General features: G+C 33.0%; 2 protein-coding genes across 3 annotated transcripts; both read left to right on the top strand.

The window, feature by feature from the left end:
- The first annotated feature begins 1,178 nt into the window (after nt 1-1,178).
- LOC136231733 (calcium-dependent protein kinase 10-like) lies at nt 1,179-4,125 on the top strand. The gene is made up of 6 exons (XM_066020773.1): nt 1,179-2,151; nt 2,237-2,380; nt 2,459-2,611; nt 2,692-2,807; nt 2,908-3,306; nt 3,412-4,125. Exons 1-6 carry the CDS (start codon nt 1,458-1,460, stop codon nt 3,544-3,546), a joined length of 1,641 nt encoding a protein of 546 aa, XP_065876845.1. The 5' UTR covers nt 1,179-1,457; the 3' UTR covers nt 3,547-4,125.
- A 14,034-nt stretch (nt 4,126-18,159) lies between these two features.
- On the top strand, nt 18,160-24,427 carry LOC136231749 (uncharacterized). 2 transcript variants are annotated; one of them, XM_066020776.1, is made up of 3 exons: nt 18,160-18,837; nt 22,309-22,774; nt 23,959-24,427. In XM_066020776.1, exons 1-2 carry the CDS (start codon nt 18,263-18,265, stop codon nt 22,751-22,753), a joined length of 1,020 nt encoding a protein of 339 aa, XP_065876848.1. In that variant the 5' UTR covers nt 18,160-18,262; the 3' UTR covers nt 22,754-22,774; nt 23,959-24,427. The 2 variants fall into 2 exon arrangements, with proteins under 2 accessions (XP_065876848.1, XP_065876846.1); XM_066020774.1 differs by lacking the exon at nt 23,959-24,427 and having other exon boundaries at nt 18,161-18,837; nt 22,309-23,107.
- The last annotated feature ends 47,662 nt before the right edge of the window (nt 24,428-72,089 follow it).

Consider the following 72,089-nt stretch of genomic DNA (forward strand, 5'->3'; position numbering starts at 1 on the left):
AATTCTATTTAACTAAAATTAATTTATGGACTTAATACTTCATTAAGAAAAAATAAAATGTTTAATTAATGGGCAAAAAATATTTCCACTCTCCTCTTTATACGCTTATATCTCGATATTCTCTCTTATTTTCAAAAAAAAAAAAAACCGAGAGGAAGATGGTTCCTCCTAATTATCTTTTTCGTCCCTTCATTTTTTTTTCAATTCTTTTGTTTGTTTTTCTTACTTACAAAATTCAAGAATATATAATTATTAGAAAATATTAATGAGGTCAAATAAGTGATATCTGCGAGTCTAACTGATATTCTATATAGTGAAAGAATGAAGAACAAATTGATCGAATGTCTTAATGAGATATTACGAGATGAAAATAGGAGAAATCATCATCTTAAACTGATTCAATTAGATATATTGGGTTATTATAGCAGAATGAATAATTGAATTTGAATACTTGGTGATCATGAAATTCCATCAACCAAAATAATTATCATCAAGATGAATTTGTGACTAATTCTTGCGAATTTTATTTTTTTATATGTAACATATTGAATTGATAAAGTTTCTTCATATGCAACATTAGAAAAATATTGATTGTAATAGTTTATAGAATAATATATTGATGTCGCTTCCATTTTAAAATAGATTGTAATTCTTTTATATCGTAGATATAATATTTCATTTTAATTGTAGTTTAATTCAAGTTTTGTTTGACCTATATTGTAATTCTTTTGTATCGTAAATATAATATTTAATTTTAATTACAGTTTAATTCAATTTTTAGTTTTTTATTATATTCTAATATATTTCTTAATTAATTTGCTATTTTATTATTATTGTTTCACAGAATATTTGGAATATAAAAATGTATTAAAAATTCCTAAAAAGTACAAATCATTGAATTTTATAAAAATAAATAAATCATTCATTTTTAGTTAAAATTCTATAAAAAATAGTCAATTATTTTTAAAATTAATTCAATTTGAATTATCATTAAAAAATATATATTAATTTCAAATATATATAATATAATTTTTTTAATAGTATGATATAAAATTATTTAAATATAAATATATCAATTTATTTATTTATCTAAATTATATAAATGTTTCATACCTCGTGCATCGCACGGGTTTTCCACTATTAACTACTTAGTACTGAATACCTATGCTCATTTCAACATTATTCCTGTCCGTTGGAATTCTTATCGTGAAGTTGATCGGAAATGAGAATCCCACCGGGACCGATGAGGACGGGGAATCCAATGGGGACCGGGAATCCTTGCCGGACCGACGGGGATAGGGAATCTCCCGCCCCATTTACATCCTTCCTATCTCCTACGCAATCATATTCCGCCGGCGCTCCGCCACCCTTCACTACCTCCAAAGCTACTTTCCGGCGTAATCCAGTATCACTTCTGCCCCTATTTGTAATTCTTTCTTTTTTTAGTCAGAGTAAGTATGGGAAACTTATTTCAAAAAGGAAAAAGTATGGGAAACTGTAACGCCGGTGTCAGACCAGACGTCACCGAGGCCTCCAAAGCGCACCGCACAGACAATAGACGGAAGAAGAAGTGCAAAGAGCAGACGCCTAATCCCTATTCCGACAAACCAATCCGATCACGGGCTCCGATCCGAGTTTTGAAAGATGTGATCCCGGTCACCCAGCGATCTAGGATCGGGGATAAGTATATCCTAGGTAGAGAACTCGGCCGCGGGGAATTCGGTATCACGTATTTGTGTACTGACCGAGAGACTAAAGACGCTCTAGCCTGCAAGTCGATTTCTAAGAGGAAACTGCGGACTGCGGCAGATATAGAGGATGTGAGGACAGAAGTGGCAATCATGTCCAGGTTACCGGATCATCAGAATATAGTGAAGCTGAAAGCGACTTATGAAGATGATAAAAATGTCCATTTGGTGATGGAGCTGTGCGAGGGAGGAGAGCTTTTTGATAGGATAGTTGCTAGAGGACATTACAGTGAGAGGGCGGCAGCTAATATTGCCAGGACTATAGCTGAAGTTGTCAAGGTGTGTCATCACAATGGAATTATGCATAGAGATTTGAAACCGGAGAATTTCCTGTTTGCTAATAAGAAGGAGAATTCTGTGCTAAAGGCCATTGATTTTGGCCTCTCTGTCTTTTTCAAACCAGGTTAAAATTTCAATTTGTTAGTCGTTCGCTTCATTTAAGTTTAACGGGAATGTTTGCAAAATTTGAGCTTGAATTCTTTTGGTAGGGGAGAAATTTTCAGAGATTGTAGGGAGTCCTTATTACATAGCCCCAGAGGTATTGAGGCAGAATTATGGGCCAGAGGTTGATGTATGGAGCGCTGGTGTCATCCTCTATATCTTATTGTGTGGAGTTCCTCCATTTTGGGCTGGTATGTTGAGTGAATCAATTAACACTAAATCTATTTTAGCCTATAAGTTACTGACTTTTTTTTATTGATCATGGGCAGAGACTGATGAGGGTGTCGCTTCGGAAATTTTGAGATGTCGTATTGATTTTAAGAGGGAACCTTGGCCTCATATTTCAAAAAGTGCCAAGAGTCTAGTTCGGCAGATGCTGGAGCCAGATCCCAAAAAGCGTCTAACTGCTCAGCAGGTGCTTGGTAAGTCTGTCTGTGTCTGACCAAATTGGTTCATGTTTGAAAGAGTAACACCAAAAACTTTTGTTTGCTTTTGTTGATAGAGCATCCATGGTTACAAAAGTCAAAGAAAGCTTCAAATGTCCCATTGGGAGACATGGTGAGGACAAGGCTAAAACAATTTTCTACGATGAATAGATTTAAGAAGAAAGCGTTGCAGGTAAGTAAAGCAATTTTCAAGAACAAAACTTGCAAGTTTTCTGTAATAGATTTAAGCAGAAAGCGTTACATTAAACAATTTTCATTTGGTTAATGTGTAGGTAATTGCACAACACTTTTTAGTTGAAGACGTCGAAGTATTCAGAGATATGTTCACATTGATGGATACAGACAATGATGGTAAAGTATCATATGAGGACGTAAGAGCTGGGCTTCGAATGTTTGGTTCACAACTAGCTGAACCAGAGATAAAGATGCTGATGGAAGTGGCTGATATTGATGGAAATGGAGTACTGGAGTATGGAGAGTTTGTAGCGGTGGCAATTCATTTGCAAAAGATGAAGAATGATGAGCATTTCCGCAGGGCATTTATGTTTTTCGATACAGATGGTAGCGGGTATATAGAAATAGATGAGCTACGAGAGGCCTTAGCAGATGAATATGGTGAAACCGATAATGACGTGCTGCATGACATCTTGCGCGAAGTTGACACTAACAAGGTAGAGTTTGCAAGGCATAATGTTTTAGAGTTTGGAAGGTATAATCTTTGTGTCATGGTTATTTTGTGCACATGCTCAACATATGTCTCTTGTTATTATTTTCAGGATGGACGCATCAGTTATAGAGAATTTGTTACTATGATGAAAGCTGGAACAGACTGGAGAAAGGCATCTCGACAATATTCAAGGGAGAGATTCAAGAGTTTGATCTTTAATCTTATGAAAGATGGTTCGTTATAGCTTCATGATGGGTTTTCTGGCCAATCTTATGCTGTGTAATTAAAATATGGACGACTGTTCTTTTGGCTGTCCTCGCTTCAACTCACGTTGGTCTTGACATTTTATGGTCCTAGGCAAAATAAAAAATAATGGTCCGTTAATAAAAAAAAATGGGATAAGGATCAAATTTAATCTCTAATGTCTCAAGTAAATTGCAAATTTAGTCATAATGTAAGAAATTGTGCAAATTTAACTTTAATATTTCCAAGTCAATTTTAACAATATGCTATTGAAAATTTGAAAAAACTGGTTTGACTGTTATTTAACTGTCGCACCTTTCAAACAAACTTAATTTTCTATAACGTAGGATCTTACTTGGAAACGTTAGAGTTAAATTTGCACTATTTCATATGTTAAGGCTAAATTTGTACTTCACTTAAAACGTTAGGTTAAATTTGCACTGTTTAAGCTCATTTTAGATCTAAAATATTATATTTTTTTTTTGTTCTTTTTAAAGTCTGAATGGATATTATAATTTGGGTAATTAATTTATTAGTCTCTATATTTTGACAAAACGCATTGTTTAGTCCTTGTGTTTTCAAAAACACACAGTAAAGTCCTTAACTTTTGTCTCGGTGAACTGTTTAGTCATTCCGTCTGTTTGTTAGATTTTTTACCGTTTATGAATTTAGAAATGACAAATTTACCCTTTACTATTAATCAGTCAAAAACAATTCACATCTCTATGTCTTTCTCTCACAACTCGCGCTCACAAAAAATAGAGAAAGGATTGAATCCCTAACCCATAATCGAATCACTAATGCTCACTCTTCCTGTTTGAATTGAAGGCAGAGGGTAGTTAAGGCATTACATTTTTATTTTAAATAGATTTTGACTCAAATCCAAATTGACTAACAGAATCTTCGTGAGAGTCTAACGGTAGGGATTAAACAGTTCATCGAGAAAAACGTTAGAGACTAAACAATTCATCGAGAAAAATGTTAGGGACCTTACTGTGTGTTTTTTAAAATATAGGGATTAAATAGTGTATTTTTTGTCAAAATATAAAGACTAATAAATTAATTACCCTTATAATTTAAACAAAACTATTAAAAAAGTGAAATTTGAGTCCCATTTGGCCTTGAGCCCTTGAAGGCCGCACTCTTGGCTTATGCCCAAGGTCGGTCCTACTTAGAGTTTCCAGTCTTATCAGTACGTGAAACATTCTCGTGGATTTTACGAAATACAAGCTTTTGGAGGCAAACTCAATATTCTTGGACCTATCTAATTCGACGTTATCGAACATTGCTGGCTTTCTCGAGCATGCTTCGTGAAGTCGAAAGACAACAGTTCGATAACTCCCAATTAGCTAGGTCCAAAAATATTCAGTTTACCTCCAAAAACCTGTGTTTTGTGAAATCCACAAGAAAGATTCACGTATTGATAGGATGGAAAAGTCAAAACGAGCACAACTATGTTGCATAGATACCCGGAAATGTTGTTTTTAGAAATCAGTCTTTAAAATGTAGCATCAAAATGGAAATTCCCTATAAATTATGTGAGATAATGAAATTTAAATATGTACCCATTAGGATAATGGTTATAAGACGAAATGAGTAATTCAAATTAGTGCCGAGCATGGATCTCAAAGATTCTTGACCGGATCGAATACCCGAAAAAAAAATCCAGAATTGAATTGAACCGTTGACTTTTTTTTATAAGACCGAATTGAATTATACCATTGACTTAATTGGGTATAATTCTGGAGATTTTCAAATTCCTAATATTACTGAGTAAATATATTGAAGATTCTAGAACCGGACCGAATATCAGAAAGAAAAGATCCAGAACCGGATTAAACCGTTGACTTTTTCGTTACACCGAACTGAATTGTACAATTGACTTTAGTAGGTACAATTGGAGGTTTTCAAATCCCCGAATTATACTGAACCGTACTCACCTCTAATTCAAATGATACTTGTATAATTATCCGTAGTTATGCTTAGGGGTGCAAACGAGCTTGTCTAGTTCGCAAACTGTTTAAGTTCGGTTCGGTTAAAGTTCGGACCAATTGGGCTCGGTTCGAGTTCGAGATTGGCTCGAGCATTAACGAGCTTGAACCTGAGTCTCAACTTCTTTGGATTCAGCTTGAAAGTTCGTGAGTAGACTCAAGAGTTAACAATATTTTATATATATTATTGGTTTTTATTTTTTAGTTTGAATACATTTTAATTTTGTAAGTTTTTTATTAGTTTTTTTAATTAGTAACTTTGAACCATAGATAAATGTTTGGTCTAAAACTCAATTTTAAACTATATGGTTGTAGACTACATGTTAAATTCGAATTTGTTAAATTTTATATTTGTTAAATTTTATTACTTTGTTTAAATTTGTTGTAGATCGTATGTTATATTTATTTTTTAGAGTTTAAATTTGGTATTTCTCCATTAGAAGGTTGATTTTAGATAACAAAATATTAATCAGGTACCACTAAATATATTCAAAACTGTTTCAAAAAAAGAATCAAAACGAGCTGCTTGATAAGCTTCGAGCTCGAGCCCAACCTATATCGAGCTCGAGCTGAGCTTCAAAGTTCTAGGCTTGGCGAGTTTCGAGCTCGAACCGGACTCGATCTCCGAATTTCTCGAACCGAACCGAACTTATCCATATTCGATCTCGGTTCGACTCGTTTGCACCTAGTTATATTATCTATTCTCATCGTACGTATGGATGGCAACGGGTAGGGTACCCGCGGGTAGTGTCAATCCCAAACCCTTACCCTTTTATTTTTTAATTACCCATACCCTTCCCATTACCCTAACGGGTATATGTTTTGCATCCCATACCCTTCCCATTTAATTCGCGGGTACCCACGAGTACCCTTACCCGTTAAGAATCAATAAATAAAATAAAAAAATTTACAAATTTAACAAAGTATAAATTTAATAAATCATCGATTTAAAAATTGAACAAATTGAACCTTAATCAATAAAAATAAAATAATTTAGTGGTATCACTTAATGGTTAAAGAACAAAAGTTTAGTATTCAAATCTCACATCTTACATCCAAAACACAATAATATTTTTTAATATATAAAAAATTTAAGACGGGTAACGGGTACCCTAGGGGGTCTTCCCATACTCGTCCCATTACCCTAATGAGTAATGATTTTGATCCCATACCCGTCTCATACCCTTTTATACAGGGTACGAGTAGTCCCATTAAGATCGGGTAGTGTCGGGTACCCGCGGGTAGAGTACCCGTTGCCATCCCTAGTATTTAGTGGGCGTTGGAGTTACATTGTTCTAATATACAGTTTGACATAGATGCAAAAAGTGTTGTTGACAGTCTTTCATCTACTACTCGGGATTCTTCAGAGGTTGGTGGTGTGATTGAGGATATTCGGGTTATATTACTAAATCACCAAGATGTTTCTGTGGCTTTTGTCCCACGGTTAGCGAACGGTATGATCTAGGGATGACAACAGGTAGGGTACTTGTGGGTAATGTCATTCCCAAACCCTTACCCTTTTATTTTTTAATTACCCATACCCGTCCCATTACCCTAACGGATATACTTTTTGCATCCCATACCCTTCCCATTTAATTTGCGGGTACCCGCGGGTACCCTTACCCATTAAGAATCAATAAATAAATAAAAATATTACAAATTTAACAAACTATAAATTTAATAAATCATCAATCTAAAAATTGAATAAATTGAACCTTAATTAATAAAAATAAAGTAGCTTAGTAGTATCACTCAATTGTTGAAAAATAAAGTGGGTTACTAAACCTAGCCACTAATTCCCACCTCTAGCCCCTAGAATTGACCGAAATACCCTTTGGACTAAATTTCAAAAATTCCAAAACCTCTCAAGAACCCTAAACGTTTTTTGCTCAAATCCGGACAACACATTGAATCGAATCATGGATGGCGAGAGAAGACGTAAAGGAAAAGATAAAATGGTAAGATTCACCGCTTTATTTCGTTGAATTCGAGCTCGTAACGAATCTGTGTGGTTTTTGTTGGAATTCGCCGGAATCGCAGGTCGGGCGTATGAGTATCACGCCCTCCCTACGGTTCGGGCGTATGAGTATCACACCTACCAATGGTGAGGGCGTGATAGCCATACGCCCTCACCAACGGTAGGGCGTGATACTCATACGCCCGAACCGTAGGGAGGGCGTGGTGATATCACGCCCGAACCATTGGTAGGGCGTGATTCTCATACGCCCGACCAATGGTTCGGGCGTGATTCCCTTACGCCCACGTGGGTTTTTAAATTTTATATTATTTAAAATTTTATTAATTTTAGTTTAATTTATATTATTTAACATTTTATTAATTTTAGTTTAATTTTAGTATAGTATTAGCATGATTTTTACAATTTTATTAATTTAGGGTAATTTTATAATTTTGGTATAAATTGATTAAAACTTTAGTATAATTTATTATAATTTTATAATTATTATATATTTACAATTTTATTAATTTTAGTTTAATTTATATTATTTAACATTTTATTAATTTTAGTTTAATTTTAGTATAGTATTAGCATGATTTTTACAATTTTATTAATTTAGGGTAATTTTATAATTTTGGTATAAATTGATTAAAACTTTAGTATAATTTATTATAATTTTATAATTATAGTATATTTACAATTTTATTAATTTAGTATAATTTTTTTATGTAGACGGAGCGGCCTACTAGGGGTGGAAAATCCATCCCGTCATCTGCTCGTCGTCTAGATATGGAGGACGAGGATGATACACCACGGCATACGAGATTGCGTGGTATAGATATATCGGGTCGTAGGCGGAGAGGGTCTGCGACGGAGCAGTTGAGGAGGGGGCCGATTGCGGATCAGGCCGATATTCATGACGCAGAGGGGGCGACTGATTTTGATGACAGAGAGCCCGGTAGCGATTCTTTGCAGGACTACCTCGATGTGGCAGCCCGGGCAGTGCGACAGTCCGCTGTTGCACATGATCGCGAGGTTGAGGAGAGCGATGAGCAGCCGACCCCGGGGAGACAGCCGACCCAGCGCGTAGGAGGTCGTTTTGCGGGTACATGTATTTTTTAGTATTTAGTATAATCTAGTATTTATAGTATAATCTAGTATTTTTAGTATAATTTAGTATAATCTAGTATAATTGAGTATAATTGAGTATAATTGAGTATAATTTAGTATACTTGAGTATAATTGAGTATTTTTTAGTATAATTTTGTATAATCTAGTATAATTGAGTATAATTTTGTATAATTGAGTATTTTTTAGTATAATTTAGTATTTTTTAGTATTTTTAGTATAATCTAGTATTTTTAGTATAATCTAGTATAATTTAGTATAATTTTGTATAATCTAGTATAATTGAGTATAATTTTGTATAATTGAGTATTTTTTAGTATAATTTTGTATAATCTAGTATAATTGAGTATAATTTTGTATAATTGAGTATTTTTTAGTATAATTTAGTATAATCTAGTATAATTTAGTATAATTTTGTATAATTTTTTATAATTATCAAGGACAAGCAAACGTTCCAAAGCTAGTGAGGACGAGAGCTGGGTAGTTACTGGACCGGTTGCTGGTGGTCCCGTTGATGGTTCCGTGATTCCTAGTTTTCTAGGACATGTTGCCTCACGGATGTTGGGAGGGGAGATTCGGTCGTTTCTGACATGCTATAATAGATCAGCAGCATGCAAAGATTTGTGTCAGTGGTTTTCTGATGCGTCACCCGAGGTAAGCATAATATAGTGTGTCAACATTTATTGTAATTCGTATTTTTAACTATAAACATACAAAACATTCTGTAATTTTATAATTTTATGTGTCATTTTACAACTGAAGGAGATGATCGAGAGGACTGGTTTGTCCCACCTTCCACGTGCCATGTTCAGGAACCTCGACACTCCGCTATTGACTACGTTCGTGGAGCGGTGGCAGCCCGATACGAACTCCTTCCACATGCCGTTCGGTGAGATGACTATCCAGCTGCATGATGTGTGGCACATTCTTCGGATCCCGATCGACGGTCAGATGGTGTCCGAATCTCCCCCTGTTGACTCGCTTCATGCCATGTGCATGATGATGTTTGGGGTGAGTCAGGCTGAGCTTCTATTGCCGACTAGTCGTTTATGGTCAGGTGGAGGTGTATTTGTTGCGGCTGTACAGAGGCTACTGGGTGAGGGTATGGATGACGCTACTCGGACAGCGGCGTGGATGTGGCTTATGCTTGGATCCACTCTGTTTGTTGACAAGAGTGGAGATAGGATTAGGCCGGCCCATCTTCATGAGGTTTACAGCGGTGTCAGCGGGGCAGCTGGACTATCATGGGGGTCTGCCACATTAGCCATGTTGTACCGGCAGCTGGGGATAGCGAGCAGAGGAGATTGCTCCGGTATATGCGGATGTTTGACCCTACTGCAGGCATGGATATATGAGTATTTTCCGGTTTTCCGGCCGCATAGAGGAGCTCACCTGATCCCAGCTGACCATGCCCGTGCACTAAGATGGGAGGTCGGGGTCCCAGGCAAGACGACCGCCCGACTAGATACCTTTCGGGGGCAGCTGGATCGTATGACGGCGGCAGAGGTATTTTATAAAATTCTAGAATTTATTTAATTATTATTTATAGTATATTATTTGTATAATTGAGTATTACTTTTTTCCAGGTGACGTGGTTGCCTTATGGTCCTGTCGCTGATGATGATCGGTTTCGGGTGTCCTACGCCGGTTGGATACGGTGTAGAGACATCGTCGAGCCGTATATGCCCGACCGAGCGCTGCGACAGGTCGGATATACTCAGCCTATCCCAGCTGAGCGTATTAGACCTGATAAAGCAGTACGACCATGGAAGTCGTTATCGTACAAGCTCACGCATTCCTTAGTCACAGTTGAGGACACCTGGCAGAGATTTCCATCGGCTCGGGGCATCGATCGGAGGAGATGCCGACCAGTCGGATACGATCCCACTGCCTGTGATCCTGCTTATATGGGTTGGTATATGCAGTATTCGCATCCCCATCTCCTTCATGCACCACAGGCTGGACCGGTACAGCATTCTCGCGCCAACAGCGAATTGGTAAGTTTATTATTTTTTAATATTATTATTTTGTATTGGTTTATATGTGTTTAATTTTAAATATTTATTTATACATTTTTTTTTGCAGTGGGTTAGCTGGTTGTGGCGTGTCACCCAACTAGCGGCTACCCACCGATCTGACGAGAATGTTCCACGCATTAAGAGGGAGATGGATGAGTTTATGGATGCGTGGCGTCGGGCGAACTAGATACTCATATATTTGAACACTTTTTGTTGTATATATTACGTTTATAAATGTTTATGTTTATTAATGTTTATTTTAATTTTTATGTTTTTAAATTTTTTTTGTTAAGTACATTTAACGGACTATTTACGGGTTTAACGGCATATATACGGGATACATAACACAATTTTACGGGATACATAACACAATTTTTTGCTCTCTCGATACACGGACGTGTGAAGATCATGCCTTCCCGTGTGGCCGGGCGTGATAGCCCTACGCCTCACCGAGTGGTCGGGCGTGATACTCATACGTCCGACCACTCGGTGAAGCGTAGGGCTATCACGTCCGGCCACACGGGAAGGCGTGATCTTCACATGCCCCACCATGTGGTGAGGCGTGATGTCCATACGCCCTTGCATCGAGAGAGGGAAAAAAAAAGTGATTTTTCTACCCCAAAACTTATGAAAGGGTAATTTCGTCCTTTTACGGGGCTAGGGGTGGGAAAATGGGGCTGGGTTTAACAACACCCAAAATAAATGGTTGGGGTTTAAATTTCATGTCTTACATCTAAAAAACAATTATATTTATTAATATAATTTTTTTATGACGGGTAACGGGTACCGGGTACCCTAGAGGGTATTCCCATACCCGTCCCATTACCCTAACGGGTCGTTTGGTATTCTATTCGAATAGGGATAAGGATAAAGGTTGAGATATGGATAAGGATAAGGATAAATGGTTGGGATAAGGATAAAAATATGATAGTCGGGAATTACTATTCAATGTTTGGTATGTGGGACAGGGATAGGGATAAAATAATACATTTTACTATTTTAACCTTATTTAAACTACATAATATTAATTTGAGGGATAAGACGGACTTTTCCATCCTATTAAAATCGCAGGAGCTTATCCCACCTCCTTATACCACCTCCCTCTTGGGTATAGGATTTGAGGGATAAGAGGGTTATCCCTCATCTGTTTCACTTTCCTATCTCCCAAACAAACACGTGATAACTTATCTCGTATTTTTTTTATCCCTATCCCACCTCTTATGTCCCTCCTAACAAACACCCCGTAACGGGTAATGATTTTGATCACATACCCGTCTCATACCCTTTTATACAGGGTACGGATAGTCCCATTAGTGTCGGATAGTATCGGATACCCGCGGGTACATTACCCGTTGCCATCCCTAATCGTACGTATTCATTTTTAATGGTTATCTATATTCATAATTGCTAACTCAAAGTACTTAGAATTCAAATATATTCACTTTTGATGCTCAATATAAATTGAACCATGTCTTGTATTTTGACAATACTTTTCCTTTTTTATTGCGTATTCCTACCTTTCTTTTTCTTTTTCTTTTTTAATGACATTCTTTGATGATGTTGACTGTTGATGGTATGAAATTATTGTCATTGGCTTTGCCACACCCGACCCTAAACGACATCAATCGGCATCAGGCGTGAAATAGAAAGATCATAATCAATACTTAATACTCTCTAAATTTAGATCACAATCAATTAAATAGTAAAGTTCTAATAATAATTCTACCAATAAGCAACAACTTCCGATTCTCGCCTAATTGGTCGGTAACCTTCTCTCTATCTTGTACTTTCTCATCTAAAAACATTAAAACATTTAAAAACATGAGACAAAAATCCCAGTAAGAAACTATCAGCTATAAAAACCAACTTTATTTAACATAGCTACATATATACCTTTATACATGGATTTAATCAAAACCTTATAAAATATACTCAAAACCAAAGTTCATAATATAGTCAAAGTAGTAAACCAAAAACCAAAAATATATAATCTTGTATCAATTCTTGAGTTCAAAACCTTATAAAATATTGTAATCAAATAAGTGTTTTATCAAACCAACTCATATTTAATCAAACGTAAAACCTTATATCAAAATCAATCATAACCGAAAACATAATCCAAATGAACTTAAAACATTGTATCCATCCTCGAGTTTCTCCCCTTAAGTATCAATCCATAACCACATATATAATCGAGACGTCTCTTAACATTGCCTATCCCATATGGTTTTATCCAACACTTCGCTGCCATACCCAATAGGTCTTCAGACTGTGTACACATGCCATGTCCCTCACTGAACATGGTCTTCAAATATAAAACCATCGATCCGGATAACTCTCGATGGATATAAAATCATAAAATCATAACGTGCTCAAATTTCCTTTCACAATCAAATGTCAAACTATTTCATAACCATAAATCATTGGCTTCAATAAGCCATTTTGTATCATAAAAATCATATTTGGACTTCAATCCAGTAATAACTACAACAGATTTCTCAATCCAAACACAACTCGTAAGAAATCATCAAATTCACCAAAACATATATGTATATATGTAAATCAACCAAATGAAGCCTTAAATCAACATAATCAAGTAAAATCTGAAATTCACATAGAAACGTAATAAATAGCTTCATTTGAACCATAATTTCACAATAAAAAGCAAAATCAGGAAAAACCTCAATTTTAAATTCCCGTATAACCCTAAAATATCAATGTCTGAAACTTCTTTGATTATATATATATATATATATGTATATGTATACATAAAACTCAAAATATAGGTGATAGTTACTTACCTTGACTATTAATTGAAAACCACAAACCCGTTCAATTCGCCTCTAAATTCTGTCTAAACCATTTCCCTCCAAACACTACCGAAACTCAAAAACTCTTCGGCTAGGATTTAGATCTATATATAAAGATGCTATGTTTTCAATTTCGAATGATTCGGACAGTCGAATTTTCGTAAATCAAAGAAACGGTGGAGAAACGGTTCAGAGAAAACTGATAAATTTAAAATGAATATAATGAATATATATGGATAATCTCTGCCTCTTCCGCCATTTCTATCTATATATACCAAATCTGGCAATTATCCAGTTTGATCCTCCATCTTTATATAATCTTTTAAAAATTATCATAACTTTTAATTCACACATAAAACCCTCAAATTAACTCCAAACTTTTTCTATAGCACCAATAAAAATCACACACCTAATAATTATCATATATACTAATATCAAAATATAAATTCTAGAAATTTAGTCACGGACGTGACAATTCTCCCCACCTTAAGAAATTTCGTCCTCGAAATTCATATTCTCTAATCCAAATTTTTTTCCTCAAATCATCTCCAAGATCACAAAATTATTTCACATTATCAAGATTCCTTATAATCATAATAAGACCACAAATTCTCATCTTTCCCTCCATTAACTTCATCATTTATCCAAATCCACAGTAGATAATTCTTAGTAACTCTAAACTTCAATATAGTTAATTCCATCGCCACAATCCACAATAAAACTTCAAATATCATTCATATCTTACTAACATACACCAAATCTCACTTCAATAAATTTAAATCACAATTGATTCCATCAATTGCAGAGATATATCAAATATATTTTACCTATCTCCAAGTTCTACAAACTTCAAAAATACCACTTTTGAACCGCTAATATGTATGATATTATATTTTTCTTAAACTTCAAATAATTCGAATCAATAATTCGCATCAGCATATAATCTTACTTCATCATAAGAATAATACTTATATCTATAATTTTTCACTTCAATCATGATGAATATGAACTCCAAGTCGTCATCATCAATCAAATATAAACCTTATATCGATAACATATTTCCTCCATACTTTGACTTATTTATTTTCGTAAACCCTCTATAATCAAATCGTTACATAATTGGATCCTTATATAAACTCAAACCATAATCACACAAACTTTAATTCAAAATAACTTCTATTAACAATATATGTACTACAAAATTTCACTTATCAACATATATATCCTCTTATATCATATTTATCTCTTAATTTTCTATCTCAAACTGTGCTTAAGATAAGAAAAATTTATCCTCAAAATTCATATCTTAATTATTTTCTCAAACATCAAATATATTCTCTCACTTTACTTCTCATTGATCACTACCATCGGTATCTCTCTAAACATCATTTATATAACTCTCACTAATTCTAAACCTCAAACCCGATAAAGTTCAACAATAGATCTGCACTTTGAATTCGAATATCATTTATTCAAATTAAGATTCCATAACTTGTTAAACTCCTATCACAATCTCCAAATTATAATCAACCTCCAAAACAATTAATTGAAATCTCCACATTTTCGCTTTCTTAATCACATATATATTATCTTCAAAAACTCATCATATCATTTCAAAGTCTCCTAACCTTACTTCACATCTGAGATACATATATTTTCCAGCCAACTATTAAACTCTCAAATATCAATTCCAAGTCATACTAAGGAGAAAAATCAAACAAAAACCAAATTCTGGTTTAAAACTCAAATGACCAACATATTTCGTTTCCAGCATAACTTTTTCATACAGAGTCCGATTAAGGCGATTCAAACACCCTTGGAATCATAAGATAATAATAAAGAACTTTCATTTAGGACTCCATGACAGATTCAATCTATATCTGGTCGAAAAATGCATCATAAGATTCAGATACGAATTTGATTTTCCAGCAGCACCTATATAGATAATTCTCTATATCTCTAGCTCAAAGTTATGACTTACTCATAACCCCTATCACCAAATATCAAATAATTTACTATTTTTCATATACCTAGATATTGCTAACCATCAAATCTCAGTTTTACACCTCATTAGCTAGTTACTCAATCCACGAAAAATTCCAAATTATCTCTAAGCTTTCACCAAATATCCATATAGCTATCACCAAATATTCATATTCCTCGATTACTATCGATTATTTCTTAGCTATCATCAAATATCAATATTCCTCAATTACTATCAACCATAGGTCCGAAGAATTTAACCTAGAGCTCTGATACCAAACTGTCACACCCGACCCTAAACGACATCAATCGGCATCAGGCGTGAAATAGAAAGATCATAATCAATACTTAATACTCTCCAAATTTAGATCACAATCAATTAAATAGTAAAGTTCTAATAATAATTCTACCAATAAGCAACAACTTCCGATTCTCGCCTAATTGGTCGGTAACCTTCTCTCTATCTTGTACTTTCTCACCTAAAAACATTAAAACATTTAAAAACATGAGACAAAAATCTCAGTAAGAAACTATCAGCTATAAAAACCAACTTTATTTAACATAGCTACATATATACCTTTATAAAGGGATTTAATCAAAACCTTATAAAATATACTCAAAACCAAAGTTCATAATATAGTCAAAGTAGTAAACTAAAAACCAAAAATATATAATCTTGTATCAATTCTTGAGTTCAAAACCTTATAAAATATTGTAATCAAATAAGTGTTTTATCAAACCAACTCATATTTAATCAAACGTAAAACCTTATATCAAAATCAATCATAACCGAAAACATAATCCAAATGAACTTAAAACATTGTATCCATCCTCGAGTTTCTCCCCTTAAGTATCAATCCATAACCACATATATAATCGAGACGTCTCTTAACATTGCCTATCCCATATGGTCTTACCCAACACTTCGCTGCCATACCCAATAGGTCTTCAGACTGTGTACACATGCCATGTCCCTCACTGAACATGGTCTTCAAATATAAAACCACCGATCCGGATAACTCTCGATGGATATAAAATCATAAAATCATAACGTGCTCAAATTTCCTTTCACAATCAAATGTCAAACTATTTCATAACCATAAATCATTGGCTTCAATAAGCCATTTTGTATCATAAAAATCATATTTGGACTTCAATCCAGAATAATAACAATAATAACTGCAACAGATTTCTCAATCCAAACACAACTCGTAAGAAATCATCAAATTCACCAAAACATATATGTATATATGTAAATCAACCAAATGAAGCCTTAAATCAACATAATCAAGTAAAATCCGAAATTCACATAGAAACGTAATAAATAGCTTCATTTGAACCATAATTTCACAATAAAAAGCAAAATCAGGAAAAACCTCAATTTTAAATTCCTGTATAACCCTAAAATATCAATGTCTGAAACTTCTTTGATTATATATATATATATATATATCTGTATACATAAAACTCAAAATATAGGTGATAGTTACTTACATTGACTATTAATTGAAAACCACAAACCCGTTCAATTCGCCTTTAAATTCTGTCTAAGACATTTCCCTCCAAACACTACCGAAACTCAAAAACTCTTCGACTAGGATTTGATCTATATATAAAGATGCTATGTTTTCAATTTCGAATGATTCGAACAGTCGAATTTCCATAAATCAAAGAAACGGTGGAGAAACGGTTCAGAGAAAACTGATAAATTTAAAATGAATATAATGAATATATATGGATAATCTCTGCCGCTTCCGCCATTTCTATCTATATATACCAAATCTGGCAATTATCCAGTTTGATCCTCCATCTTTATATAATCTTTTAAAAATTATCATAACTTTTAATTCACACATAAAACCCTCAAATTAACTCCAAACTTTTTCTATAGCACCAATAAAAATCACACACCTAATAATTATCATATATACTAATATCAAAATATAAATTCTAGAAATTTAGTCATGGACGTGACAGACTTAAACCCTTATTCACGTTTAAACTATTAAAATAAAAAAAAACTTAATACATTATTTACCTGCGGAATTTATTCAAAAAAATTTGATTGGCTTCCTAAATTTTTAAAGTGGTTCGATAGTCTCTTCAACTTACATAAAATATCTAGTTAGCTCTCTAAATTTATATAAAATATAATTAATTGATCACGTAAACTTACTTAAATGATCTATTAAATTTTTCATAAGTATATATTAATTTTCTAAACTTTCTTAAAATAATTTAAATCTCCTTACAAGTGTAAATGTATACGTTTAATTTTTTTTAAATTTCTCTTTACTCAATCACGTATAATTTAGAAAGTCAGTAAACTAATTTAAAAAAGTTTAGACAATAAACAAGATATTTTGGAGTTTTTTTTTTTTTTTTTTTTGACAAATACATAACCTAAATATGTACATATTAAGCCGAGAATACAAAACACATCACCCGAAAAAACGGATAAGATAATGAAAGAAAACTGTAAAGAGAAGAATGGGCTATGTGCATAACTGTTGTATTTATGATAATATAATTAAATAAAATTATTTAATGATAAAAATACAACAAAATTACCCACAAATTAATGTGAAACATGATGTTGGATATAATTTCCTCATTAAAAATATAGAGGAGAAGATTCGTGGGACACATTAGTATCTGATCTCATCCGGCCCAATCGGATTTTATGCCACGTAAGCGGACCCACTTTTATTCTCTCTCTCTCTCTAACACGTCTTTCTGTTTCGTTTTCCTCTCATAGCCCCGCCCGCATTCTTTCAGTTTTCTCTTGCTCATCTTCTTTCCGGCCACCACCTGAGTGGAGGAAAAAAAAATGGGTGTAGATTACTACAACATACTCAAAGTAAACAGAAATGCCAGCGAGGACGATCTCAAGAAGGCCTACAAGCGCCTTGCCATGATTTGGCACCCTGACAAGAACCCTTCCGCCAAAAGAACTGAGGCCGAGGCTAAATTCAAGCAGATTTCTGAGGCCTATGATGTCCTCACTGATCCACAAAAGCGCCAGATCTATGATTTGTATGGCGAAGAAGCTTTGAAATCCGGCCAATTCCCCACCGCTCCTACTCCCTCTTCTTCGGCCTCCTCCTCTAGGCATTTTTACCACAGGCAGAACCCGAATCCGTCTTACCGCTTCAAGCCTAGAGACGCTGAGGATATCTTCGAGGAGTTGTTTGGATCGGAGGATGTTGGTGGCGGCCCTGCTTCTGGACCTGGAGGGAATAATTATGGCAGGTTTTTTAGGAGTAATACCGCTTATCATGCCAATGCAGCTGAGCCGAGGAAGGCGGCTTCTATTGAGAATGCGTTGCCTTGTAGCTTGGAGGACCTGTACAAAGGTGTCAAAAAGAAGATGCGGATTTCAAGAAACATTTCCGATGTCTCTGGGTATGTCTTCTCCTCCTCCCCTTCTTTCCTCTTATTTTTTTTCCATTGGATTATTTTAGTTAAGCAATATACTGGCATAATCTTCCCAATTTCCATGGCGTTTTATTGGACTTGCTAAATTCGCCTGTTTCCATTACTTCTATTAACCCCCGATTTGGAACTTAAGAGTTTTGGAGGTTAAATTAAGGGACGTAAGGTTTAACTTCCATTAACCTTCATTCACTCTCCAAAAACAACTCCACTGCTTCCATTTACCTCCATTAACTTCCTCCCAAACAAGGGCTAAATTGAAATTCTACGAAGGTCGTCTATATCTTTAGTTATTTTTAGAAGTAAATACTGTAATTTATTCATGCAATGCATATAGTATTTTAGTGTAACCTTCCTCGAATGCTATATCTTTATGTTTTGGTGAACGACTCTGTGTGCATTTCGTTTGCTTTGATTCTGTATAGAGGCATTAAATATTTTGTTGCAAAAATAGGATAATAATTACATGTTGCTGAATTCAATCTGTATCTTCTAACACGGAGAACCAGGGGCCTATGTTTGATATAGTAAACCAATAAATGTGGTGTTAGTGATGCCTTAAATTCCTTCATATGAAGGATTCCTTGTTAATTTACATTATCATTTTATGGCCAACCAATTTCGCCAATCATTTTCATTCTTAATTGGAAATGCTCTGCTATTAATTAAGTAAGCCTTGTGTGTGCTTTGTTTCTGTTCCATCAATTATATTTTATTTGCTCAATTTTGTCACTCAAACAGTCAAATTTTAATTTAATTAAACCTAGTTTCATATTTTCATGGTATCATAGTGTGGTTGGTTGTAGATCATCATGGTGACGTATGTCTACAGAGTTTGACATTCAGGAATTTGCTAGATGGATAAATTCCGATCTTTGGCAACTCTGTTAGCTATCTTGATGTAAAGGGATAGGAGAAAGCATTGTTTGTAAAAGAGTAAAAAGCCCACTTCTTCGATAGACATCAGCATAGTTATTAAAGGAGTATTGCGCACTAATGCGCATGGGGTCCTGGAGCCTTGATGTAAGGCGATTGCGCGTGCCTTAGTGACACAAGGCGCACTAAAAGAATAAAGTTTATAAAAATTTATAAAACTATAAATGATAATGCTTAACATATAATGATAAATTCTAAATCAAAATGCAATAAAATACTAAACCATGACAATATTCTTAATCATAAATAAACTATAACATACAATAAACCCATATTCTAAATCTAATGTTCAATTGTTCAAGTAAATAGAAAATCCTAAGTTGACTAATATTCTCATCAAAAGTCTCAAATTCATCACTTATTACTCATTCCCATCAAACTCCTCATCTTAAACATCATCGAATTCTTCTTCAAAGATTTGATCCTCATGTATCTCTAATCTAACAGTGAATATTAAACCTATATTTAACTCTTTAAAAACCCTATTTAACTCTTTTAAAACCATCTTCCACATAGGCGCGCCATGGTGTGCCTTTCATCAACATGTCTAATTGCACAAAAGCGTGTGCCATGCGCCTTAAGGCGCGCCTTGCATCGCCATTAACAACAATGGACATCAGTCGGATGAGTTAGATTAGAAGGGACTCCTTGTGATTTATTTGTATTTGTCGAGTGAAACTTTGAGAGAAGTAGTGAGGGAGACTACTGCAGGAGATTAATGAACTTACTGTTGGACTTTTTTTTTCTTTGGTTATGGCATCCTAACAGTGTAGATTTTATTGAGTAGCTATTTCCAAATGCCAAGAGTGAACTGAGAGCTGCCAAAGAAGTAGTCCTCCTTGTTTGATCATGTTCCTCTATCTCTTTTGGCTTTGGATTATGCTGTGGGCTTGTTATTGATCTAGAACAAGCAATAGGAGTCTCTACTGCTCTTGGCTTTTCAACCTCTTTCAAATTGTTGAAGAGGTCCAATTGGAAACGGAATGAATGGTGGGAAGGAAGGAAGGAGGAGTGAGGGGCTGGTGGATCAGATGGGAACATCGAGTTGAGGTTCAACGTTAAGTTTTGCACTTGTTTAGCAGGTATTAGATGAGGTCCAGTGTAAAAAATATTGTTCTATGACTATGATTATGAAGGTAGTGAAGTGAAGCTGAGAACTTGTTCTTTGCCTAGTCTTTGAGTGAAGTACGCCTTAGGCATGTATGGTTTGTTGGATTTTATAGAATCAATCCCTTACATTCACTTTTATAAGCTAAAACATAGAATTGTCTAAAAGCATTTTTGTCGTTACTTTGATCGAGTTCTTCAGTCATAAATCTTATTGCTAATAGATGAATAGGACGTTTTCATAGACATGATTTACTTATGCATTCTCGCCCCTGAGGTTATCATGAGATGGAACAGTCAAATAGCTTGAAGATGTTGCAAGTGAACATGGTCGAAGTGTTCCATTTACAACTACAAACGGAACAACACGCTCTACTGAAGTTATAATTCATTCATGTTCAGCATTTTCAGATATTCTCTGAAGATCACGCTGTAGTTATTTTTTCCTTTTTGTTCGTTTCCTGCCTTCTTCAATTGTTGCAGGGGTTAATTACACCCGTGGTCCTCCAAGTATCAGGAATAGAACACTAATAATTACCATAAAACTTAATTTCTTAACATCAAAATCATCCAAATTTGTAGAAAAGGACACTTGGACGACACTTAAGTTGGGTTTTTTGCTCGTGGATTAAAAAAATAATAAAAAAAATCCCTAGCTTGGTCATGCTAGGTTCTGTTGAAGTGAGAAATCGAAAGGGAGGGGATGCATGAAATTGATTGGGTTGGGTTCGGTGACATGTTTTTTTCTTTTTCTTTTCTTATAATCCATGTATAAAAATCCGGCTCACATTTAGTTTACATGTCTTTTCTAGTGACTGTTATATTTGGGTAAAAGGACTATAGGAGAAAACATGCGTAAAGTTGGATGATTTTGATGTTAAGAAATTATGTTTTTATGGCATTAGTGTTCATTCCTGATACTTGGAGGACCACGGGTGTAATTAATCCATTGTAAGATGCAATTTGTTGTTCAATACCGTATTTCTTTTCAATTTTCTCATGTCTTTTGGCTTGAACATTTACTACATGGCTACTGTCATTTGTCAAACTGTCTATCTATATCTTTGTCAGAAAGAGAGAGTAGTAAAATGGAAGGCTTCCAAAAGGGAGAGAGAATGTTACAAATAGGAGGATAAATTCCTTCTTGAGTGCTAATAAACCAATGAATACGATTTCTAAATCCCTACTACGATAGACAAATTTTTTTTTTGAATGTGTCTATTACTGATTAATTTAGTCTTATTTTTTTCCAATCTGATTTGTTGATTCATACCTTATGAATGTGAAAGTGAATAGGGAATGGATGCAGTTGCCTGTACATGCATTAAACTTTTTATTTTTCAAGTTCGCATCAGCACTTTGGACAGCTAACTTAATGCATGAACAACTCTCTTGCAGAAAGGTTCGAACTGTTGAAGAAATACTGACGATTGAGATAAAACCTGGTTGGAAGAAAGGCACGAAGATTACATTCCCTGAGAAGGGTAACCAGGAGCCTGGCATTATACCTGCTGATATTATTTTTGTGGTGGATGAAAAACCTCATGCTGTTTATAAGAGAGAAGGTAATGATCTGGTGGTGCATGAGGAGTTAACGCTGCTAGAAGCCCTTACAGGTAAGACAATTGGCGTGATTACACTTGATGGGAGGAATATCATGATTCCTCTGACAGACATTGTCAAACCTGGTGCTGAGGTTCTGGTCCCAAATGAAGGAATGCCAAATTCAAGAGAACCTGGGAAGAAGGGCAACTTGAGAATAAGGATTGACGTTAATTACCCATCACGACTCACAGGGGAACAGAAGTCTGAGTTGAGAAGAGTTCTGGGAGGAGTTTCATGATGGTTGATTGCTTTAGTAGAGGTAAGTGGACTAGATTGACTATGACTTTGTAGTTGTTATGCTAACTATTATTGAATGTAAATATGCGATTTTAGAATGCAAATCTTAGGATTTTATTCGGGTTAAAGTGGAGGAAGGGGAAGTTCCTCCTAATACAGTGATGGCTTGCTTGGTATTGTTAAAGTTGCGCCATTCTAACTGAAGGTGACAGGTGGACAAAGTTTGCCTGGATCTTTTAGTTTTAATTTGGATGTTTTTCTTACTTAGGTATGATGCTTGGGTTTTGAGTTTGAACAGAGTAGAAAAAATTGGTCATATTTTGACAATTGAAAAATACGAAATGAAAATTTATAATCTCTATATTCATTTATTCAAGATGCAAAAACAACTGTTTTGTTGTCTTTCATTGGATCATTTAATCTTGTTGCTTTATATCTTGGTAGATTATACTAATTTTGCATTCTATGATGTGCTTTGCCCATTTGAATCTGAACAAAAGAGGCAGTAGCAGATCTTGGTACTGTATCAATATTGTATTATGACAAGCCATTTGGAAGACCCATACTCCTGATACATATAATCCCAAGCAAAGACTTTTGGAGCTTGTGCTCTTGTGATATGTATGCATATGTGTGACCTTTGAGAGTAATATGTCTCATGGAATTTGAGCATTAGGGAATTGGGTAAACGATGGGATTTTCTTACTGTTTATTAACTTGCCAATTGCTTATGAATTTTATTCTCCTCGCCGTGGATATAGGTAAAAGTAGTTGAACCACATAAATCTCTTGTTTTTATGATTGCATGTAAATCTCGCCGTGTTATAATCAACAGTGATCCAATTCCTAACAACTAAAATGTGTTATCAAAGCCTACTAGGTTTGATGTGTTGATTATCTTGGTATAACAATAGTTTCGTTGATAGATACAATACAATAGTTTTATCTACCTAGTTTGATATTGAGAAATTAGTGAGTGGCAACACAAGAGATGTGTTATTCTGATTTAAAAGGGAAAATATACCGAGAATAAGAATAATTCTACGAAGCTTCAGAAGTCAAGTCAATGTAGAGAGAAGTTTTATCTTTAATAGATTTCTAAACAAGGTGGAGATTGTTTTGGTGTATCTAGAATAAGAATTCTTAATATGTTTAGTTTGGTTTTCTAATTAGAATAAGAATTAAAATCTTCCTCTTTATAAACAGGAGTTATTTGCTTATTTATTTGCTCCAAAGAGTTTTTGGAGCTTGCGCTCTTGTGATATGCATGTGTGAGCTTCCGGTGTAGTTGGGTCTCATGACATAGGAGATTTAGGTAAACAATGAGATTTGTTCGTGTATAAACTTGCGGATTACTATTGAATTATGTACTTTCCGCTCGTGAATGTAGGAAGATAGTTGAATTACGTAAATTTACAAGTCTGTATATCTTGTTTCGCATATAAAGCTTGTTGTAATCAAAATTGATCAAATTCCTAACAGACCTAATATTATATTTATTTAGACTTAAAAGTGTTTGAATTTTGGATTTGTTTGCTATATTTATGTATGGTTTGTTAAATTTGTAGAATTTTGTAAGTTTAGGTATGATTTAATTTGTTGAATTTATGACTAATTTATGTATTTATATATTTGTATATTTAATCGGGTAATGTAAGATGTGTTCTTAATGGATAATAGGACGAGATATCATTATCCCATTTGAGGGGTTAAAATCATTCATTCACAATAAATGAATTTTGGACCCATTTTTTTATTATCAAAATTTTATGTTGGAAAGATGACGAAGACAACAAGCCTATTGTCGGGGACATTATTGGTAGGTGTCGTTTTATTCTTTCTTCTCGTGGTTCATTCTCGGTTATTTTCTCGCGGAGACAAGCTAATGAGGTTGTCCACATTTTTGTTCGGGAATCTCATTTTGTTAATAGTCCTGTGATTTTTTATTCTTTACCAAGTTGTTTAGAGGATGTAATTACTATTCTTTGTCTAAATTTTGGCTCATTAATGAAGTTTTAATTAAAAAAAAAACAAGCCTATTGAATGGCTGATAAATTATGTACTAATGTGTTAAAAAATTGCGACACACTCTTAAAATTATAAAATAAAATTAACCTAAGTTAATAATCCAAGGTTCTTACGTGGGGATGATCTTGGCTAGAGACTTTCAAGTTGGTAGCCGGAAACAATTTTACTTTTTAACATCTGACTTTTGTAGGGTCTGATTTTACAAATTAATTAAACCACAAGTATTTTTTTTGACTGAAAAGTTAACTCACAAATCTTTTAACTGCAAATTGCACAAACTATAAATTTTTGTTTACAAGTTTTTAAATCGCGAGACTATGTAAATCGGGCAAAACATGAGTTTTTTTTTTTACTTTCTATTGTGATTGTTGTGGAGGGCGAGCCTTGGCACAACGGTAAAAACGTTGTTGTCGTGTGACCGGAGGTCATGGGTTCGAGTCTTAGGAGCGGCCTCTTGCCAAAAAATTGGTAAGGGAAGGCTTGCCCCCAGTACACCCTTGTGGTGGGACACCTCCCCGGACCCTTGCTTAGCGGGGACACGTAGTGCACCGGACCGTCCTTTTATTGTGATTGTTGTGAAGAGAAAAAACCATATATACTATTGTTGTTGATTTTGGATTCTATTTTAATTGACTAGATTCTTATTATCCATAAATGATTACTATTATATTCAGGTAGAGATTAATAATTATTTATAAACATAATTTTTAACAATTGAAATCTTAATAATGTAACTGAAATATATTTTTAAGTGGAAATCTCGCTAAATCGGAGGCCCTAAATAGCGGGCTCCTTTTAGAGCCGACTCTAGTCTAATATACAAACATTATAAACATAATTATATTATTTATAATAGGGTTAATTACAAATAGATGTTATATGGTTTCACAAATTTACAGATAGGTAGCTTGTGATATTTTTCATTACAAATGGAACTTTGTGATTTGTAAAATTTCATTTTTTATTGACCTTGCCAAAATTTGGCCAATAACGATCTCAAACTGAAATTTTTTAAAAATTATAGTGGTTTAGTATCATAGTATGAACCATATTTTAATTTTTCAAAATCATCATTTTTTGGAGTTTTGCCTCTCTAAACATTAACTTTCTCTCTCATAAAAAAACAACAACACTCAAATGACATCAAACCTAAAAAGTTTAAGAATTAAAGTTGTTTAAAATATTACTTTAACTCTTCAATTTTTTTTTTTGAGGTTGTTATGGATCAAAGTTCATCACCATCCAATGGTGCAAAAAATAAAGTAAGATTTATTTTGTCAAAAACAAAGTAAGCATAGTATAACTTTGATTATTTAGTATTCAAGTATTGAATATTAAAGTGAGCTGCCATATACCGCAACTTTTTTTTCATCCACCGCACCCTTTTGACATTTATGCCCTTCTCATTTTATTTTTTTCAAAAGCTCAATTTTTTTTTTCTCTCTTTCTCTCCCAAGCCTAAAAACCCGAATTTGACGTAAATGGACCCGAGTATTCCCGAAGACCATGATTTCGAACACGAAGTAATCTTACGATATATAAATTTAAATTAAAAATTCGTTTTTTAAATTTTGATTTTGATTTTTTTTAAAAAATAAGCCTAAACGGATGCGCCACCCGTTCCACCTGATGGTGGAACGGGGTGGAAAGTATGGCCGACGTCGTTGCCACCACGGGCGGAATGAACAGTTCGTCCGTTCCGCCCGTGGTGGCAACGGCGTCGGAGTTCCGTTTAGGCAAAAAAAAAAAAAAACGGGTTCCGCCTCCGATTTCGGAGGTGGAACCCATGATTTCGGACATATTTTTAAAAAAAAAACTTATCGGAAGATTCATTAAGCCTTTTCCCCTTCCTCCCTTTGGCGGCATGTCGTTTTAGGTCGGGTTTTATGAAAAGCTTCAAAAGCTAGAGAGGATTTGAGAGTTTTGGTTATTGGTTTGAAATTGTGAGGATGACATAAATGTCAAAAGGGTGCGGTGGAAAGTATAACCTTTACGTTATATAGTAATACCCATATTAAACCATGTGTCAACCGTAGGTGTTCGGCCAACGTACAGTAAGGTGGTCGTGTTTGATGCTATCAAAAAAATTAATGGTTCACACGAACTCATAATCAATTATTAAAACATACTTAACTTTATTTTATTTATTTTTCTTAAGAAACTATATCCTCCTAAATCATATCTTTCTCGCCTAACTTTTCTTCCTTTCCAAAAGATTCACCGTGGACTACTGACGAAGATTTGGAGGGCCCTATGCCTCCGGCGGATCCACTCCTATTAGATGGTTTCTGCCTCTCTCTCGGTCATTGGAACTATCCCTACTTTAATAGTTTCGTTTTTTATTTCTAAAAAATTAATTTTCAAAGTGGTTAATTAACACATTGAATTTATTTTTAATTATAAAATTCAACTTAATTAATATAAAATAGACAATAAATTTTTTTAAGTTTATTCAAAATAACTCAATATTACTTTTGTAATCTAATTCTAATTTAATTTTGAGAAGTTTTACATTGTTATGTAAAAATTAGTTCTGAAACACTCATATTATAACATATATATAAAAAAAATTAAACAAGTTCTATTTAGAAAAAATAAAATAATGATTACACATGTTTGTGTAAAATTACCCCTAACGAACAAATCTTATATTAGCATTACGGACGGATAAATATAATTTTTCCGTATGTAATATCTTTATATTCATAATAATTGGGGAAAAAAATGTTATGATCCATACCTAAATTTATCATTGTCATTTTGTGAGATGTGGACCTATCAAATTATAGTGAAAATAAAGTTATTGCCATTATAATGTTATCTTTCAAAAATTGTGATATTAATTATATGTTGTAAAGAAGCATGAAGCATCTTGAAATATAAAACTGGGTTTAATTTATTTAAGAAGAAACAATGTATGAAATGGAAAGCACCAATTCAGACAACTAACTAAAACAAAACATACTCTAACCAAATATATTTAATTTAATTTAATTTTTTTTTTTTGTTATGCTTATGCATTAAAGTAATTTTATAATCCAATAATTTAAGCAACACAAATTCTGGTTTAAAGTACATGAAAAAAAGATTCTCCACGATACAATACTAGAAAACAATATATTTGTATTAACTAATAACATTTAATTAGTGTTACCAGTACTATATTATGAAACTAATAACTTTAAAGTTTATCTTCCTTCTTTTAAAGAAAAAAAAAACTTAATTACTCTATACTTTTTAAAAGAAAGAAGGAGGACAATTTGAAATTTATGCCTTCCATCGGATTTTTTTGTTCCGTTTGATTCGCATATCTACCGTCTATAAAAAGAAATTTATTTATTCATTGTTGAGTTGAACACGAGCAAAAGTCGTTATAAAGAAAACTCATGATCAGTGCAACATAGATAAAGATCTTCGTAATTTTAATAGAATCAATACAGATCCATTTATCTGGAAGCGTTTTGATAATGAAATTTCCACTTTTTTGCCGTTTTAAATTTGTGGAAAGTATTGATATTTTATTTCAATGTATGATTCATTTTTCTTATTTAAGTTCTCCTTCTATGAATTTTCTTACTTCTTGCGACTCTAACCCGAATTTATACAAGGTATTTTTAGGGTGTTGTTATACCTAGTCTCAAATTCCCACCCTTAGCCCCGTGAAATGACGAAATGCCATTTAATGGGTTAAGGGTGGGAAAAGGTTATTTTTTTTGCCCTCGCAATACGCAGGCGTGTGGCTATCACGCCTCACCGTGTGGTCAGGCGTGATAGCCCCACGCCTCACCTTGTGGTCGGGCATGTGGCTATCACGCCCGACCACACGGTGAGGCGTGTAGCTATCACGCCCGACCACACGGTGAGGCGTGATAGCCACATGCCCGACCTCACGGTGGGGCGTGATAGCCACACGCCCGCGTATCGGGGATAAAAAAATTAGTCCTCTATTGAATTAAACCCGTAAATACCTGTTACGTAAAAAAAATTAGTCCGCTGTTGAATTAAACTCGTAAAAAAATTAGTCTGCTATTGAATTAAACCCGTAAATACCTGAATTAACAAAATAAAAATTTAACTAAAATTAACAAAATAAAGATTTAGTTAAGCAAAATAAAATTTACAACAACTAAACTTAACTAAAATTTACAACATAAAAATTTAGTTAAACTAAATTAAACAAATTAAAAATTACAAAAATTTAATTAAATTTAACTAAATTAAAAAAAAGTAAATAAATAATTGCCCATACGCCAAACGAGCGTATGGGCATTACGTCATCACCATTGTGGGGACGTATGAACATCACGCCGCACCACAGGTGACGGCGTATGAATATCACGCCGTAGCCTATGGTGAGGCGTGAGGCTATCACGCCGTCACCTGTGGTGCGGCGTGATGTTCATACGCCGCACCACAGGTGACGGCGTGATCTCCACACACCCCCATGTCCCGATTCTGATTTCGAATAACAGAAAAATCCGATACAAAAAACGTCCAAAAAACATCAAAATCAAACGGAAATACGTATCATAGGTCCCTTTCGTTGATAAATTAGTCCGGAGCTATGTTTTCGTTGATAAATTAGTCCGGATTAGATTAAAGAGAGTTTAGGTTGTTTGAGAGGATTTGAAAATTCTAAAAATTGTCTAAAAGGTATTTCGGTCTTTTCATGGGACTAGAGGTGGGAATTCATGGCTGGGTATATATAGTAATTCACTATTTTTATTTTTCCTTAAGAGAATGATATATGCTTTTATTTAAATAAAAAATAACTTCAAAATGTAAATGGATAAATAAGACCCAAAAAGAAATATTTATACTAGGCTTAATATATAATTTATGTTATCAATTTATCCAGAAAAAAAAAAAATTGATTGACCCTCTAAATTTTCAAAGCGTTCCAATAGTCCATTCAATTTGCATAAAAAGTTCAGTTAACTTCCTGAATTTTCTTAGAATGTAATTAATTAATCATTCGGTTGCAAAAAAAAGTAAGTTGCATGCCGAAGATGTGTTGCATACGCCTTAGAATGTTATTATACAATTCACAGAATAAATTAAAAGCTCATACTTGTTCAACTATAAAACTTTTGTATTCTCTAATATTAGAATCGCATACTCTGACCTTCATCGTTTTACTTTTTTTTAGACGCATGCAATACATCTTCCATATTTAACTTACTTTTTTTTGCAATTGAATGATTAATTGATTGAGTACATTTTATGCAAGTTGAAGGGGTTAACTAGATATTGTATGCAAGTTGAGGAGCTATCTATCGAAACACTTTAAAAATTCAGAAAGTCAATCAAACTTTTTAAACAAGTTTAGGAAGCAAATGATAAATTAAACCTTTATACTATCTATTTTGCAAGTATTATCTTTTATGCTTATGCATGGAGAAGTGATTTTTTAATGTAAGAAAGCAAACTTATGAAAAAAATCCCAATAAGGTGATAATGTATGGGTTATTGATTTGTTGAGAAAGAAAGAATCATAATAATACTAATTTTGAGACCTACATTATTTATTGTCTTATTTGACTCTTGATTCCTATTTGGACCACTTCTTCTAATTAAATATATATACATACATACAGAAAATGACTTGGATATATATACATATTAAATGAGTAGCAGCTACACCATCTTTTTCTTCTTTTCTTATTGTTACATATATAATTGTTTTCAGTATACATCAACAAAAAAAAAAAAAAAATCAATTGATTTGCATTAGAGCCCTTGCACTAAAAACTTTAGATAAATTTGCTAGAAAAAAGAAAAACTTTAGATACATAGTTTTACAATTATCGTTTGTTGATTAAATTCCAATATAACATAAATTACATCAATTTTTTATACATGTTTCAATCTCAAAAAATTTATTCGTATATATTGAATATTTTAAAAATAATACAAAATTTTATTTATCAATTAAATTTTGGGAAAATTACAAAACTGGATCAAATGGGAGGCCCATTTACATATTAAACTCATTTACTAATTCTACTACATATCTAGACTGATTTTGTGTGACTTTCCAAAAATACCCCTGACCTTCCCACTTCCACCACTTGCGAATCGCCGCTCCCTCTATCTCCTTGGTTATGCGAAAAGTTGCTCCAGCATTAATGATTTCAAGACTTTTGATCTTCCTTTCTTCCTTTAAATTGCACGAAATCTGCACCATTTAGTCAAAATCATAATGAATTTCTCTTTTTCATCTCTTCATCTCTTGATTCTGCAACTTCCCAACCCTAGAAAACGAGTAAATGGTTTTTCATCTTCCTGTTCGTTGCTTGGTTTCTTTCTTCTTGTTACCATCAAAGAAATGGTTTTTCTACGTTATTTCCTTCGTTCTTCCCATGTTATCATATTGTTATTGTCGCTTTTGGGGGTGAAAGGGGCGAAAAATGTAAGTATCTGTTTTTTTTTCTGCGTTTTTTCATGAATTCACTTCGCAGTCGATGGTTTCGTTAAGCTTTGCGAAGAGAACGGGCCTGGAAAGTGATGATATACTTCGTGAATTGATGATTTCGCGAAGTTCTACGAAGAGAAAGAGTCTGAAACGTATGGATCTACCTCGCGAATCGATTAGTTCGCGAAGTCTACGAATAGATCCTCACGTTTCAGACCTCGCAGACTTCGCGAAAGCATCGATATGCGACGTAGATAGTCACATTTCAGACCTCGCAGACTTCACGAAAAAATCGATATGCGAAGTAAAATCACCTCTTCCCCTTCACATTTACATTCGCATGCTTCGCTAATTTTCATTTCGCGAAGCCAAAATCGTCCTTTTTCATAACTAACACGGTTAATTTTTTCTGTAGATGGTTGAATACGTAACATTCCTTTCTGGAAGGCGGCGTACTGGGCTGCAGGGGAGATGATTTTCCTTCCTGTATAGGGATGAACTTCCCCAAGATTGACACATTCACTCCTGAAATGATTCGTTAGGAGAGGTTGCGTCAATCTCGGGGTGCACCATGGGACACGTCCATCCCATGGTGCCAATCTTCAAAGTGGACCTAACTTAATCCGGTGCCAATTTTGAAGCGGATGAGTAATCTTGGTGTGCACCGTGCGACACGTCCATACCTTGTGGCAATCTTGTTGTAAATTTTGATAATGTTATGATTTGAATGTTGTTATTGTGGCAATCTTGTTGTAAATTTTGATAATGTTATGATTTTAATGTTCGAATCCGTTGTTGTTTGCCAATTTTTGTTATATACCACTTCGCGTATTAGCTTCAAATCATATCCAGCATTCGCATATGCGAACTAAATTCATCAAGCAAAACAAACTTCAGCTTCGCAGGCTTCGCATATGCGAACTAAATTCATTAAGTAAATTAAAACATTAACTTCGCAGGCTTCGCATATGGGTGAATATGCGAAGTCAGACGGGATGGGCGAGCTCCGCGTAAATATTGAGGGTATTTTTGGAAAGTCACACAAAATCAGTCTAGATATGTAGTAGAATTAGTAAATGAGTTTAATATGTAAATGGGCCTCCCATTTGACCCAGTTTTGTAATTTTTCCTTAAATTTTTGGATAAGTAATTTATTAGGCTTAAATCTATAAACTACACTAGTTAGGTGTTGAAAATTAATGATATTCTAAGCAACTTTAATTTTTAAAAAATTTCGTTTGAGGTCATTTAAGTATTGTTTGGTTAGGAAAGAGTTGATTTTTAGAGAGAAAACTCTAAAAATAGTGATTTGGAAAATAAAAAATACGTTTTTCATGGTAACTATCATTCTGAACAATTTTAATTCTTAAATATTTTCATTTTGAAGTCGTTAATGATTATTATAAGGAGTTAGTTAAAGTTTTGTAATCACAGGTGTTAAATAGTGTAAAATTGAGTGATTTTCATGTTAAGTTTTGAAGTTTTAAATAGTGTAAAACTCGTAAAAACAAACCCAAAATAAAAAAATTAATTACAAAATTAAATGAAATATCAATATTTTTCACAAACCTAGAGCCGCAAAAAGATAAGTGCAATTCAAATTACATAACTCATGTAGATCTGCGCCGCAAATATCACGAACTCTGGAGAAAAACCGTTTTCACTCCGCTAGAGTTAAACTCGGAAAGGAATTGATGAAAATATATAGAAATATTAAAATACAAAAAGCATGAGAATAAAAATATGGCTGAAATCCTAAAAAAATAGTAGGGGAGTTTCTTTTAGAGAGAGAAATAAGTTTAAGAAAGAGAAGTGATGTTAATGTTAGTTTTTAGTTTAGTTAGTTACTAATTATAATAGGTTGTATACTATTAGTCAGAGAAAAGTATAAAAAAAAAAGTTGCTCTTATATTATATACTTGTTGAAACATATAGTTGTTCGATGTACATATATCAAACTTGGAACTATACATTCATTGGAGATGTACAATCTTTAAATTTAAACATACATCATCCTTGGTGTATGTTTTATCCTAGATTCTACATCACATCCATTGTAATAACATTGATATCTATAGTTCCTCTGTTTTCACAAATATGCACAGGTGCATAAGGTTCATTAACATTGATCTTGGAAAGTTGTCTTACTTTCTTGGAATTGAGACTCATTAAGGTTCTAAAACTATATCTTTTCACCAACACAAATACATTCATGATATACCTATTCGAGCTTCTTACCTGACTTTAAAAGTGTCTCAACTCCATATCTCTTATTGGATCTCTTTACAGCGATATAAGCACGAGTTATCAAATAGCTCTCAAATAGTAGCATATTGCAACCCTCCCACTATATACTTCAGTCAAATTGTCTCAAACTATTTGAGATCCATTTGATAATATGTGCTTATATCGCAACATAGTGGGAGGGTTGCAATATGCTACCATTACTCGTCCTAGCATTCTTTATATTATGAACAAAGTTAGTTAATTTATAGCGAATCCTTTGTTATATTCACATGACTCCCTCACATTGTTTTTGTTTCTATGTAAGTATGAATTTATGTATCATGGACGGATGCAGATTTGGAAGGTTATATTGATGATCGCAAATCTACATCGAGTTATGCAGTCTATGTTGGTTCTAACTTGAGCTCTTGACATTCTCATAAGCAACGTACTATTTCCCACTCTTCCACCGAATCATAATATCGTGCCTTGGTGGTCCTAACTATTGAAATCATATGGCTCAAAAAGCTAATGTATGAAATTGGATATACTATTTCACTACCACCTACCATGTGATGTGAAAATCTTGGTCCTACCTATCTCACAGCTAACCCAGATTTTCATGAACGTTTGAACCACTTGGAGCTCGATTTTCTCTTTATTTGCAATAAAGTCGCTAAGAAAGAACTACGAGTTTCTTATCTTTCTAGCTTGGATAAGATAGCTGATATTTTCACTAAGCCACTATCTAACCATCACTTTCATCTTTTTCGTGACAAGTTAATCCTTCACCCACTTTTAATTTGAGGGACCTGATAAGGATATTATTGTTAAAATTCTGTATATTCAAATAATAGAAAAATATTCTGTTTAAGTTTCTATTTGAATTATAATAGTTGTAACAACTTTATTTACCATATCCTTGTATAACTATATAATAGACTTATACGATTTAATACCAATCGATAATTACACAATTTCAAAACATATACCACGATTTGCATTAAAAATTATGTGTTTTTAAAATTTATACATTCTTTAATCTTTTTTCAGCTTTATTTTTGAAATCGAATGAACCTTAGGTCTTGTTTGGATTAGTGTATTTTAAAGTAAGTGAGAGTAAGTGTAACTACTAGGTAACCTTGTTTATTTTAGGTGTAATTAAAAAGAATAGTAAGTGAAGGTAGGTTAGAGTGAATTTTGGATAGTTTTTCTTACATCCCAAATCGGATGGGAAGCATGGTAACTGATATTTTTGTTTTCAAAATTACTCTTTTATTTTATTTCCACAGATGACTTTGCCCTATATAGTAATTCTCATTCAGCTTTGAATTTACAGCTAGAGAAAGCTTACTGCCATAATTTGGTCCTAAATTTGAAGACGTGGTATTTGAGTTTGGATGAATTAGTAATAGTTGGGATTTTAATTAATAGCCAATAAATTAGTATTTATATAGTAATTTAATTTGTTAAAATCATAGTTAGCTTCTAATTAATAGCTGGGATTTTAATTAATAGTCAATAAATTAGTAATATTAATCTAATTAACTTTGATTAGAATGAATTTAGTTCATAAAAAATAGAAGTTATAAGAGTAAGAATATACGAGTAATTCTGTAATAACTTTACCTTACTTTACTATCAAACCAAATACAATTACATTATCAAACCAAATATAATTACATTATTAAATCATCACGACTGTCGCTTCCTCCATCCTGTTGCAGCTATGTGCATTCCCTATCGTCGGTATTGCTCCCCTCTGACTCCCTGTTTACACATATCCCTCAAGCCTGCTGCATCTCGCCACCGCTCAACCTGCTTCACAAAGATGAGTTGCTACTGGCAGTAAAATTCTACTAACGTTCCTGATTTCTGCACCAAGAAGATGGACTACTGCTATCCTCACGTTGCTGCTGCCATTCTCGCCTCTTGTCGTTGCTTTCATTAACTCGTTGTTGTCCCCTGGGTCTCTACACAAGCACTTGATTCAGCAGTCCACTGAATTCCTTCCAAATCCCGCCTATTTTCCTCATCTGAAATGTTCTGCTGTTGCTCTTCCTCATTATTTATGTTCCTTACCTACTGCCATTCCATCACAAATTGTCTTACCAACCTAAAACCATCACCAGCACTTCTCGATAGATTCTGCCATAACACATCATTTCGATGTTGCTAAATAGTACATAAGACACAATCAATAATGACCAACACCTCATCTTCTTCCGATCAACACTTATCAGCAAGCCAAACAACCACATCCTCATAATCCCCATCTGGCGCATCCAAACCCGCCTTTTGCTAGGAACTTACTACATATGGACAAGCACAAAATAGATGACAGCTCTATTCCACATCAATTTCACACACTACACAATTAATGGGCATATTTATATGACGTGATCTCAATAAGGATCTCATTGGAAGACATTAAGAACACAGCTTCCAAATAAACAATTCAATTTTTGGTGGAATTTGCACATCACATAGCTTACTCCAAACCACCTTAGGCAATCTATCCCATTGATCTCTATCAATGCTCTGTACCCCGATTTAGCTGAGTATGAGCCATTTTTCGTACCCTCTCAACCAATCTATCTGCGATATCGTGAAACGGTAGCACAATTTTACTAATAGCTTCCATTTCATTAGCAGAAAATAAACTCTCCAGCTTGTCCCAAACCTTTGACCGTTCCCCAAATAACTCCTTCACCCTTATCTCTTCCATTCCCACTGGACCCCTAGATCTAAGCAAAGAAACATTCCCTCCCTCAACCCAAGGGTCCCTCCAAACCCGAATTGTCTCCCCATTACATACCTTCCAACTTAACCCTAAATTCATAACCCCTATCAATTTCCACAATCCTCTCTAAATGAAACTAGGATTATTGCCCAGATTTAAAGTTAAAAAGTTACCCGAAGGAAAATATTTGGCTTTGAACAATCTACTTACTAAGGACTGTGGATTCGAAATCAACTTCCATCCCTGCTTACCTAATAAGGCCATGTTAAACAATTCTAACTCCTTGTACCCCAACCCTCCCTGGTTTTTAGGCCTACATACCTTATTTCATCCAAACCAGTGAATACAATTTTTCTCATCCTCTTTCCAACCCCACCAGAATGAATTCATCATTCTCTGTAATTCCCCACAAATAGATTTTGGTAGCAAAAATGTACTCCTACGGAACCTAGGTAATGCCTAAGCAACAGTCTTAAATAAAAATGTCTTTACCTACACTAGAGAGGAATTTATACCCCCAACAACTAAATCTCTTCCTCAATCTATCAATTAAAAAAATAGAACACTCCCCTTTTAGATCTCCCAATTAATGATGATAAACCTAAATATGTACTCGTGTTTAAGGGCGACCAAACTCCAAGCGATGCACACACCCCATCTCAGATATCTTGTGTGACATTAGTATTGAAAAGATACCTGATTTGTGAACGTTGATAGCCTGACCGGATGCCAACTCATAGACTGTCAATATCTCCAGAACCACTTCTGCTTCCTCCATCGATGCTCCAAAGAATAAGAAGCTATCATCAGCAAAGAACATGTGAGAAACCACCAGAGCCCCTCTGCACACTTGACAGCTCTTAATCAAACTTGATCTCTCCGCTTGGTATATGAGTTGTGATTATACCTCTGCATAGAGAATGAACAAGTATGGTGACAACGAGTCATTCCTGTCTAAGACCCTTGCCCGGTGTAATAGGACCCCTCACTTTACATTAATTTATTTTAATTTATATACTTCATCCAAACAAGGGCGACACATATTATTCATATCAACAAATAAATTACAATAATTATCACAAACAACTGTATCTGGAAAAAAGAAAACCAACAAATACCAGAAAAAAATCATCCATTTCAAATTCATACTTTCTTCAACTATTAATAATGAAATTGATATTCTAGTAGAAAAATGGTAAAAAGAAAATAGGCTTGATACATCATTTGCCTTTGAACTTGTTCAAAAAGGTTGATTGGCTCCATGAACTTTCAGAGTGTCCAGATAGCTGCTGTAATGAGGGGATTGGGTTAAGGATAAGAAGAAATAAATAATAACAACTATATATACTCTTATTTTATTTTATTTATTATTCTGTTAAAAATAGTTTTTTTTAATAATTTAGGCCCCTACACTTTAATTTGTCGGTGAATAATCCCACTTGTTGGTGATATCACCGACAAAAAAAAAATCACCTATTTAAATTGTTGGTAATTGAGGCAGTAATAATCCCGCTAAATATTCCCTATACATTTTAAGAATGGGTCGGTGGATGTGTAAGTGAATTTTGACACTCATTTTATGTCGGTGTTCCATCGGTGATTCCTACACAAAAATTAATGTCGGTCCATTTTGTCGGTGATAGCTTTTTTTCTTGTAGTGTTAGCCCCCTGAACTTGCATAAAATATAATCGATTAATCACTCATTTGCCAAAAAAAAAGTAAGTTAAATACGGAAGATGTATTCCACACGTCTTAAAAAAAGTAAAAACGGTCAATGTCGGGATATGCGGTTCTAATAGTAGACAAGACAAGTTTTATAGTCAAGCAAGTGACAACTTCCTTTTTAATTTATTCTGTGAATTATGTAATAATATTTTAAGGCGCGTGAAACACATCTTCCGCATGTATGTTACTTTTTTTTGCAACTGGATAGTTAATTGATTATATTTTATGCAAGTTTAGGGGGTTAACTGAACATTTTATTTTATGCAAGTTGAAAGAATTATAGAAACACTTTAAAAGTTCAGATAGTGAATAGATAAACATGCTTATAATAGAAAGAAGATAATTTTTCCATAAGAAAGAGGGTAATTAAAATATATATATATATTATTTTGAAAAGACAATTATAGAAAAGTAGTTTTGGTTTGAAAAGGCAATAGTGTGTGCATGAGAATCCCACTTGTGAAATTCATAAAGACAATTATCCTATTTCTCCAAAGCAAACAGGATCCACTTTTGATTTGGGTAGGGCTTCTTTCTTTTTTTCTTAAAGAAAAATATCATAACTTTATCTTTTAAGTGAGAAATGAAATTATAGAAAAGTAGTTTTGGTTTGCACATTACTTTTGTAAATTTAAGAATCTTATGAATTGAATTTCCTTATGATTTGTGATAATGAATTATGACTCAATCAACGTTGAATAAGAATCATTGATTCCCTCTGCTGCCCATTTCTTATTCATTCAGGGTGCTCGGCCGGTGGTAAAAAGCCGGGGAAGAAAGCTGCAAGCTGCGGGGCAAGGGATTGAGCTGCGCGAAAGCCGCGTTGCTTGTTAGCTCGTACCGGCTTCTAACAAGTCGAACAAGCACTCTTTCCTTCAGTCACCTTCGGTTTAGTGGAAATACCTCTTCCTATTTTAGTAACAAGAGAAGGTCTTCTGCGCATGATCGAATGGACTTTGAACCTAATGCGTGTCTCAACTACTAATTGAGTGCTTGCACTGTCTTCGTTGGAGGTTTCGCTCCCTCTGCTTTGAGAAAGCAAAAACGAAGTGATCTCGGCTCCCCTGAAAGACCGAAATCCTCTTCTTATTCCCAGAAATGAAGGTTAGGTTAAGCTCAAAGAAAGCACTGCACAGGCAGTTTCAGGATAACCCGAGCAGTGAAAGAAAGTGAGAGGACAGATGGCACGGGATAGTCGCTCTTTCAAATAATGCGATAGCACCTTATTTGCTTTGGGAATGTTCCACTTTTTTTAATAGAATCTCTCATGAAATGAAGTATCTTAACTTTATGAATGTAAAGTCTCCGCTTAATATTACTTTTTCCGTTCTTTTTTATATGCCGTTTAAAATTTTTCATCAAAAACAATGCAACATTAATTATACTATTAAAATGACTAATTTATTTTTAATACATCTCTCCTAAATTTTTAGTTTATATGTAAAATTTCTCTTTCTTCTTAAATTTTATAGCTTAATTAGGATTGTTTGCATTAATAAACTTTTCTCTATTGCCATTAACAAGGGAAAAATTGAAGAAAAAAAATCCAAAAGTGCATTGGTAATACAAAACGATATATATCACAAAGAATAAAAAAAAAAAACTAAAATGTCATATAATAAAAAAAACAGAGGGAGTACTATACCAAGGAAAAGTATAGTAAACATATTAAAAAAACAAAATAATTATTTTTTTTTGAAGAAAATACGCATTCATTAAACCAAATCAGAAGAAATAATTTCCTGCAACCAGGCCGGAATAGAAAATGATACAGACTCGCTAGCATTGGACAGGGCATGCCGTGCAACGGCATGGGCTCCCCTGTTTGCTAGGCGCGGAGAAAAAGACACTGTGTAATCGTATCGGTTACCTAAAAGAAACTTACAATCCTGGATAATTGAACCAAAAACTGAATAATCTAAAGCAACAGAACTAATACTATTAACCACAATCAATGAATCACTTTCAAAGCAGACATTAATACAGTTCAAATGAAGACACCATAAAATAGCTTCGCATAAGACCAATGCCTCACTTTCTCTGATTCCTTCAATTAATGGGAGGAGACGGCTACGGCATGCTATGAATGAGCCGTCGGAGGAGCGGAGTAAAGCCCCAACCCCACTCCGAGACACGGAGCTGAAAAGAGCGGCATCACAATTACATAGTTTGCACCACGGCGGTTACCCCATTTACTCATTTTGTTACTTTATATGTTAGGTTAAATTTTTTAAAACCAATACAATATTGGTTATAAAAAAATATTTAAACCTCTACTTTCAAAAATTCTTTTTTATTAATTTTTATGACTTAAATTATGATTAGTTGTATTAATATTATACCTCTCCCTTCCATAAACAAATATAAATTTTAAAAAACACTGTCAAATCCATTGATAATACAAAATAAATTATAAATAAATAAATTAAAAAATCTAAAACGACATATATTAAAATCTAAAACAAAAAGTAACAAATAATAATATATCATTTTAAACAATTAACCAGAAAATTTTATTTTTGTTTTATTTAATCACTAAATTTCAATTCTATCCAAGATATTAATATTTATGCTAAATAAAAAATGCAACATTCCTAAAGCATAAAAGATTTTTTTTTTTTAAAAAAAAACAATGAAATTATAATATTTGGAACATTCAGGTAACATTAGACTTTCTACCATATTAGCATATGGAATATTTCTCATATCTTTAATCCCATGTTATATTTGGGGACACATTTCAATGCTAAGAGTCACACTCTTGGCCATTGGATACGAGTTTGTATTTTTTTTTACTAAATCGTTCAAGAGTTTCATTGGTGTATTTTTCTTGATACAAAGACCAACAACTTCTTTGAACAATCTTTTGAATCTTAACCCCACGAATATATAATGATTCATCCATATCTTTCATTTCAAAACTCGATGTTATCCAAGCTTTCATTTGGTTCATGTATGCAATGTCATTTCCAACTATATATAAGAATATCATCAACATACAAAGACAAAATGACAAATTTACTCACAGAGCTCTTTGTATTAACACAATGCTCTTCTTCAATTACTTTGAAGGCATTCTATATAATCTCATTATGAAATTGAATATATCATTACCTAGAAGATTATTTACGGTCAAAATTTGCTTTTTCAATTTGAATTTTTTTTAATGCCTTATTTTGTGAAACTTACAAGTTGATCCATGTAGATTTCTGCTTCCAATTCTCTATTGAGGAAAGCCGTCTTTAAATCCATTTAATAGAGCTCCAAATCTAAATTTTCTGTTATAGCTAGAATTGACCTTATGGATGTAAATCTCACAATAGATGGAAAAGTTTTCTCAAAATATATCCATTCTTATTAAAGATAAAACTATGCTATAAAATCATATCTAAAATGGTGATAACAGGGACAACGACTTGTGAGGGAGAGAGGAAAGGAATTGCATTTTGTAGTCTTAGTAGTATTGTTATGTTTAGTGTGTATTGGGTTTAGCCTCCATTAGCTATCTATTTATAGCTATGCTAAACCTTAATCCCTAACTCATAGAGGGTGTTTGGTATGAGGGATAAATGGGGTGAGATATGGATTAAAAAATCTTAAATTCATCTCATGTTTGTTTTAGAGATTGTGTGGGAGGGATAAGGGAGTGATAAAAGTCTTATCCCTCCAATCTTATACCTCAACGGGGTGTTTGTTATAGGGGATATATGATGTGAGATATGGATAAAAAAAACGAGATAAGTTATCCCAAGTTTGTTTGGGATATAAGAGGGTTAGAGAATGGAGGGATAAGCCTCTTATCCCACTAAAGTTATACTTAGAGGTGGTGATATAAGACATGAGGATAACTTATTTAGATGGAGAAGTCTAATTTGTCCCTCAAATTTTATTATTTATTCCATTTGTTGTGTTTTGAAAATTTAGTAGGGTGTTCCAAATATTTCTCAAGTTAATTTTAATTTTTGAACTTTTAAAAACCTTGTCCATATATTATTGTAGTATCAATGTCAAATAAAATTAATTAAATTGAATCTATCATTTTAAATATATTAGTTATTCCATTTTTTTGTGTTTTGAAAATGTAATACAGTGTTCCAATTATTTCTCAAGTTATTCCATTTTTTGTATTTTGAAATTTTAATACAATGTTCCAAGTATTTCTCAAATTATTTCATTTTTTGTATTTTAAAAATTTAATACAGTATTCCAAGCATTTCTCAAGCTAGTTTGATAGATTAAATTTAATTAATTCAAGTCCATGATACTACACTAATATATATCTTCCATTTAAATTTGGATAGGGGTAATATAGTAAAATGAATCATTTTATCTCTATCCGTATCCTACATATCAAACATGAGATAATAAACTCTCATATCTTGTTTTTATCATTATCTCAATCTTTTATTCCTATCCATATCCCAATTTTTATCTTTAACCTTAAGCTCCTACAACTTTAATGAGATAGTTTCACTTTGATGTCAACTTTGTTGGGATTCTTGGGTCTTCTTCCTTTGTCCCCCACTTTCAATCAGAAAATGAGATGGAAAAGTCATTTTTATCTCTCAAATCAATATTATGTAGTTTAGTTTAGGTAGGAGTAATACAGTAAAATATATTACATTATCCATATCATTATTGACAGTGGCGGAGCCAGAGCTCAAGGTCCGGAGGGGCTCCATTACATGAAGATTTTTTTTTCTTAATAACGACTTAAGGCTTTGATTCATAGTAATCAAATCAAAATTTTCAAATTTTTGTTAATATAGAGGTAAATTTGATCATAATTGGAAAACATTAAGGTGCAAAACAACTGAGATTCAATATAAAGTAAGGATAAAGTGCAAAAATACTTTAATGTTTATACCTAAGAATAATTTTACCTCTAACGTATAAAATTGTGCAATTTTACCCTTAATGTTGGCAGCCAAGAGCAATTTTATCCCTAATGTTGACAAGTTTGGTCAATTGGAGAAATTATTCATCAAATTATCTTCTCGGTCATGAATTTTGTAACTAAAAAAATACAATTAAAAATAATAAAGGAGAATGAGGTTAATAATAATTAAAAATGGTACTTAATATTATTAAAGCAGAATGAGGTTTAAGGGAAAAAATTAAAATGAGATAAAAAAAAGTGAAGAGAGTAAGATTCAAACATAAGACTTGTTGGATGTAAAGATTACTCTAATTATCACTACAACCAACTATACTAAGTTAGTTTTATGTCATGTAATCACATTTTACATTATAAATATTAATTTTAACTATTTTGGAGGGGGCTGCTCGGGACTGAACTAATATTCGTCAAGGGTGTTCCGGAGGGTCGGATGGTCGGGAGACCCTCCCCTACCCCCCTAGCTCCGCCCCTGATTATTGAGAGAAGTATAATTTCAAATAATTCTCAATAGTTTATTAATCTTCCAATGATCTATTTATAGACTTACAATGATGAAATAAAAGACTATTAAAGACTAATGAATACAACAATATTACACTAACGCCATCAAAATATTTATTCTAATAAATATCCCACAAAACAATCATGGAATAATAATTTTCAACTATCTTACTTTTATCTTATCCCTACCTTAACATTTATTTTATCTATGTCCCAACATTTATCCATATCCATATATCTATCAAATATCAAATCCCCCCATAAGATTAGAAGCGAGTTTAATGGATTGGTGTTAGACTGAAGTCCATTTAGTCCATAAATTCCTACAATTAATTAAAACTTTATTTCCATAACTGTCTTTTTTAAACAACGACTTTCTTTCTTTTAACCAAATAACACACGAATAATATCAAATAAAAAAATAAAAAATTATAATTGTTTAGAACATTTATATCAGCTCTACCCTATACAGACTAGAATATCATTTCTATCATTTAAATACTTTCTTAGGGTGATTGAGATAATTGAATTTAATGTATGATATTGTGATTAACCGGGATGAGTAAGATCCGAAGCATGATGTAATTTTAAGCGGGGGCAGGTCACGTGGCTGTGTTACATAACATAACATTGTGGATGAATTATTAAAAGAGGGTCCAATTTTGCTTGTTGGGTTCAACATAGACATATGTATTACTAACATATATTCAAAATTTACTTTAACATCTTTATTTTACAAAAATATACTCCAAATGTCAACATTGTATTGGTCCACATAAATATATGGAGATGAGAAATGAGCTGTATCTAGTTTTCCTGCCCATGATGTAAAATGGATAAGAATAAGAGTATTCCTCATCCACAATTTCTTCTTCTGTCTTTGGGTCGCCCACTATTTTCATCATCTTCTATGATTTTTCCTTTTTTTCTCATCTTTTTATTTAATTTGATTTCTAGTTCAGTACAAACACAAACAACAAAAAATTTTATGTGATTACTCAATAGCATAATATCATATTATCTTACATGTATTTTTATATACACCTTACATTCTATTTTTATTATAATTTCTATTCTTGGAATTCTTAATATAAATTTTTTTATACGAAATAAATCCCCAATTTTATATGTGTTGTAGCCTAACCACAAGAATAAATTTTTGGAGAAAGGATAATTAATCGTGAAATTAATAACCTCGTGATGACCGTTGACCTTCTTATTATGAATGTATCTAATGATCTTAGGATGATTTTTTTTATGTTACTTACTTGAGGATGACGATTGATATTCTTTGACGCGGTTGATGTTCCTTGAGAAAAATTGACAATGTTCTTGATTTTTCTTGATAGATATCATGGTTGTCAAAATTGGATAGTCAAAGATCAGAAAAGATTAAAGGTCAAAAGTTAGAAGTTCAATCGAGATATAACTTGAATTCAATCGGAATTAAAAAAAATTATTTGAAATATTATATTTTTATTCAGAATTAACTTTATAATGTAGTAAACTATTAGCAATATTAATAAAACAAAATATACTAACAATAATATTTTTTATACCAATTCATGGTAATTTGAAATATCAAATTAATAAATTCACTCTCTCAAAAAAAAATCAATATAATAAAATGAAAATTTTAATAAAATTCAATATATATATATATATATATATATATATAAATATAATAAAATAATATGATATATAGTTTGTCATTCAACTTAAATTATATAATTTATTAGACTTTTAAATTTTATTTGTTTATATTTAAAGTTTAAATAAAAATTAAAATTTATCAATAAAATAAAAAAAATTATGATGTTTATTGAAATATAAAAAAAACTCATAATAATTAATATTTTAAATAATTACTAGTTAAATGGTGGTCTAGTAAATATGAGTGAATTCTAATAGGAACAAACCACTCAATCGAGACTAAGTTACTTATTCACACTTAACCTTATCGGTTCGAACGGTTCTAATTGATTCTCAAAGATGAAAAAACCGAACCACTTCCTATCCAGAAATGTGAACGGTTCCAATTGAAATGGATTACCCGACCAGTTTGATACGGGTCTAACAACTATTATAGATATAAGATAAATATTTGATTTTGCTTCAAATCTAACAATTATTTTACAAGGATATCCAACAAAATTAATAAAATAATATTGGTATTTATATATTTTTTTTAACATCAAGTTTACAATATTTTGAGTACATATATTTTTTAAAATATATATGAAATAAATTAAAAGAAGAAATAATAATTTTATTTTTGTATGAATTACAAGGGATGAACTTAATTGTATATATACACATTGAGCTTGGTGAATATAAGGTTATAAAAGAAAGTGAGCTTGAGAGTGTGCAATAGATAGAGTGTTATGGATCGGTCTCAGAATGTGTTAGTTTTAATCGTAAACTAACAAAGACGTTCTTCTCTAACTAAACTAGAATGAGTGAATCCCAGATTTACAGCCTAAATCCGTAAGAAATCAAAGATCCTCCACTGTTGCAGGTTAGAAACCTTAACAAAGTTTCAATGAAGATGGTGATAATTTGATTTGATAAAAGTTCAATATCCTTACAATAATAGGAGTTTATATAGCTCAACAAAATAAAAGGTAAAAGCCTAAAAAACCTAATTAGGGTTACTAATAAACAAGAGTGCTAAGGGGTAGAATGGAAAAGGAATGCCAAAATGGCATTTAGATAAATAAAAGGAGAGTACAAATAATAGGGTTAAAATTGCACAATGATAATTAAGGGGTGTAAGTAATTGTGATAGTCGTAGCCTCCTTGTCCCCCAAATTCTGCCCCACCATTTTGTCGTATGCTATGCCTTTCGATCCTTCCTGTGAGAGACCCACGTAAAAGTCCTAATTTTAGCTAAACAAACGAAAAAATCAAAAATTTTCTTATGAGATTTGACTTCTAGGGATCTGGTAAGCAACTTGGAATCTTTAGTGTCTTTTCTTCTTGGACTGAAAAGTTGATTCACCGTCGCTAAAGATCAATATTTTGTCGTTGAAAATCAACATTCCATCACCGAAAAGAATCGAGTCGTCGCCAAGATGGAGCTGCTGCCGTAGAGAGCTCAGAACTCAACCATTTTGGGCAAGGGCATGCCCACACACAGTGTGGATCAGTTTCTGACTTTATAAGTGTATTTTCTTCGTGCCAGCTCCTCGTGCCGCTTCCCCGGATCAGATCATACTCCACACGACGTATGGAATGATTGGCAATCCGTGTGGGTCAGGTTCTGACTCCATGAGTGAGATTTCTTCGTGACAGCTCCTTGTGCCACTCTCCTGGGTCAGATCATACGCCACACGTCGTGTGGAACGATTGGCACATCGTGTGGGTTGTTTTGGTCCATTTTCTTGCTTATTAGATTTTTAACTTTCTTCTTCGTTTGTATGTTGTACCTGTTAGAAAATTTGATGTTTTCATTTTTTTTGTTTTACCATTAGAGTACATCTAGAGCCCATTAAAAGAGTTTGCGGCTTTTCATATTTTTTTAGCATTAGATTTTAGAGTGCACATGTCATCTAGACCTAGGAAAGAACATCATTTACTATAAAAAAAAAATATCGTTGCAATTATCTATAATTCTTTTAAAAAACATAAAAATATTATAAGATATTTAAAAAAAAAGAATATTGTAAGATATTATAAAATAACTCATTAGTGTAAAATGTAAGAATTAACAAATCATTTTACCAATATTTATGAAATTGAAATGCATTAATATAAAAAGAAAAATAGGTTGATTTAGTTTCTCCAATTTGATAATAGAATAGAGAAGAAAGGAACATAAATGGGAAGATGAGGTGTTACGGACTAGTACGGATTGTACCTTTGCGCTGGAAAGGACAACTTTCATGTGCTCTTTTCTTTTTTTGTCTTTTATTTTCATGAATTATGAATAGTAGTATTGTATTGAGATGGACCACATGTTATTATGGGTCCCACTGTTTAGGTATAATGAATTCACTGTCACATGCACATGCACATGCACTTCCAATCATTCTAAATTTCATATCATAAAATAAAAAGATAAATCTTATTATTGTGTTATTTGATTCCTTTAATGGACGGCTTTGTCCTCAACAAACGGATCTATTCTATTCATTCACCATAATATCACAACCATGATGATGATTTATTGCCACCTTCTAATAATCGACTACGTATTCACTAATTAATAAGGTGATTTTAAATTTGGATCCAAAAGAAAATGATGAGGACATCCCGACACATGACCGAAGGAAATCACCAATTGTCCTCAGAGTAGCGATATGGTCAAAGAAATGTGAAGACTTTTGAAAATGCTGTCACGTGTGAGGTCTGAGCTAGTTCGAAGTCCCGCGGGCGTCTTGATTTTCTCCAAGTCTCGGCCAGCCAACTTCTATTGAAGGGGTCTATCCCCTTATAAGCGTTCCGTTAATGCATTTGTCGGCATTCCATTCCAGAGGGTCTCCCTGTGATTAAACCTCGCCATATAACGGACACACACTATGGGTACTCGTCGGTCCCATAATGTCCGTAGAGTTCCCTTCTATGGAGACATCCGCCTCCCTTTACGAAGGACGAATGCCCGACTCTCCTGTCCCTAGTGGATGAGGGTGGATCACTTAAGCCAGTACCGATTGGGGATGGCGGAGATCCAACGCCAGGGTAGTCCTTGTCCTCTATAGTGTTCCTTATACCAACTTCGCCTCTGCCGTCAGAAGACATTGATATGTTCCATACGCCACTCGACGTTGAAGTCTTCCTGTAGGTTTGCCAATGCTTGGGGTTGAGTTTGCCTATGTCCAAACTCCCCCCTTACAGTCACGAGGACCGTTCGAAGGCCTAACCAATGCCCCGTGTGGCGCCGAGTCACCTTTGAGCAAAGTTCCTGCTCGAAATAATTCGGTTGACACGCCGTGTCACCTTTATTTCAGCACCAAACTGACTTCGTCCTTGATTGGTTTAATTCCGAATTGGTCTTTGCTCTTTACTATTTTACACCATAATTTAATGACCTATATGTCCCTTATCTTTTATCTTTACCATCTTACACTTAAGTTTGTTATATACATTTAGTTATAAGTGATTACCTTTCTGTAATTCACTATTTAGGTTTTGGGATGCTATAAATGCATCTCTTTTTTTTTTTGTAATGCTTTAACTTTTATCAATATAATTTTATCTTCTTCTTCATGAAGTTTTGTTAAAGTTTTTAACTTTCAACAATGGGGAATTTCATTCTTACGGTTTAGTTCGTAAAATCCGGGATTAGCTCCTTCAAGTTTAGCTTGGAAAAAAACTCTTTGTTAGTTTAAGATTAAAACTAACACGTCCCGAAACCGATCCGTATCACAAAATATTCATTATTACTATTTCACAAAGTTAATTTATTTAACATCATTTGTCTTGTTCAAAAAGTTTCACTCGCAACTAAATTTTTAAAGTATTCTGATAGCTTATTCAACTTATATAAAATGTTCGATTAGCTTTCTGAACTTGCGTAAAATATAATCAATTAATCACTCGGTTGCCAAAAAAAAAAGTAAGCTGCATGCAAAAGATATGTTGCACGCGTCTTAAAATGTTATTACATAACTCACAGAATATATTAAAAAGGAAGTTCTTACTTACTCAATTGTAAAACTTATATTCTCTAATATTAGAACAGCATATTCTGACCTTGGTCATTTTATTTTTTTTTTAAGATGCGTGCAATACAGCATTTAACTTTTTTTTTTTGCAGGTGAAATAAGTGATTAATTGGTTATATTTTATACAAGTTCAATGAGCTAACTAGACATTTTATGAAATTGAATTGGCTATCGAAACATTTTAAAAATTCAGGGGACTAGTCAATTTTTTAGAACAAATAATGTATTAAGTTATTATTTAATAAATAATAACATGATATAGCTTTTAAATTATGGCATGTATATTTACTTTGATTACCATATTTTATTTATAGTTTGTGTTATCAATATCACCACATATGACTTATGAGCAGTAGCTATAATATATATATGGGTGTGTTCTTAATGGTATCAGTAACCATCCAGACCCCTAAATGGATGCAAAATCTCAGCCATTGATTTTGATCCAATGGTGTGATCATTTAATGTTTTAATATCATAATAAATGACTTACCTTGAAAATTGCATTTTTCTCTCTCTTTGTAATTACTCCTTCTTCTTCATTAGCATTCATCTTCAATACGAACAGTAAGAGAACACATTAGATTATTCATCGGAAATATCATCACGGCGGCCGGAAAAATCATCGCGGTGGTCGGAAAAAAATCGCGGTGGCCAGAAAATTCATCATCGTTAATCGAATTTTCTTGCTGATTTCGACTAACAGCTTGGTTTCGACTTTTCTAATATTACTCGGTTAAATTCTGAATTGATGTTTGTGTTCCTCTTTACTTCATCTATTTGTTAAGTTTTAATTAACTGTGGTACTGTTGGAGTTTCAACATCCATTATCAGCAAGTGTTCCATTGAGTTAGTTGTGATTTGTATATATTGATAGATTGTAAAGTGTTATTGATTTTTAATAAGAAATTTAAGAGGATTGAAATCAACCTCCTGAAGATTTATTATTTTACATAAATCAGAAGACAACGTTTTCCTCTTTGTATTGTTTTACCGATCTATAATGTCTAGAAAGTTTATGAGAAGTCTTTTTTATTTAAGTAGAAGTGCAAACTGGTGAGAAAAAACGTATTGTTTTGGGATTGGGCTTAAGACAAGCGATGCGTTAAATGTGGATTGGTTTTGCATTTTGGGCTTCTAATAGGCTTTTTCAGAGTATGTTGTGATTATAAGATTTTTTAATGCACGATTGAAATGATAAGAAACATCAGAAATAACAATAGTAGTTTATAAAAAGGCACAATATCAAAACATTATGAACCAATACTAATTGTTAATAGTTTACATTTTGTGCAACATTATTCTTCTCTCGAGGACAATTCCCGGAAGCATGACCAGTCCGACCACAAATGCTACAGTGGTTCGGATCCTTCCACACATTTTTTTCATTTTACCATCCCCTATGAGACGGATGTGCGCATCCTCATGAACCAGATGTTCTGAGATCACTTAGTCTTGGGCAAGACCAGCTTCCAGTTTGCTTCATATTATTATGGCCTAATACACAAACAACCCCCTCAACTTGTTCAAATGTTGCAACTGCCTCCTCCAACTTTCAAATGTAATAACTTACCCCTTAAACTTGTCCAATTGTAAAACATAACCTATAAATTGTGTATTACCCGAAAAGTTAACTAATGTAAATTCATTAATTTGTCTCTACATTAATTGTATTTCTTAATTTGTGTGAAAAATCTCTAAAATTAGAGCATCTCCAAGAGACTTCTAGACTAGTAGTATAAATAATGAGAGACACTCTTTAATAGAAAATTATTAATAAACAATTAATTAAAAAAGCATAGTAATGAACTCGGGATCAATGTAGCTTTATTGCACTAATTAGTTGTGAACTTTTGCTGCTATGTTTAGATTTGACAATCCACAAGGCTATGGTGCACATTTCATCGTCAGAATTAAACTACAATAACAAAGAAAAATACAAATAAATAAAAAAAATGTTTTGTTGTACAACTAAAGCTAAAATGTTATACATAACTATTTACCATAACATCAATCCATTTGTTCTCATCACAAGCACTCATCATAAACAATATTACGAAGATTCCGCAGTCGAACATGTTTGGCTGTCTTGGAACATTCCCCGCACGCATAATGTTGAATGAACCAAAGCTGAAACCAGTCTTTGTCGATTTGATTTGGTCGTCCAATACAAAGTCTAGAGCGCGCAACTACATTTAAGTCATGCTTTGGGGCATTAAAATTTTAAAAATCAAATAAAAATAATTTGAAACAACTAACGTAATAAAATATATAGTAAAACTTACTATATCGATAATCTTATTTTTATACATGATTGGATCGTCATTTTTAGCATTTGAATCCCAAACTTGTACGGTTTTATTTGTTATCCTAACCCGACACAAAATGTAGTGTTTGTTTTCCAGAACAGGAATAAAAATCTGAAGTTGTAATGGACGTTAGAATAAATATAATACATATTTGAAAAAAATTCAGCTTAACTAAAATTAAATACACACCTCATTGCATTTGTCGAGTTCGCCCATATATTCATCATAGTAGTTGCTTTTTTTTCCACATTTGTCCTAAATTTCCAGGATGTGAAGACATTTGATCTTTCTGCGTTTTTTCATTTTTTTAAATGACATGTACTGACTATGACATACGTAAAAAGTGTTACAAAAAAAATATATGTATAAAAACTCACCAATAGTCTAGCAGGAAAATACCAATTAATTTTACCATTGTTTCCTTTATCTGACCTCTCATTGGCAGTCAATAATGTGAAAACCACTGTAACAAACTGCATGGATGGAAAAAAAAAGGATGAACATGGTATTTTTGTATGGAATTTTCCAGGTATCTTTAGGAGATTTAACTAATTACATGGGTTTCCAACCACTCTTTAGGTCCAAGATAACGGAAGTCGGACCGTGTTAGATAAGTAAAACCATTATCAAATAAAACTTCACTGGAGGGAAAAAAGAAGGGAGTTCAAATCGCATATAAAAAATAACTATTTGGAAAAGAAATGTAAGCTTAGAAAACAAAAGATACCTTTGATTAGCACCCAAGAAAATGTACTTTAGAACTGCTTTATCAAGAGTTGTAATATGTTTTACCAGTTTAAAATCTCCAAACAACGGGACTTTAACATTACTTTTTGTAGAAAGCAGTCCTTTTTCATCTTCGAAGACTTGTTTTGTAGAAGTAACTGATGTATGTGATGCTGTTCCACGAAATGGCAGAGTTTGATTCTGTATTTTGGCTGATTTAAAAGTAATTTTCCCCTCCTTCTCATGCGACAATTCTTGTTTCTGTTTCTTCAAGCCTTTCACTTCTACTCCAATGCCTCTTCTGTTATGAAGCTCAATCTCCAAGATATTTAATTGTTTCTTCAACTCGTTCACCTCTTCAATGCTTACTTTGTTTTGAAGCTCGGTCTTCAAGTCCTTTAATTGTTGCTGAAACTCTTCCACATGGTCCTCAACTTTTCTTTTGCTATTAAGAAGTTTGATCTGTAAGTTTTGTAATTATACTTGTAATCGCAACTATTTAACTTATTCTTCAATTTTTGTGTTGTTATTACGAAGTTCGTACGCCAATATCAATGCTTTTGTATTCAACTCATTCATAGCTGCTTCATTGTTTCTTACGTTACGAAGGTCGTTTTGCAAGTCCTGTACCTATTTCCTCAACAAATTCATTTCTCTTTCATTCATCATAAGAAGATGTGAAAACCCATCCATATTGGATTTGACAATATTATATGAATAAAGATGAAATAGAAAGGAAGGAAGTAGAAGTGGAGTGGTTGTGGTTGTGGTAAATGACTGGTATTTATTTAAGTTGCAAATAGTTATCCGTTTTCATATGCACAATTTCCTAAGTATAATCTTTTAGAGTGACTGTTGGTTTTCTTTTTTCCTATGGATGCGAAATAAATGTTTTCATATTCGATGTTGTTATTATAAATTTTTTTTATGATGGTATATTGGCTCAACTGTTAAATTGTTTATCCCTTTTACAACTGGATAATATGGTATTATTTTAGAAGTTATAGTTTGCAGGACAACATTGAATCAATTGGCATAATTTCTTGTAATTAATAATGAAAAAATGGACTACACTGTGTTAAAACTAACAAAAAAGAAAAAAAGGACTACATCTCCAAAACAAGGAAATAAAGGGAAACTGAATACTCATATTTCTATTGAATGATATGAGGGATCAAAGAAACTGATTATATCTATGTGAAAATACATGCGTTCATTTTCATCGTCTGTGTGAGTCAATCTTATCACCAACTTCATACCCTTGCGCAGATTGCGTCTATTGACACAATCCAGCCAATATTTCTTGAACCGTACCATGTCTATCTTTCATGATGACTTCTTTATTCAAGGAACGTAATTCACGGTGTCTAAAGGTTTACGTTTCTCAAACACGCCAAATGTCAGAATGGCTACCCTCTTACTTCTCACATTCTGGAGGCATTCATTCACAAATACCATAGGAACCGTCTGCATAAACATAATAAGATTATCCTTCTTGTTTGAATGAATTATAATGGTGGTTTATAGCCAAAATATCGGATGAGCTAAACTTACGAGCTTGTACTTCCAATCCTGGTTCAGAAGCTCTTTCTCGAATGTTGGATGACAATGACGAGGTTGGAACCAAGACAGTTGCACGCGTTCAGTTTTTTGAAAAACTTCAACGAAGAAGAAAATATGTTAGCAATTGAATGATAACATTTTAATTAGTTACAAAGAATTAAACTAGAAAAAACCTCTTCCATCAGCCAATGCTCTATGTCGAATAGGTTTCTGGTGTTCATCTTCAGAATCTACCATTACGTTGCCGGCCATGATTATTGTGAGAGAATGATCTTTTTTTTATCTTAATGCAGGGGAATTGTGAGAGAATGAATGGATCGTCTTAAGGACTACTAGTATTTATAGCTGTAGTCTTCTTCAATTTAATCACACCCTTTCATCTACTCATTGCATTTGGAGTGTTTTAGTCAATTACAATTTAAATATTTCTTGACTGTATTTAATGAACCATACACATTACGAAGAATATTCCACCAACTAACACAAATTTATTTCATTCCAATTAAGCCACTACAAATAAATGACAATACAACTATAAACAATCCTACATCGGCAAAATCCCACAAATTAACCCAAACAAGAAAATAACAGTGTATTTCTTCCATGAGTAGCTTTCCTTCCTCATTGCAACATTAGCTTTGTCATCCACATAACAGACATCACATCTCTTGTTCTTTTTGTTTAGTAGCCCCCAAGTAACATTTTGATAATGATCACTCAACTCGCCATCAAACCAGTCAAAATATCCACACTCTATCTCATTCCCCTGAAAATAAAATACAAATCTTGTAAGAAGAATTTTTTTATTGCATACTACATAACATGAACTTCAATTTGCATTACCCTCAAAAATAACTTACCCCGTACTTAACACAACCATAGAATCTTCTCCCTGGGTTGGGTCTGCTTCATGAAGCTCTTATTATTGCCTTCTCACCGCAGTAACACTTTCTTACGTCCATGTGTCAATCAACAATTTGATTTTGTGCAGAGATAACTTAAAAATCCTCGATAACAATTTAGGGTTCATACAAGATCATAAATACATGGTGTGAGTGATATATATATAGAGATTGTACATAATATTACCGTTACTATAATTTGAAAAAATATAAAAAATAAAGGCTGTAAAATAATAAATTTATTGCTCAAGTTCTACAGTTGGGATTAGTAAGAAGTCAAAAAAGAAATGTGGAATTCGAAACGTTTACTGCACAGTAATGAATTCAAAGGCACCACAATTAATGCCTTGAATCCCAAAAAATACACAAAAAAAGGTTGACAATTTCCTAAGTACTAGTGGTATTGGAAGTGACTCTTGGGTTTCTATTTATCTTTTCAATAAATAAATCATTTTTCTACTGGCATTTTTTAAATTTTTATTCCATTTAAATTAGGGTAAATAATTATAAAGTCCCTGTGTTTTTACGTAATACATTAGTTAGTCCATGTCTTTTTAGAAATGATTATATAGTCCATCGGTTTTTTGTTCTTATCAACTCTTTAAGTGAATGGTCAAATTATACTAAAAAAAAAGTAAAATACCCAAATTACCCTTTGATACATGAAGCGTTCAGCCGGACATCGTTTTATTCCAGCTAAGAATCGTAGCTCCCAAAAAATCCGGAAAGTAAGGATTCCTTCTGAATCAATGTGACCGATTTCCATAAAAGTCCTACGTATCTTTGAGGTAATACATTACAACACAAGACATTGCTTGTGTATGAAGCAACTCAACTTTGATACATGAAACATTTACCCGGACATCATTTTATTCTAGCTAAGAATCGTAGCTCCCAAAAATCCGGAAAGTAAGGATTCCTTCTGAATCAATGTGACTGATTTCCATAAAAGTCCTACGTATCTTTGAGGTAATAAATTACAACACAAGATATTGAAAAAAGAAAGAAAAATAATTCGAATTTCCAAATATAAAAACGTTTAATGAACAGTTTTGAATTCAAAATCGAATAATAAAACATAAAAGTAGAACGTTTCGATATAACGGGAAAAATTATATATCTAAAAATATGTAACTCCTGCGAATCGAACCTGGTCCAGGTCATAAAGACCACTCCATACCTTACCGCTGAACTACAACCAACTCCTATTGTTCCTCTCAATCGTATGTATTAATAGGGCAACGAAATACTTACTTTCCACACATAGAGTGCGGATTGCCCCTCCCCAATCCGATTTGTATCTTCCTCATTCCCCCTTTTTCTTGTTTTTTTTCCCAACACATGCATTTATTGTACCTAATAAATTACTTCCTTTATTTCCTTTTCATAAAATTTGATGCATGTTGGGATCTACAATTGTCCCAAAGCTTTTCAAAAGGAATGAAAATAAATTTTCTATCCAAATTACCATTTGTGTGATTTTTTTTAAATGAAAAAAATCTATTTTGTTTTTTTTTCGAGGATTAAAAAAAATCTATTTTGTTGATAATTACTATATTCTAACATCACTACTAAATCATGTTTTAACAAAAGCATACTAGTATTCTATTTTTAGCTGTAAATAAATAGTCAAAATATAAAAACATAGTGAGGTTTTATTTCAAATAATGCTAGGCGTATGAAGCATTCTAATATTTTTCATTTTATAAGATGTATGTGGTTCATTTGTTATTTGGAAAATTAAGACATTGGAAGGATATAAATTACACATGCCAAAAAATTCTACAGTCGATTGTTCAGTTCCCATTGTTATCGTAGCTCCCAAAAATCCGGAAAGTAAGGATTCCTTCTGAATCAATGTGACCGATTTCCATAAAAGTCCTACGTATCTTTGAGGTAATAAATTACAACACAAGATATTGCTTGTGCACGAAGCAACTCAACTTTGATACATGAAGCATTCACCCGGACATCGTTTTATTCCAGCTAAGAATCGTAGCTCCCAAAGATCCGGACAGTAAGGATTCCTTCTAAATCAATGTGACCGATTTCCATAAAAGTCCTACGTATCTTTGAGGTAATAAATTACAATACAAGACATTGCTTGTGTACGAAGCAACTCAACTTTGATACATGCAGCATTCACCCGGACATTGTTTTATTCCAGCTAAGAATCGTAGCTCCCAAAAAATCTGGAAAGTAAGGATTCCTTCTGAATCAATGTGACCGATTTCCATAAAAGTCCTACGTATCTTTGAGCTAATAAATTACAACACAAGACATTGCTTGTGCACGAAGCAACTCAACTTTGATACATGAAGCATTCACCCGGACATCGTTTTATTCCAACTAAGAATCGTAGCTCCCAAAGATCCGGACAGTAAGGATTCCTTCTGAATCAATGTGACCGATTTTCATAAAAGTCCTACGTATCTTTGAGGTAATAAATTAGGGTAAATTTCATCCATGGTGTACAACCTTTACCCTATTTCACACTTTGGTGTACAACCTTCGTTTTGTCTCATTAATATGTACGAACTTATATGTGACCTCCCATTTTGGTGTATGACCGGTTAAAATGACCGGTCAACGCCAGTCAACGCGCCACATCATCTTTTTTTCATCTCTCTCGTTTTAAAATATGGAACCCTAAAATTGAAATGTCTATAATATCCTTATCTCTCCTTCATTTTACCTCCTTCTCTCTTTACTTCATCCTGTTACTTTTTCTCTCCTTCATTTCTTTTCATTTATTCACTTCTCTCTCTCTTTTAATTGATCAACAAACCCATATAAAGTTGAATTTCAAAAAAAATTAAATCCAGGGAATAAAAACTCACATAAACTGGAATCCAAAAAATTCAAGTGAACCCATAAATCCAACAAATTAATAAAACTGAACCCATATTTCTAAAATCCATTAGAAGTGAAAATGCCAAATAGAAAAACATCAGAATGTTAGAAAATCCCCAGATATCTGAAACTCTGCCGTCCGTTGTGGCTAAGATGGAGAAGCTTCGAAAATTAGGAATTTTATCGGAATCAGACTGCAAAAACTTCTTCAAGTCCTTAGAAACAATGGCAACCTTATTGGAAGAATCTATAACCATTCAATTTATGAACTCCGGCGAACTTCATTACTGAGCGGTGGTTGGCGAAGTTGGAGTGAAGGAAGAGGAAATAGAGAAAGAGAACGATGGGTGCAGATGAAAACGCCATTATTTTCTTGATGATGTTCTTGTTCTTATTGTTGGAGTGAAATTAGAAGGAATGGGATGGGAAGATGATGACTACAAAATGAATCTACAAGTGATGGAGTGGAGATGGCGGCTACACAAACCCAGGTTCCTAACTTGGATCAGATTGAAATGGTAGAGGAGAGAGAATGTCCTTTAAACTCAATTATTAAGGGTAAGGGTACTTTAGTAATATGAGCATGTGGGTCTCTTTTTATAAATATAAAATATAAAAAAATTAATGATATGGCGCGTTGACTGGCATTGACCGGTCATTTTAACCGGCTATACACCAAAGTGGGAGGTCACATATAAGTTCGTACATATTAGTGAGACAAAATAAAGGTTGTACACCAAAGTGTGAAATAGGACAAAGGTTGTACACCATTTATGAAATTTACCCTAATAAATTACAACACAAGACATTGCTTGTGTACGAAGCAACTCAATTTTGATACATGCAGCATTCATCCGGACATCGTTTTATTCCAGCTAAGAATCGTAGCTCCCAAAGATCCGGACAGTAAGGATTCCTTCTAAATCAATGTGACCGATTTCCATAAAAGTCCTACGTATCTTTGAGGTAATAAATTACAACACAAGACATTGAAAAAAGAAAGAAAAATAATTCGAATTTCCAAATATAAAAACGTTTAATGCACAGTTTTGAATTCAAAATCGAATAATAAAACATAAAAGTAGAACGTTTCGATATAACGGGAAAAATTATATATCTAAAAATATGTAGCTTCTGCGGATCAAACCTAGTCCAGGTCATAAAGACCACTCCATACCTTACTGGTGAACTACAACCAACTCCTGTTGTTCTTCTCAAATGTATGTATTAAGAGGGCAACGAAATACTTCATTTCCACACATAGAGTGCGGATTGTCGCTCCCCAATCCGATTTGTATCTTCCTCATTCCCTATTTCTCTTGCTTTTTTTCCCAACACATGCATTTATTGCACCTAATAAATTACTTCCTTTATTCCCTTTTCATAAAATTTGATGCATGTTGGGATCTACAATTGTCCTCAAGCTTTTCAAAAGGAATGAAAATAATTTTTCCATCCAAATTACCATTTGTGTGATTTTTTTTAAATGAAAAAAATCTATTTTGTTTTTTTTTCGAGGATTAAAAAAAATCTATTTTGTTGATAATTACTATATTCTAACATCACTACTAAATCATGTTTTAAGAAAAGCATACTAGTATTCTATTTTTAGCTGTAAATAAATAGTCAAAATATAAAAACATAGTGAGGTTTTATTTCAAATAATGCTAGGCGTATGAAGCATTCTAATATTTTTCATTTTATAAGATGTATGTGGTTCATTTGTTATTTGGAAAATTAAGACATTAGAAGGATATAAATTACAGATGCCAAAAAATTCTACAGTCGATTGTTCAGTTCCCATTGTTATCGTAGCTCCTAAAAAATCCGGAAAGTAAGGATTCCTTCTGAATCAATTTGACCGATTTCCATAAAAGTCCTACGTATCTTTGAGGTAATAAATTACAACACAAGACATTGCTTGTGCACGAACCAACTCAACTTTGATACATGAAGCATTCACCCGAACATCGTTTTATTCCAACTAAGAATCGTAGCTCCCAAAGATCCGGACAGTAAGGATTCCTTCTGAATCAATGTGACCGATTTCCATAAAAGTCCTACGTATCTTTGAGGTAATAAATTACAACACAAGACATTGCTTGTGTACGAAGCAACTCAACTTTGATACATGCAGCATTCACCCGGACATCGTTTTATTCCAGCTAAGAATCGTAGCTCCCAAAAAATCCGGAAAGTAAGGATTCCTTCTGAATCAATGTGACCGATTTCCATAAAAGTCCTACGTATCTTTGAGGTAATAAATTACAACACAAGACATTGCTTGTGCACAAAGCAACTCAACTTTGATACATGAAGCATTCACCCGGACATCGTTTTATTCCAGCTAAGAATCGTAGCTCCCAAAGATCCGGGATCCGGACAGTAAGGATTCCTTCTGAATCAATGTGACCGATTTCCATAAAAGTCCTACGTATCTTTGAGGTAATAAATTACAATACAAGACATTGCTTGTGTACGAAGCAACTCAACTTTGATACATGCGCATTCACCCGGACATCGTTTTATTCCAGCTAAGAATCGTAGGTCCCAAAGATCCGGACAGTAAGGATTCCTTCTAAATCAATGTGACCGATTTCCATAAAAGTCCTACGTATCTTTGAGGTAATAAATTACAACACAAGACATTGCTTGTGTACGAAGCAACTCAACTTTGATACATGCAGCATTCACCCGGACATCGTTTTATTCCAGCTAAGAATCGTAGCTCCCAAAGATCCGGACAGTAAGGATTCCTTCTGAATCAATGTGACCGATTTCCACAAAAGTCCTTCGTATCTTTGAGGTAATAAATTACAACACAAGACATTGCTTGTGTACGAAGCAACTCAACGTTGATACATGCGCATGCACCCGGACATCGTTTTATTCCAGCTAAGAATCGTAGCTCCCAAAGATCCGGACAGTAAGGATTCCTTCTGAATCAATGTGACCGATTTCCATAAAAGTCCTACGTATCTTTGAGGTAATAAATTACTACACAAGACATTGCTTGTGTACGAAGCAACTCAACTTTGATACATGCAGCATTCACCCGGACATCATTTTATTCCAGCTAAGAATCGTAGCTCCCAAAGATCCGGACAGTAAGGATTTCTTCTGAATCAATGTGACCGATTTCCATAAAAGTCCTATGTATCTTTGAGGTAATAAATTACAACACAAGACATTGAAAAAAGAAAGAAAAATAATTCGAATTTCCAAATATAAAAACGTTTAATGCACAGTTTTGAATTCAAAATCGAATAATAAAACATAAAAGTAGAACGTTTCGATATAAAGGGAAAAATTATATATCTAAAAATATGTAGCTCTTGCGGATCGAACCTGGTCCAAGTCATAAAGACCTCTCCATACCTTACCGTTGAGCTACAACCAACTCATGTTGTTCCTCTCAATCATAGGTATTAAGAGGGCAACGAAATACTTCATTTCCACACATAGAGTGCGGATTGCCCCTCCCCAATCCGATTTGTATCTTCCTCATTCCCCCTTTTTCTTGCTTTTTTTCCCAACACATGCATTTATTGAACCCAATAAATTACTTCCTTTATTCCCTTTTCATAAAATTTGATGCATGTTGGGATCTACAATTGTTCTAAAGCTTTTCAAAAGGAATGAAAATAATTTTTCCATCCAAATTACCATTTGTGTGATTTTTTTTAATGAAAAAAATCTATTTTGTTTTTTTTCGAGGATTAAACAAAATCTATTTTGTTGATAATTACTATATTCTTACATCACTACTAAATCATGTTTTAACAAAAGCATACTAGTATTCTATTTTTAGCTGTAAATAAATAGTCAAAATATAAAAACATAGTGAGGTTTTATTTCAAATAATGCTAGGCGTATGAAGCATTCTAATATTTTTCATTTTATAAGATGTATGTGGTTCATTTGTTATTTGGAAAATTAAGACATTGGAAGGATATAAATTACACATGCCAAAAAATTCTACAGTCGATTGTTCAGTTCCCATTGTTATCGTAGCTCCCAAAAAATCCGGAAAGTAAGGATTCCTTCTGAATCAATGTGACCGATTTCCATAAAAGTCCTACATATCTTTGAGGTAATAAATTACTGTTGGGGTTTTGTGTCCTATAGTCAATTGTTGCAGGATACAAGCTTATTGTAAATGAATTGTTCTTTATATCATTTGTTTTAATGAGATATATGTTTTATAACTATATAAAGGCAATCCCTTTTAAGCACTAAATAAAGTCTAATAAAAGGAAATCCGTAAGTTTGTTTAAAGTGATTATAAAGTGTTCATACAAGCATGAAGTGAGACAAAACTTTATAATAAACTAATAAACTTAAAACCACCCCAAGTCAAGTGATATATTTAGGATTGATATATCACAGTTGAGACTTGTATGTAACAATGTCTTCTGTCCGACAGAAAGCTGATCTCACAAGCTTCACATATATAGATATCTGGATAGTTACATAGATCCGGTGAAACGTTGTTCATTAGGATTGGGGATCCGACTTGAGATAACAGGATGGGTAGATTCATCCTTGTCAACTGTTCATCTCATTGGTATTAATAAGTATAACTAATCCTCAGACTCAAAGGAATGTTAATTGGTCATCCTGAATTACTGAATGTGAGACTTTGATCATGTGGTCCCACGATCCTTAACAGAGATGACTCTGGGGTGTGAACTGCAAAGGTTGGGTGTCACAGGAAGTAATTTCAGGGTAGTTATACATTGGATTGAGCATTTATCACTCCCGATTAATGGGAGATACATCCAAGGATCGCTTGTGGAAGACTTGACTCTAAACCCTTGCAAGGTGATAGCTTAAGAGTAGAAATACAGATTTCACTTAACCTATCTTTTTGAGTTGACTCGGCCAATAACAAGTAAAACGAACGTCTCGCTATATGTGACTTGACATTACCCATAGTCATAAGATTCAGTTCAAGGATGTAGTTGATAAAGGATCGTATTATACCGTAACTAATACGGAAGGGTTAACGACAGAATCAACCTGTCTTCTTAACGGACTCTGGGGGAATGATTACGGACTTGCCAATAACATACTCTGTACATCATTCCGTTATGCAAGGGATTAAATATAATTCTTGAAGAAATTAATTTAATAGGTTGCATACGGCCAGAAGTAGTAAGGACCTAATGGATCACACATAAGACTTGGAACCAAAAGAGAGATGGATATGATTAATAGATGGAAGCCCAGTAAGGCCCAAATACTAGGAGGGGGCCAAAATTTATATATGTTAGTAAGGAATTAATTTTATTCCATTAATCCTAATTAGATTAGGATTATGAATTAAATTAATTAAGAGATAATATAATTGAGAGTTTTAATTAGATTAATATTCTCCTATTATTATCCAATTAGGTTATTTATTATTATCCTAAATATATTAGATATATAGTGAGATAATAATTACGAATCCTTTTCCGAATTGGATTCCTATTAAGTAACCTATTCCTATCTAACTAGGGTTTAGATACAAGCTAATATATATACCCCTCCCCTAATGAATTTCGACTAAGCCTATATCCCTCCCCTTAAGTGATTTTCGAAATTGCTTAATTAAGAGAGAAAAAGAATTCTATTCCCCAAGTTCGTGGACAAGAATTAATTCGGCATTCCATCGATTGATTAATCTTATTCATCCCTCTTTCTCTTTGATCTTGTGTTGGTTTATTAGAGGCAATCTATTTTGGTTGCATCTCATAAGGGTTGATTTCATCTTAGCCTCACCGTATTAAACTTTGTGGTTGGAATCTCGGAGAAGAATTGTGGGCGCTTCTTTAACAACGGTAGATTGTTCATCGAAAGGTATTCCTTCTTATCCCTCTTTATATGAAATAACGATTAACGGATCCTATGGTTAAAAGGAAGTAGGCTAAAATTTTTATATTTCCGCTGCTATACCTTAGCCTTAATTTCCTTCAATTACAACACAAGACATTGCTTGTGCACGAAGCAACTCAACTTTGATACATGAAGCATTCACTCGGACATCGTTTTATTCCAGCTAAGAATCGTAGCTCCCAAAGATCCGGACAGTAAGGATTCCTTCTGAATCAATGTGACCGATTTCCATAAAAGTCCTACGTATCTTTGAGGTAATAAATTACAACACAAGACATTGCTTGTGTACGAAGCAACTCAACTTTGATACATGAAGCATTCACCCGGACTTCGTTTTATTCCAGCTAAGAATCGTAGCTCCCAAAGATCCGGACAGTAAGGATTCCTTCTGAATCAATGTGACCGATTTCCATAAAAGTCCTACGTATCTTTGAGGTAATAAATTACAATACACACTACAAGAAATATGACCTTTTATGACGATTTATTTTTTTACAAACATAATTTTGTCACCAATAATCACTTAACCATGACGAATTTTACCTTTTGTCATTGTTTTTAAGTTTCTCATGACAATTTTTAAGACCATCTCAATTTAATTTCGATTCGTCACTATTAGATATATTTTATGACGATAATTCAAATGTTGTAACCTATAGTTTTGGACCCAAATGAATTTGGAGGGAAAAGTTTTTTCTTGACAAAATACTGATAGTTAATGACAAATTTTTTATCATAGTAAATCTTACTTTATTGTGACACTTTGTATTCACGATGACTTAATTTGAGCAATTGGTAACAAACTAGATTCTGTCATTTATTATTATCTTTTATGATATTATTTAAATATCGTCATATATTTTAATATAATTGTGACGATATATGAATAATCATCACTATAATATTAACATTGAAATATTAGTAATTTCAAATTAGAGAAAAAAAAGCATTTAATAGAGACGATTATCGTGATGGGAGATAATATGTTAATGACGATTATTATATATCATAAAATAATCTAGAAAATGTGACAAAATGTATATATTGTCATTTTTTGTTATTTTGTTGGACAATGTTTATATATTATTATCAATTCGAGCAACTTTATGACAAATAAGATGAATAATTATAAAATAATGTTAATTGATGACTAGTTTATATTGTCATATACAATATATATGTTTTATGATTTTTTTTTTTGATGAAATATGATAGTTTGTTTTTAAAATGTGTTTTATGATAGTTTTTAATTGTCATAAAATAATCATATAAAATAGTAATTAGATAAATTGCTTCATATATTATCATTATTATAGTGTAATTGTTATGTATGTTATCCAGTGACAAAATAGTTATAAATGTGAAGATAAAAAAAATGTGACTATTATGTTTATATAATATTTATTATAAAGCCTTTAATTAAAAATAGTAAGATAAAAAAATTATATAACAATAACTTTTTTTTTGAGGAAATTATATAACAATAACTTTATGCCAAAAATAATATATTTATTGAGATAAAATTATAATTAATAAAAATATTGAAAAGAAATAATCTAATCATTGGAGAAACATATTCTATCAAAATTTGTTATAACAATAAACTATTATTTACAAATATGGACACAAAATCCTTTTTCACTCTTTTTTATTGTAATTTTATCACAAAAATTATTATAATACAAAATCTTTTTTCATAAATTTTTTTTATTCGTAAATTTACCACCAAATTATGGATGATGATTTTTTAATATATATTTATTTATAAGAAAAAAAGCCTAATATACTACTAGATATATAATTTAGGATAAGGGTCAATTTTGATAGTGAAGTGTACAAAATGTTCTAAATTTAACTGTGATATTTCCAAACACGATCAATTTTAATTTTATATTACTAAAACTTTAAAAAAGCTGATTTGACTGTTATTTAACTATCATATCGAACTTTCTAAAATCCAATTACATCTAAGAAATTTAATATGTCACTAAAAAAGTTAAAAAAAAAACTTATTAAAATTTTAATAATAATTCTATCACATATAATTTAATCACCATTTGTTTTACCAATATATTTAAAATATTTATCATGTCATTAATATGAAAATAATCAACAAAAAAAATTATGAAACCGTTTCAATTTATCGACAAAATTATTTGAAATGTCTAATATGATAGTTAAATAATAGTCAAACAAACGTTTTTCATATTTTTTATAACATATGGTTAAAATTGATTAAACTCGAAAATGTTATTGCTCAGTTTGCACTATTTCATACTTTAAGACTAAATTTGCACTTTTTAAAAAACGTGGGGATAAAATTAGATCATTATCCCTATATAACTTAGTTAGGGATGAAAATCAAATATTATTTTAAGTAAAGACAGTGTTATAGACCAAGATCGGATTGCAGACTTATCTAGATATTTACACAGTAAGTAACTTTTCAAAATCATTTTTTAACAGATAATCTTTTTGTGGCTTTAACAAATAAATCTAGTGTTCTATGCTTAGGAAAAAAAATAGCAGTGAGAAATAAATGATGAAAAAAATATTTTATAATAGTGTCAAAATTTTGAGCGGCAACTTTTTTTTACAATTGGAAACAAGCAAAACCTAAGTATGAGTCCACACCTCCTCAATTGAAAGACACTCAGCAGCCCACCTCTCCACGTCTCCATCACCTCTTCATCGCCCCTCTCACTGTCTAAGACTCACATGTTATCAAAGGATAAAATTTCAATTACTTTATTGATTAAGTATCTCAATACAACAATAGATCTTCTCAGGTGATTCTTATTTAATCAATAACTTCATCGAGGTAGAATCGCAATGCTTTAATCTCGTATTACTTCTCATGGTGCCCTCTTTGCTTTTTTAAAGATTATCCTTATACCTTCTATCATTGAGGTAAAAATTATGCATTTGCTAGCTTTTTTATTTGATCTTACTTCAATTGTTAGTTCAGATGAGAATTAATTTTAGGTTTGTTAATAATTTGATCTTATGTATGAAATTAGATTCTTGAGTGCAGTGAAAATTAAGTAATTACTGGCTTGTGAATTCTTGAGTCAATAGTTATTCTGCGATATTCAGTATTTTCTTTCTTATTCTCCAGTATTTTAAATTTAATCTTAGTCCTCCATGTGACTAAACACTCGAAGGAATTGTGATTCCATATGTAAATTAAAAATGCTTTATGATGATAAATAACTTAAAAATGCTTCAACTCAAGCTGCAATTTAGTTGTTTCCTATTAAAATAGAAAATTTGTTGCTTTTGAAGTTTAGTAATATTGATACAATTATTATTTGATTGACATGTGAGTAATGTCTAATGGCTATCTTGAGAGGACATGAAACCACCTTCTATGGGGTAAGAAATCTAATAATGGTCTAACCACATAGCAACCTTCTTTTTCATAAGGAAAACATGATTTCTAAAAATCTTGACTGATGTAGAATGTGTTTTTTTTCCAGATGGATGAACTCTATAGATAATTTTAATTTACATGGTCGATTACACGGATTCATTTCCATTCTGCAATTTCATCTGCACTCGAATGATCAGAATTATAGATAGGTACAATTTATCCATTCTAATCTGATTTATTCTGATCTTTGCAAAAAGCGATACAGGTTTGCCATGGAATTTGAGTTCATCTACGTTCATATGATCACAATGATAGAAAGGTATACAACTTATTTAATGTATTACTGATTATTCTTTCCACACAAAGTGATTATATTTTATGTTCTAATTTTTGGCTTTCTTGGTCCTTGATGATAGTTGCAGCGTTGCAAGGAGATTAGAGAGATGCAAGGCACTAGCGGTAGAAGTGGCCAATTTGTATTTTTTGGTGGCTTGTGCTCATAATTTTGAAAGTTACAATGTAAAAAGATGTAAAAACTTGTTGAAAATTTCAAAGTTCATGTGGGTTTTTTCAGACAAATTGTTGGATTTACTATTATAATACAATACATATTGTTATCATAATATATACTTTTTCTTTACAATTATGGTTGTTGTAAAACATAATTTTTAGAGGCACATTTTGTCATCAAATTATTCTTTTAATGATGCATTATAGTATCATAATATATATATATATATATATATATATATATATATATATATATATATATATATAAAATAACAATAAGTGTTTTGTTATTATAAGATAATCTTCTATGACGTTTTCTTTTATTATCAAAGTGAACTATTGATGACAATTTGGTTAATTTTTAAAATTCAATGTAAAGTGACAATAATTATGATAATTATAACATCATGAAAACTCTATAATTTTAGTCTAATACAGATATTTGTCACTTTAACTTTAAGTTTTTATGACAAAATATGAATTTTGTTAGTTTAATGTTTACAATTGACGAAATTTACGATTAAGTGACAAAATTTGAGAACTTATGTTGTAACTAGAACTCTATAATTTAACATTTTACTGGTAATTGTCACCTTAAGTATATTTTTAGGTGACGAAATTTGAATAACGTCATTTAAATGTTTGCTATTTGTGACGAAATAAATTCTTTTATGACAAATTATTTACAATAGTAGTGACAAAATGAGCGTCACTATAACAAAACAATACAGTGACGTATGTTCTTATTCGTCATATAAAACTAAATCATTTATGAAAAAAGAAAAAATCGTCATATATACATAATACCACGCAACTGCCATGACGATCAGTCTGACGATTAATTTTCGTCATCTAATGTGTATTGTGACGAAAAACCATGTTTTCATGACAATTTTTATGCGTTATAAAAGTGCAAATTTCTTGTAGTGACAAGACATTGCTTGTGTACGAAGCAACTCAACTTTGATACATGCAGCATTCACTCGGACATCGTTTTATTCCAGCTAAGAATCGTAGCTCCCAAAGATCCAGACAGTAAGGATTCCTTTTGAATCAATATGACCGATTTCGATAGAAGTCCTACGTATCTTTGAGGTAATAAATTATAACACAATACATTGAAAAAAGAAAGAAAAATAATTCGAATTTCCAAATATAAAAACATTTAATGCACAGTTTTGAATTCAAAATCGAATAATAAAACATAAAAGTAGAACGTTTCGATATAACGGGAAAAATTATATATCTAAAAATATGTAGCTCCCGGGGATTGAACATGGTTCAGGTCATAAAGACCACTCCATACCTTACCGCTGAACTACAACCAACTCCTGTTGTTCCTCTCAATCGTATGTATTAAGTAAGAAACTCAAAAATGTTTATTTCTAGCAAGTTTTTAACTTTGAGACAGGCAGCACAATTAAAAAATTGAATCTCAATAAATCACAAAAAAGTCTAACAATGTCCTAATTACTATTGGTATTCGAACATTTCTGAATTGAAGATAAAAAAAATACTTATTAATCCTCCAATTTTGTATGCAACTGTCAATAAAAAAAAAGGAAAAAAATAAAATAAAACAAAACTTTTTTCATGCTTTGGTTTAATAGTTGTTCAATTTTCTAGGTGGTTTATCTATAATGATATTTTGGCTTCCAATGCAGGGATTCATTTGGGATAGAATTTGTAAGGGTTTTTTATTTTTCTATAAATAGTATTCATTGTTCAAAATACAGCTGTATTTTTTTCTCCCTAACGATAAAGATGAGAATCATTAACATAACCTCTTCAAATGATCAAACTACAATCGAGAAATCCATAGACAGCGATAGTTTTTCTCCATTTCTTTCAAATATGAAAAGGTTATGTCACCGGAAACGAAGCTAAAGACGGATAAGAAGGATAATGAAGTAGCGGGCACTTATCTGGGAATGAGAAAGGTGGACGATTTCAGTGAAGATAATTCTGATTGTCCATCGAAGAAGCTTTTTTTCGACAACTATGGGGATTCTGAAGCGTATAAGCGATATTCTGGTTCTAAGTATCATGCAACCATTAGAATGGCGGAGAAAATGCTACACAATGATGATGATACGAAGAGCATTGTGAACACAATGCGTGCTCTTGCTCAATCAGTATATCTGATGCAAATTTCAATGGTAAACTACTTTAATGCCCAGAAGACCAAATTGGAAGATCGTGAAAAAATGCTAGAGGATGGGAATAAGAAGGTGGTTGATGATGATCAGTTGGGCAAGTTAAACAATGATGAAAATATAATTTTGGGTGATGAGGAAGATTGGGATAAGCTCATGCAGGGATTGCAATCAAGTAAGTGAAGGAATTGATGATGAAGTAACATAACATCCCCTGCTGATAGATTATGCATTTTTCTTTAGATCGTTTGTACTTTTGTTTTTTTTGGGATCGTTTGTACTTTTTTAAATCTTAACTTATATTACAATTTGAAGTTTTTGCATTCGAATTCGTTTTCTTATGCGTATTGTTCTTATCTTTTAAAATAAATATTCAATTGTGTGCCAATGTGTGAAATAAATAAAATACAGGGATTGAATGTCTAAACGCGTATCTATTTTGCGTTTAGACATTCAAGGAATCAAGAACATTCCCCCCTTTTAGAACGTTTTTATTTTCCTGTTACAAACCCTAAACTCTTCAAAATTTATGCAAAATTCAACCTTCGATTCGATCATTCTGTCCTTCTTTCCTCTTGTTAGTTCTCCCTCATTATTCTCCTTCAACGAATTTACAGTACAACTCGTTAATCTTACAAATGGTGAGCAAGAGACCACGACGTAACAGTGGAAAACGATGCAATAAGAAGATGAAAGTTAAACGCGATGTGAAAGTTGGGTATCTAAAGTTTAATACGGATAAACTTGATAGCATGTGATAGGGGTCAAAAAACCCTATCTTTGGGTACGGTTTTAGGACGGTTTTTAGCGTTATTTCATGAATAAGCGAGCAATTCTCGCATTTATATGCTTTTATATGAGTTAGTTAGAAATTGGAAATGTTTTATTTACTTTTCGTTGTTTAGGCTCGTTTTCTGGTTATTTTAGGCAAATATGGCCAAAATAGCATGTATGTTAAAATTCCATTATCTTTTATAGCTAATTGATCCGCCAAAATTCGCACCAAACAGAGTGTCTACTCAAAATGAGCGATTCGCGGGTCAATTTAGCCTCGGAACTAATGTTATTTGGAGTTTTCATGCATGTGCAGGCTAAAGCAGGAACGAGTTCGGGTGAAAATCATGTCTCGGGGACCTCCGGCAGTCGCTCGGCCAATTGAGCATCGGTGAGCAGCCCAGGCGGTGCTCGGCGCGCAGCCCAGGCACTGCTTGGTGCGCTGCCCAGGCGATGCTCGGCAAGCTGCCCAGGCACTGCTCGGCGAGCTGCCCAGGCACTGCTCGGCCGAGCTGCCCAGGCACTACTCGGCCGAGCAGGCCCCTGGAGGCCAGTTCGCCGAGCTGGCCTGTGGGAATTGGTCAAAAATCTCAATTTTGACCCCACGACTCCACGACCGGTCCCATGACTTCCCACCTGCATAAGGACACGAAATAGGTCAAAAAGAGGGCCCGAGCTACAACCATAAATAGAACTTTTCCATTGTAAATTAGATATCTTTTATCTTTGTAATTTTCTTAGCTTTCACCTTGAGAAATCCTCTCCACCTCCTCCATATCCTTCAAACCTCCATTGAAGTTACCTCCGAAGCTCCGCTCACCGAGGATTGCTCAAGCTCCATCCTTAAGTCCTAGGAAGACGTCTGCATTGGTAGACAGGTTCCCTGAAAGGGATTGCGGTACCGAACGCCGTGAGGCGCATCAAGTTTTTGGCGCCGTTGCCGGGGATTTATTTCTTCTGCAATATCGAACCAAAGGTCGATTTGTTAGTTTAGGCATTCCTTTGTGAATATCTTTGTGAATATCATCTATACGTGTTTATCTATACTTGTTTATAATCGTTTATACTTATTTATATATAATCCTTTATACTTTTCTTTTTGTGAATATTTGTTTTTAATTTTTATTGTTATTTCTAATGATTCTTCTTTTTTGAGAAAATGTCTAGAAACAATGGAAATAAGGAGTCTGTTACGCATTTGCTTAACTTCCTATCTACTCACGAAGATCAAACTGACGATTTGTATGCCTCAATTAAAAATTTATGCATACAAAAAGGGATCCTAGTTGATTCAACCGCGGACGAATCAATTAAAGAACCCAATTTGGTAGGTCAGGTTGATCAGGTAATATCTTTTCCCATTAACAATGAAGAACTGATCCCTAATTATGAGAAACCAAAAGTTTCAATATTAATTGAAGAATCAGTTGAAATTGAGCCTCTAGAGAAGAATCCAAAAATAGAAGAGTTCGGATTTGCTCCATTTCTAGAAATTTTCATTCTCTTTGATCTACCTAGAGAATCAAAAAGGGAGCAAACTAAACTTTTTCATAATTTATTTAAATTTGATCCTTTGTTTTCATTAAAATTCTTTGAAACTGATAATCCGTTTTGCAGGTACGGATTATTTATTCAGGAATTTGAATTCCTAACGCGAATGTCAACATACACCTAGGCGGGAATTCTATGTCGAGCTCACCGACTATAACGTAGCGCTTCTTAGGAGGCAACCCAAGTTTGAATACAACTTTCAGGTTTTTACTTTTTAATAAATTTTATAGATATACTTTTAGGTTTGTTTAGTTTTCTTTTACGTTTTTTTTAGTGCTCGGGTTTTAAAAAAAATTCGTAATTTCGCCGCGGGAGGCCCAGCTCGGCGAGCTGGGCACTGCCGCGCAGCCCGCCAGGCACCCCAGCTCGGGCGACATAAGCAACAGTTCGGGATTTTTTCCCGAACGGAGCTGAAAAAAATAAATAGATAAATAAATAAATAAATAAATAAAAAAAATAAAAATAAAAAATAAAAAATGGCACCGCAAATCATCAAGTTTTTTATTGCGATAAAATCAGTAAGTTGTTTTCTCCA

This window comes from Euphorbia lathyris, chromosome 1 (assembly GCF_963576675.1).
Source record: "Euphorbia lathyris chromosome 1, ddEupLath1.1, whole genome shotgun sequence".
Classification (NCBI taxonomy): Eukaryota; Viridiplantae; Streptophyta; class Magnoliopsida; order Malpighiales; family Euphorbiaceae; genus Euphorbia; species Euphorbia lathyris.

Bases quoted from the DNA above. Each gene is read 5' to 3' on its own strand.
- LOC136231749 (XM_066020776.1), top strand. From the start codon at position 18,263: ATGGGTGTAGATTACTACAACATACTCAAAGTAAACAGAAATGCCAGC. The intron at 18,838-22,308 runs GTATGTCTTCTC...ACTCTCTTGCAG, and splicing joins AACATTTCCGATGTCTCTGG to AAAGGTTCGAACTGTTGAAG.
- LOC136231733 (XM_066020773.1), top strand. From the start codon at position 1,458: ATGGGAAACTTATTTCAAAAAGGAAAAAGTATGGGAAACTGTAACGCC. The intron at 2,381-2,458 runs GTATGTTGAGTG...GATCATGGGCAG, and splicing joins AGTTCCTCCATTTTGGGCTG to AGACTGATGAGGGTGTCGCT. The intron at 2,808-2,907 runs GTAAGTAAAGCA...GTTAATGTGTAG, and splicing joins TTAAGAAGAAAGCGTTGCAG to GTAATTGCACAACACTTTTT.